We start from the raw sequence: 69279 nt of genomic DNA, 5'->3' as shown, positions 1-69279 counted from the left end.
CCTGGTCGGTAATATGAATATGTTTGGATTACCATGCTTCTTTTACCCACTTCTCGGGGGGTTGGATGGCCGAATGGTTAGCACGTGCGCGCTGTATCATTAGGTCTGTCATTGAGTCAGCTGTACGTGACAAGGAGTAGGGTCGCCTGTCCAACCTCGTGGGTTTTCTTCGGGTCCTCCGGTTTCCTCCCACTGCTAAAGACCCCCCTACGCGCAAGCGAATTATTGAAATAAAATCGAACCATATGTTAGTCCCGAAATGACCTAGTTTGTGTCGAGTGGACGTTAAACCTCATTTCTCTCTCTCTCTATATATCTCTACCCACTTTATCTGGAAATGTATAAACTGATCTCATTTTCAAACAATATTGTCACATTTATTTGGCACACAATTGGCGGAAGTATTTAATTTTTTCAAATATTTATAGTGAATGAAAGTGGGTATCAATAGTCGCAGAGTTATAATCTATAGCTATCACGATAAGATGTTTGATTTCATGCCTCTCAGTAGACCTTGGGGGTGGGGGAGGTTCAAGTGGCGTGGTTTATTTTCCCCCAAAGTATCTCGATCAATCGACCTAATATCTTGCCTGGTCGGCTCTTCCCCGTACCTCTCTCAAACTCGGACGCACTCACAAAGATCGCATAGTCCTCAGTCGAGAAGGGTGACGGTCAGGAGTAAAAACTGGAGAGCGCGGCTCAGTGAAGAATCAACCGCTCCTATGAATTCCACAGCCCGGGTAGCGCAGGTCGTCTCTTCCCCCGTATCTCTCTCAAATTCCGACACTGGCACTTCTAGTCACGCCCTTGCGCCTTTAGTTTGTGAGGACGGGTATTAAGTCGATCGATCGAGATATGAAGTCGATTGATAATTTGGAAAAAATATAATCGATCTCGAGAACATGTGTGTGAGTTAGTTGTATTTACGCCCGCTTCCACCGAGGTGATATCGCAGATATCGAGAACATGTATTTGAGCTACTATTTATACCTACAAACAATCGAAATATTTGAGAAAGAGGTCACATATAATTTAAGTGTTATAGTTACTCATTGCATTATTTTTGAATGATCTCATAAATGTTAACTTTTATAAACACTGTGAACTTTCTATTGTCGCCTTGTTAAAATTTGGAAAATCCAAATGCACATAATGTAAGTCGTGTAAACATATGCATGCTTCTTTACAATTGGTGTCTCAAACAAACCCACAATGAATAATGTTGACAACTATTTAACTATTGTCTGTGGTGTTTGGAGGCTATTCATACTGTTTAAGTTACATAAAGGTAGCTCCATAGAAATCCACACAGAGAAAGTAAAATTTACTCATTAACGAATGGGTTTGTATTTAACAATATGTTTTGTCAATTCAGATTGAATTAAAGTGAAGGTTTCTAAAATACATTACACGGTTTCCTATTAGCATTTTTATATTTCCCATTGGTAAAATCAGCCTGGATCTAGGGATTTGTTGCACGGTTGGACGGGGTACCCGGTTTGGCTTGGTACCTGATTTATATGCCTTGGATGTTTTCGCAAGTAAAATGGTAAACATAGATCCGAGGAGGAGAGCGAACAAGACAATATGTAAATAATAATACTAAAAATAAACCTGCTGGGTTGTTTAAAGCCATTCCACTCTATAGCAAAGTCCTTCTCGGCTATTATAAAATAGGTCAAGTTCCATAATATCAACAATTTACGCAGCTGATGTACTTTCACCAGAGCCCAAGCGCAAGAAACCGAATCAAACCGGGTGCTCAGTCAGACTGTGTAGAGGACGTGGCTATACTATTTTATCACCCAATAAAACATTCTACAGTAGATATCGCTTGTGCGATATATTTGATAATCTACTGCGATATCTCCTTAGGAGAATTTGATTGGTCAGTTAAAAAGGAACTACTTTTTTATTTTCAAAGAACAGTTCATTTTTTCAATTAAAAGTAACTTTTTTTTTTATATTAAAAAAAAACAATTTCTATTTAATTGATGGAAACACTGGGTCAATATAAAGGACTTTGCAATGGTTGAATTGCTGTTAAAAGATATTGTATCACTACGCCGTAATGTAATCAGATTCAGTAAAAGTGAAATCTATAGCAAATAATTATATTTATTTATTTGTGCATGTAAGAAAGGATTGGGTGATAAATAAAATCCCCTACTCGTCTTTTTTGACATCGAAAAATATCAACACTCGTTGATAAAGTAAAAAAAAACTCGGCAGAGGCTCGTTGTTTTTTACTTTATCAACATGTGTTGATATTTTTTGATATCAAAAAAGACTCGTAGGAGATTTTCTACATCTAATTGATTTGACCCGAGAACTTGCAGGGATTGGAAATGAAGTTATTATGCCTTAATGCTAATATATTAGAAGCCATTTTGTTTTAAAAATTAGAAAAAATACATGATATAATTTTGTTGGCGTGACTTTATTTAATCTTGATGCAACCTCCTATGTCACTAACTATTATTCTTTTGTATTGACAGTGTTACAAATGCTTTGCCCCTTTTAAAACTTGCCGTCTGTATGTACGCAGTAAACTAGATACTTCAATAACGTCAAACCAATAACCAAGCACACTGGTGGGCCGCTTTTAAATATTGAATGATGCACCTTTCTCGGCAACTAATGGACCGATTTGTTTTATTTAATAAGTTACCACCTCTTTAGTAAGATTTTATTGTAAATCCACAAGTAACTGTGATCGACAATTTGACGAAACTCCCACTTTAAATAGTCACGACTTCTTTCTTTGTAAAATCCTATAGCCTCACATGGTCTAGATACAGCTTACAAGCACACATTAAAATGGATTCATTTTTGATGACATGTCTTCTTATCACCGTGCCCGTGGTTACAGTTAACGGTTATAACACAGGCGCTCCAAAAGAAGCGTGTACGAATTTGATGCCAAACCACAGTGTTGTAGCACAGACATCGCAGTCACCTTATTCAATCAACGTTTCATCAACATCATATAAACCTAATGGAACATTAACAGGTATGGTACGATATTAATTTCGATATCAAAAATATCTGGTTCAGATGTTAATTTCGCTATCAAAAATATCTGGTTCAGATGTTTATTAAAGATGCATTATGTCAGATTTAGAAGAAAAAAAAAGGAAATGAAATAAAATTGGGTTTTAACGTCCTACTGTTCTGCTCCGACTCGGCTAATGAAGGCGGGCATGCGGGGGTCTTTTACGTGTACGCCAATGTCTACGCGGGACCTCGGTTTTTCATACCATCCGAACGACGAGACAGCTGTCCTTGTCAGACCCCCCGTCCTGCACCACTGAAAAGGGGAAATCACGCCAGAACATCTCGACGAACTTTCTCGGGCAACACCGGGAGCGAACCCTTCAGGTAAAGAGCTGGGTTTAGATAAAGAACTGGTCGGTCTTGCTATAATAGTCAAAATCAGGTAATGAAAAATGAATATATTGCAATTTCAAATTACTCTATTCTGAATGTTCGAAGTTTTCACAAGAAATAGCATAAGTGGATTGACACATTGATTACACCATCCCGTGACCTGGACGTAGTCATTTCATTTGCTCTTACAAATCTCCTATGATATTGTCGATTGTTCAGATACATTCGTCATTGTCTTAAAAGTTGTTCACACTTTTCTTCACCTTGTCAGGTGGTTATAGAAATCTGATAATGGCTTAATTCCTATACAGAAATAAAATTATAGCGTTTAATGTCGTACTTTTCTGCACCAACTGGACTATAAGGAAAATCTTGAATTCAAACCGCTATGATTTTTTTTTTACGTGAATGCCCGTGTGTATACTGAGAACGAGTAGACAGTGTCCCTTGTCAGGCCTCCCATCCGACACAACTGACAAGGGTAAATCACGGTCATTGCGCCTGTTTTCATATGCACTCTGATTTGGACTCGCGTGTACGGAAAAACAGAAACATTAACTGAAGTTGGAATGGAGAGAGCCGAATATTTTCTCAACCTGTGTATTTTATTATTATTGTCTGCGGCTTTTGAAGAAATGAGGGAAATTTTGCCCGAACAGCGGCACTACGGCCTACTCTTATATCGAATTCCAACTGTCAAGGGATCTTTTACGTGTACGCAAATGTGTACACGGGACCTGTTTTTCGTCCCATCCGAACGACTAGACAGCTGTCCTTGTCAGGCCCTCCGTCCTGCATCATTGCCAAGGGGGAACCACGCCGGAAAATCTGGATGAACTTTCTCGGCCACTGCAGGGATCGAACATCCGACCTCCAGGCTAGCGAGCCAGCGTCTTAACAACTTAGCGACCGTGCCCCCCCCGCTTTTGAAGAAAGCAGGGGACTATTAAAATGGGTCTGTCTCTCCGTCAGTCCATCACACTTTTTCGGACACAATAACTATATAACAACTTTCGAACTTGGTGTAGGTGTTTATTTGGTGAATGCCTTGACTTATCCTCGTGGGTACTCTGGTTTCCTCCCACAGAAAAGACCCCTGCGCGTGCGCTCAGATAATAAAAATATCACACTCGGTGAATGCGGACGTTCAACAACAAGAACTGAACTGAAATGAAATAGGATTTAACGTTCTACTGTTCTGCCCCGACTGGGCAAATAAAGACTGGCATGCGCAATGCAGTGTGCTATGAGGGAAATTTTGTCCAGACATCGGCGCTACGGCCTATTCTTATATCGAATTCCAACTGCCAAGGAATCTGTTACGTGCACGCCAATGTGTACACAGGACCTAGGTTTTTTGTCCCATATCAACGACTAGACAACTGTCCTTGTCGGTCCCCCCGTCTTGTACCACTGACAAATAGAAAACTCGCCGGAAAATCCCGATGAACGACCCCAGGCTAACGAGCCAGCGCCTTACTCCAACAACAACTGAAACTTGGTCTAAAGTTTCATAACCTTAATACCTTCACTAAGTTCGATAAAAAGCATTTTCAGGTTAAGCAGATTGATAAACAAGTTGACTGGTTGAGACTTTTGAGCTCGATAACTTTGATTCTGACGAGAATGTTGAAACTTGGCGTACATGATACACCAAGACCTTGCCTAAGTTCGATAATGCGCATTTTCTATAGTTTCATTACATCAATGCCTTGACAGTTCGATAATGAAGAATTTCTGCGTCGATGTTTCAGGACATGATAACTTTGATTCTTATTTAGTGGGAATGGTAAAACTTGGTGTAAAGTTTCAGTACATTAAACTCGGAGTATAGTTTCAGTACATTAATCCCTTGACTAAGTTCGATGATGAGCAATTTGATTGGCAGAGACTTTGGAGCTCGACAACTTTGATTCTAATTGAGTGAGAATGACGAAACTTGGCGTATATACTTGGTGTTTTATTATCTTTTCTGATCAATAAAAAAATAAAGAGATTCAAAAAATATTTCCATTACTTATTCTTAACTTAACTGTTGGCTTGTTTAGAGTAACGTCGATTGATCTTTTATTTACTGCAGTAACTGTTAAAGGGGGTTTGTTTGAGGGCCTGATATTACAGGCAAGGTTATTTTCTGATGATGATGATGTGACGCCTATTGGGACCTTCAGTGATCCGTCAACAAACACAAAATTTACCAAATGTACATCCGATGCAGATACATGGACACACTCGTCTTCTTTAAACAAAGCAGAGGGTAGTGTTAAATGGACAGCTCCTTCCAAGAATGTGGGTGATATAATATTCAGGTATGATATAAGTTATTGGATAGTCGATTGGTTTGGCGACCATTTTGAAAACAAAAGAAATATCGTGTAGCCGTTGGATTTCATCAAATTACGTAATTTTGCTACTATGTCTCGATATCTCATCCTCATTTCAATGAGATGTATTCTTATTATACGTACTTGAATTGGTGGAACCGTAGTTTTTTGTCGAAGAGTACCACCTCCAAGAAGATACAATAAGTTGAGTAGCGCTTGGGGACCAGGAACCTTAAAACATTTATCCAGAAATGCTGGTTGATCAGATATTGTGCGTGTGGCTATAGTTTGGATCAGAAACGTCCTCAGACTTTCAGTTCGCAGGGAGTAGTAGCGTTTTTGGTAGGAACAACTTCAAGTCTGATACACAATTAATTGTGACTGTTATTTCCATCTTGTGTCATTTCAGGGCAACTATTGTTCAGAATAAACAGACATTTTGGACGAATCATGAAAAAAGCGTATCCGCACAAAGTGGTAATTATTTGTGGATTTCTTCCCGTTTTAGTCTTGATTTTATTCGTGAATTCTCGATTTATACTTTAGATAACTTTGTCTATAGACAGGAGACTATAATTGCTACTTAATAATGTACAGCCGACTTTCAGCTCTCGTATAATTTCTCTGAAAACGAGAAAACGTAGAAAGAAAAAGAACCACCCCATTCATTTATGATCTTTCTATTTATTAATCCGAGAAGAGTGTTTTTTATTACTAACACCCACAGTAATTGGACATCGAGATTGTCCTTTAAATGACTCTGTTTTATTATATATAAGCTGTCCCAACACATTTGGGCATTTAATTAAATCCACTTTCATTTACGACTAGCGGGATACCCGACTTCATCCGGGGCCAAATTAGCCCGGAACCTAAATTCGACTGGCGCCCAAATTCGCAGGAGGCTCAAATTAGCCAGCGGCCCAAATTCGCCATGCCCAAATTCGATGGTCTATAGATGACCCCCCTTTGACAGTTCTTATAACAGCTCCACAGTTTTGTCTTGCCTCTGTGTTTCAATTAATTATTATGTTTGGTATGGTCCTTGTGTATTTAAAAAATTGAAAGGTTCATTTGACGTAACTGTGATGGTTAAAAACCTTCATTTATTATTTGGTGAATCTGAACATAGACCACTCTTGTACACCCAAAAGAACACAATACATTGGAAATTATTTTCGTCCCGCTAGCAATGTAACATATGACAAGGCATATACATAATTTATTATTTTTTTTATTTTCAATGTTTGATATATTGTAGGTAATGTAGGTCTTCGTTACGGAGTATGGATACTGTGTGTTGAGTTATTAACTGTAGCTATGGTGGTCTGCCACTAAGGAGAACCATCAAACATTTTTTCCAGGAGAAACTCATCCATAATAAATCATCCAATCCTCTATAACCACAACTTATTTATTTCTTTTATGCACTCTCTTTTGAAATCTGATTGAAAAATCATAAACCTTAATTTCGACGCTTTTGAAATAAAGTTATTTTAATGTATTTATTTTTTTTTTACACAACTGTCGGGCTGTATAATTAAGCGGGGGGATTGGATGGTGGCATGGTATCATAAGGTCTGTTATTGGGTCAAGTGGTGTGGGTTTGATTCCCCAGTTGTACGTGACAAGTAGGGTGGTATGTCCAACCTCGTGGGTTTTCTCCGGGTCCTCTGGTTTCCTCCCACTGCTAAAACCCCTACGCGCAAGCGAATTATTGAAATATAACTGAACCATATGTTAGTCCCGAAATCCCCGCTCGATCTCTCTCTTTAGCTAGCCGTTAGTAATTTGGGGGCCCTTTTCTAAATTGCACCTTTTGTAACTGCTTTGTTGTGCATTGACCTACTCTATTTCGAAGATAAACTCTTAATATTTGGGGCGCTTTTAATGGCTGTTTTAAAGATTCACAAGCCATTAATGTTAACATATCGTTATCCCCCCAGAAATAATGAACCCTTTTAACTGTATTTGTATGGTTTGCCATATATTAACCAAAATATGATTTTTTGTCCGGTTGTTCACGCCCTAATTCATTGATTAGACCTTCAGACATGAGAATATCCCTTTCATCACAGTGGTCAACAATTGATTTATAAGATTAATTTATATCCTGACACTTCCATCGATCCTCTGTGTTCAAAATAATACCTAGTTGATATTTATTCCAGAAATTGAATATTAAATAAACAGTTGAAATTCAGCAAAGTTTTTACATTGTTTACGTTAAAGTAACAATATCGTTATTAATTTATAAAACACAATCAGGTCCAGCAATAAAATGTATTAAAATAAAGCCTTAAAATCGATGGTATTTATAAACAGTCCTACCTTGTTAAAGAATAATCCTATTAATCCTATAATGTACTATTGCCAGTTGAGAAATTGGCAAAAATATCATTTTCAACTTCAAATTCAAACGTTTGAAGATAGCTATTCCATGAGGGGGGGGGGGCGGTGGTGGCAGAAAAACAAGGGAGGTAATTGTGTTATTATTTTTGGGGTGAATGGTTTTTAAGTTTGAGAATGATACCTATGATCGTATAATAGTGAGTTGACAACCCATTGAGCAAAAGAGACATAGAAATAATTATGTTTTGACTTTCTTAGAAAATATGAAATTCTCGCTTTAATCTTACAAACTTACATTGCTCAAATAAATACAATGCTTGAAAACTGTATTTCTTACATTATTAGATGGCTACTAAAATAACGCTTGGTCAATGTAAGGGACGTTGTCAAAGAAATAACCAAAAGGAATTATTCGAGAATATTGCTAGTTTCAGCTTAAACAATTTAAGTTTATAAATTAATATACATAATATTCAACAGATAGCAGTGAAACAATCGTTATCTCAGTTTTACTCAAGTTGAACGGTCCACAAGTCGTTAGGTGTGGACTAGTATTGTTTTGTTATATCGAACGCCACGCACGGAATCATCTTAATGACATTAAACTGGAAGTACAAGTTGGTCGATAATAGATCAGGTGTGACGTGACGTCCATGCCATTCGTTATTTTGTCGGTTTCTTATATTGGCATTAACTATATGCTCAGAACTCATTTTTCATCTGAACGGCTACGGCACAACAGTTCCACGAAAGCGTCATCCTCTGAATGGATACGTTATTTTTAAGCAGTTTTCTTGTTTTCGCTTCTATTTGTGAAGTTCACTCCTATGCTAGCGGTGCCCCAACACCTGCTTGTGTTAGTTTAATGCCATCACACGGGGTTTCACCACAGACATCAACCGCACCTTATTCCATCAACGTATCATCAACCACGTATGAAGCAAATCAACAAATAACAGGTAAATGAAAGTTTTACGAACACTCTCCGTAACTTCTGAAATTAAGAGTTCACATTTGTAACAACATATCTATAACATTAGAGTTAAGATGACTACATGTATTTAGTATTTGTAGGGCATGAATTTGTACGTCTTTGACAATATACCCAGGTCAGGATGTAACACAAATTATAGTACACAGACTAAATAGAAATATCCGATATAAATAGAGATTTTTGGTAAGTGGAATCTTTCCCATCCGTATTACGTATCCGTATCGTCACGTGATACGTTGCGTCAATGTAGTTTTAGAGTTTTGGCAGAGGGTATGGGTAGCTGAGCTGAGCTTAGTTCTATTACAGCACGATCGCAGTTATCTACCAAGATCAACATCAGTATTAGTCAAGTGTATATAGCCTACAAATTCCAGAAGAGAATGAAGTCGTTCAACAGTCGCTGAGCTATTTAAGATTTAAAAAAAAAAATTAGTGTCGAATCTTATTAAAAATCCTCGACTTCGATTCGAATGCAGTTTTTGATTTTACTAATGTAGGCCTATCATTTCAGAAAGTATATACCCCTTTTACTGATTTGCAAGGTCCCACCTCCCTAAATTTAGCACGTAGATCAAACAGCATGCAGACAGACAGAAAAAATATGAAAATTCCGCGAAAGGCTCATCAAAAGTGATGATTTATCTTGTTTTATCTTGTCAAATACAAATAAGTTTGTGACGTAGTGCGATTATCCCTAAATTGTTTATTTTCCCAACTTATAGTATTAAGTAGCCGTCTTCATTATCCCAGTCGGAGCAGAACACTAGGACGTTAAACCCTATTTCATTTCATTTATAGTTAAGTAGGAAGGACAACAACCTATAAATCTGTCACTGTTCGACTATATCGCTGTATGAAATGGCATCAATATTCTCATTGTTTTATTATATTGTGCATTATTCCTTCCATTGTTATACTATAATCCATATACATCCGTACATATTCTTATATATACCCCGTCTTCGATTTTTAAGTCTTATTTAATGGTTATATTGATTTTTGCCCCATTCTTTACTTTTGTAAAAATGATCATAGAGTCAAGGTTGCCGTACTGTGCGGTATCTGATCAGTTATTATTGATAGCCATACTATTTATACACATTTGCCGGTATTAAGGAATTGAAGAAATATTTGATATTTGGTTTGTTGGCTATTCGGAGTTTTGCGCGAATAAAATAATAAAAATTTAAGAAGCGGTTGTTCAATAAAGCTATTAGCAATCATTTTGTTATGTAACAATCAACTTTGTAATAATTATAGTGAAAAACTAAATAGTGAAAAAACCTAATCCGGTATATGTTAAATTTTAATGTAAATATATCGTCTTCTATTTCGTTTTATACAATAGGTAACTCTTACGTGCGATTATTATCATATATTAGTACTGGGATATTCAGTCATATTGTAATGTTACCATTGTGAATTTCAGTTAATTATATTATTTCAGTTACTATCACTGGTCCAGCTTTCCAAGGTCTATTAATTCAAGCAAGGTTATATTCTGAGAATACTACTTTAACAGGAATCTTCAGTAGTCCACCGGATAATACAAAAACTACCCAATGTACTGTTCCATCAGATTCCTGGACTCACTCCAATACAATAGACAAAGTTACCGCAAGTGTGACATGGACAGCGCCTTCTCTAGACATGTCAGATATTGTATTCATGTAAGTAAGAAAATCAATTTTAAGAAATTTTATTTTATATCTATAGGGCTGGTAGAATGAAGGAAGATCTTTTTTGGGTGGGATGGGTGGGGTGGGGACTTTAATCAGTTATTTATTATAGCTTAAACCACACCAAGAAATTGTTTATCATCATAAAATTAAATTCTGCATTTCGTCATTCAGGTGCAATATTTTAAAAACTAATATGGTTACTCGCACTGAAATGCTCTGAGTTTCAAGCAACTTTCAGATCGAGTATAGTTGAACGATAGCAACTAAAATACCTTTGAAGTAGCAGTAGTTCAGATCAGAAGTCCAGTCATTATAAAGAGTAAAAATCCACCTATGACTAGGTTTTCTACAAGCTTACTCTACAAAGAGTGCGCGACGTTATGGATAGAAAGGTAAAGTCTTAAGAACGGTGCTATACGTCTCCCGAACATAATACATCGATCATTTTCAGACTAACATTTGGTTATTTCTTTCTATGGTGACACATACCATGCTTGGTAGAGAAATTTGCCCGTGTTCCTTCCTGTTTTTTTTTATTATTCCAATGGTTAGGAGATTATTTATTTTTCAGGGGTACTGTTGCTCAGAATAAACTCACCTACTGGGTAGAACTGGAATCTGCACCTCTAGTCTTCATGCAACCAACTACACAAAGTAGTAAGTATATATCAGCAAAGACGATTGTAGAGCAACGATCCCATTACGGACCCCAGTGTCAAGGTGTCAAGGATTGAACTGTGATGACAGAGTAGAAAATGATCAGAACCTTCTGGAAAATCAAGTCAAGTTCCCAGTAACATGGAAACTGTTGGATATTTTGTACTGTCTGTTTTACCGCGCGTTTCAAGCAATATTCTTTACAATAAGCGGTGATCAAGCAATCAAGAGTACTAGAAAGTTTTAAATATCACTTGCACCTAAAAATTTTAATATGTTCAGTTTTACAAAACATCATGTCTTTTCTTATTGTTAACATCTATGTTTTTTATATATATTATAGTTTACTTTGTCGTGTTCAACAATTTTTTTTATACACCAGATCCCGTTCATTAAGTTGTGGGAAATGTATTTATTTAAAATATTTTTATTTTAGGTGACACAACAACAGCTAATGGTAATGCAGGTAAGGATTTTCTTTATGCCAATGGTATTCTGACGATAGTGTAAATAGTGCTATAATAACCCAAGTTACTAATTTTTTTTATAATTTTTATAACTTGAGATATAACAGTTACTGATAGAATCTCATGTCCGGCATCGTTACCGGAGTCATCTACACCTGTTAACCAATTTTGTTGATCATTTACCGGACGACTCAATATTTTTAGCTGAATCTTTCAGACATATTAAATAAATAAATGTGGGTTGTTGAATCTGTAACGTTGCTTTGTTGTATTTTAGTTGATGAAACAACGGGGTGTTGGATGGCCAAATGGTTAGCGCGTGTACGTTGTATCATAAGGTCTGTCATTGAGTCAACTGGCGTGGTTTCGATTCCCCGGTTGTACGTGATAAGGAGTAAAGTCGCCTCTCCAACCTTGTGGGGTTTCTCTGGGTCCTCCGCCCCCCCCCCACTGCTAATGACCCCTACGCACAAGCGGGGTTGTTGTGGACTGGACAGTTTACTTTGAACTACTTTGGGTAGTCTCTTATAAGCTTATTGAACAAAAACTGAACCATGTTAGTCCCGAAATGACCTAGTTTGTGTCTAGTGGATGTTAAACCCCATTTCTCTCTGTTTCGCATTCTCTGATGAAACAGCAACTATAGGCGTAATAAGGCAGATATTATGTATTTTGTGTTTGATGTGTCTTACCAATAAGGACTACTTTCTTTGGAAACCCATACAATTTATTAATATTGTCGACAGGCATATGGAAGATTGATGACATTTGATTTCGGAACTCTTGACACGGAAACATTATACACAATTTTAGAGACAAGCATTTCCTTTTGTAATGACCTGGTTATGTATTTGTCACTGGCTATGCTTGGCTAATTTTTTCTTGTTCGCTTCTTCGTTTAACATTTGGTGCACGACAGTAAGATCCCATTGGATTTGATTTCAAATTTTGTTTGGATATGCTGAGGGAAGATTGTAATTCCCCATGGATTTGTCGCAAACTATAGGCTAAGTATTATATCTCTACCGTTCGAGGTTATTGGTTTGGATGTTTGTTTTGACATTGTCAAGGAGATTAACTTTTTTGTGCCTGTTAAGTGGGTCTCATCGAATTTACAGTTTATAATATGTCGAATATTAATCGATAATATAGTATTTTTTAGTATACGCTGTCTTTAGGCCAGTGAACCTATCATATATTTAATTTATCGATCAGTTTTACACACGTTTTATTCACAAATGAAACAACAAAAACGCATTATTGTATGGAGGGGGATGAGTGACAACATTGATTGAATTTGTCAGGTTAACATTTGTGTAAAGTACACAAGTGAAAGTTTTGAATTATTTTTATAATATTTTCTTTTCCCCAAGTTAACTCCGCTAACTAAAATGTAAGAGTAGTTCATCGCCCAACTCAAATATAGAAGAAATCCACTGAGGTCAAAATATGTCTATACCCTTTCAAGGTGTTCCCCCTCCCCCCTTCCCCCGTCTCACTAAATACGAAAAAATAGTACCCACATTTGAAATAATCAGCACCCAACTTGTGTGCTAAATATGTTTAAATCCGATTACGCCCCGTCTCTGTCAGGGAGATAAACTTGACTGATGGATAAGCATACATACTAATAAGCGCTACCAAAGCAACGCACCTGCCAAACTTGCTTGCAATCCCTCATGTTGGTCTTGACAATTTAATGCGCCCCGTATGACTAATCTACTTCATTAGTACAAATCTAATTTTTCCAAAATTTAGTAGACTCAGAATTAATGAATTTATTTGTTATTTGTTATTTTATTTAAGGTGACACAACAACATCCAATAATAATCCAGGTAATTATTTTTTAAAATATACACAGAGAAAAAAAAGTATCGCAAAACCCGAATTTTTATGCTAGAGTGAAATCTTGACGTATTCTGTCCTCAGTAAATAGCAGCGAAGACAATGCTGCCAGTGCAGCACGTACTAGTTCGGCAGTAGGTCGACAAACCTGGAAATATAGTCCACCCGGATGATGCCACTCTGGCACCCTTGGGGAAATTTAAATATTCAAGATGGCCGCCCTTAGGCATTTTCGGGTAAAATTAGCGGAAGATTCTCACAGACCTCGGTTTGACTTGCGTATTCCTCTCATACATGACGGCAAATTCTGCTAAGTGACCAAATTCAAAATAGTGGCCCTTTTGACGGAAAACTCATAGTCCCCTAAGCCAGTGTGTAATATATATAAATATAAATTTTCTGTGTCACCTAATTCAGATATATAATCCATGGGTTTTGGCTGCCGGACTATACAGCCATTGCACCGAGAGAAATTTTAAATCGCTGTATTTACTGGCGACCTAGGAGCATGGCATATGCACAGAGGAAAATTCCAAAGCAGGTTCATAATGATATGGGGTTGTCTTTCATATGACTGCAAGCTTCCACTGGTAATAGTTAAGTTTAATTTCAATGGTCAAAGGTAGCAAAGAGAGATCCTGGACAAGGTTGTAGTGCCCGACTTTGACAATCATCCCCTTCTCAGAAGACCAATCTTTATGGACAATGCTAGACCACGCCGTGCGCCTGCCGTTGTTGCTTCGTCGTTTTCGAACTCAACAGAATCGCTTTAAATATTTTCCTGAAACTCGCCTTCCTTTGCTGGTTCAGTGTTTCCTCGGGGCTGTTCAGGAAGCTAGAATACCCCCCAGAACGTAACATAAAACATAAATGAGCTAACTTTCTGATCAAACACTAGTAGTGTTGCAATATTATGCACGTTCCAACAGACACGCATTTCTTTTGGAAATAGACCGATGAACGTCTATTTGCCTGTCACGGCCAGGTTTGTTTGGCTATACAATTATAATTTCATATGGATTCATCGCTGACTACAAGTCTCTGTATCTGTATCGATCGATGGTGATTGGTTTTGGGCGTTTATTTAGGCGTTGTCGACTTTGTACCTGACACTATTGATGCGTTATATCCCCCACCAATAATAATTAATAAAAGACATGTGAACCTACTATAACTGAATATGGTTCTTTGAAGTCTTATTGATACAAAATGTTAACGTTACTAATTCAATCAATGTTATTTCACATTAGTTAACACCTTTGTTTTGTTCACAGATGAAACAACAGCCATGAGTAACGATGGAGGTAGGTCGTCATATTATTGTAGGGAGGGTAATGAGGGATAACATTGAATGAATTAGTAAGGTTAACATTGTGTATCAAGTACATATGTAAACAAAATTAATGTCCACTGTCCCCCAATCTAAACCAACTAACTAACTGTCAAATATCCGAGACACGAATATTCCTCGTCTATTCAGCTGATCTGGAAAACAGTCAAACAATCCGGGAGACATATTTTAAATTTGACAATGAATATACGATTATTTCTATGCGTTATTTTAGGCTTTGTCGCGGTTTATTTGTTAAACTTGTTTCATAGTTTTGATCGGATTTACAGTTAGTGACCTGTCTGTAATTTGTGCTGGTGGTAATACTGAAGAGCTAGCGATAATTGATATCGTAGTCATTATTCCACTCATTGTATTATATCATTCTTTTCACAGGTGGAACGACAATAACGAGTAACAATGGAGGTAAGTCATTATTGCACCTATAATTGCTGTTGAATTGGCTAGGGCATTTATTGCCTCTATCAATTAAACGCACACAAGACGGTTCCACTAAACCATTAATCTTTGAGTTACCCTCTTTGATACCGATGCGTAATTTCAGCCTATTTGCTTTTGAAACCTGTTGGATTTGTTTGGATAAGATTTTACTAATCTAAATTCGACGTCTATCAAATTATTACCTATGTCATATACTTGTATAGTTTAGTTATTTTGGAAGTAACGATTATCGATTTATCGCGGAATATACGATGGTGGGTCGATCAAGTCTATTTATCGCTCCATTATGGTTCCCCCCTTTTCAGTGATCCAGGACGGAGGGCCTGACAAGGACAGCTGTCTAGTCGTTCAGATGGGACGAAAAACCGAGGTCCCGTGTACACATTGGCGAGCACGTAAAAGATCCCCTGAGAGTTGGAATTCAATATGAGAGTAGGCCGTAGTGCCCCTGCCCTGGCAAACTTTCCCTCATAGCACACTGTATGGCGTATGCCCGTCTTCATTAGCCTAGTTCGGCGCAGAACAGTAGGATGTTAAATCCCATTTTATTTCTATTTATCGCGAAATATACGACGGTGGGTCGATCAGGCGATGGTGATTTGTTAGCGATTTCGATCGACGGGAGTGTTTCGTTGACCGTAAGATTAAAAAACATATGTAGCCTACTGTAATTCATTTGATCCTTTCTGAATACAATGGTTTTTATTTTATATTTTCTTGTTGAAAATGAGCAACAATAAAGGTAAAATATATGCTCAAAGAGTCATTGCACTTAAAACTATATGGTAATGTTTGACCGTGCTGAAGGAAATATCTGAAATCCAATATTTGAAAATGTTAACTTGTTGGAATAAATCATAAGGCAGTTCGGATTGCATTGTGTAAATTGCGATTTTGAAACAGATATTCAAAAGATATTGTAAAAGTTTATTTCGTTGCCTGGCAACCAATATTTTAATGTTTCTTATTTGAAACTGATGATAACTGTTTGTATTTTAAGTGCAACTCGAAAATGCGACGGTGTCCAAAAACAATTTAGTTTGTGTTTTAGTCACGTTCGTGAAAACTAAACAGTGTCTGTTTCAGTTAGCAATCGAGAATGTAAACAGTGTTTAATTTATGAGGTATTTCAGGTCATTAAGAATGTAAACAGTGTTTAATTTATGAGTTATTTCAGGTCATTAAGGAGTGTTTGTTTTATTCACATTCGATAATATTAAACAGTTTTGTGCATTCGATATTACATATTATTAAACAGTGTTAGAAGAATATGGCACTAATAGCCTCTGCAGAGCAATGGCAGACTTTGGATATTTGGTTGGGTGGGGGTGCTGGGGTCCTCCGAGAAAATTTGGAAAAATCGGGTTGTCAATAGTGATTTTTGGCGCCCAAATGTAACATTCAATTTCATTAGCCATTTTACTCCAACCAACCAAAAGCCCATCCTAACAGTGACTTAGAAACAGAACCGTACATGAATATTTTATACTGTTATACAGTAAAAATAAAAATACCCCCCCCCCGCCCATATTGTATTTAATATTATGTTTAATCATACACTTGTTTTGTTTATTTATAGCCATGACAACGCCAAATAATGGCAGTATAAGTAAGTTTTTATCCACCATCTTTATTGTATACCTTTTTTTGGAGCACTAAATTATCAATTAATTTCTAATCTTTTGTTTCTGAACCTGCAATTCATGCTATTCTTTTAAAGTCGTCTTTTTGTATTATATTTGTTAGGTTTTGAATGCCATTTTTGGTTACGATTTCCGAAATTTAAAAGAAAAATGACCTTATTGGAGTCCAGTATCTTGTTTATTGGGCCAAATTCTGAAAAGTAAAATGTGAATTGGTGTCATACTTCCTTTCTGTTTTTCTTAGTGTAGATATTCTTTTTTAGATATTGTTTATTTGTAAATCATTTACTATGATTAATTGTTACCCCCCCCCCCCCCCCCCCACACACACACACACTCACATTTCTGTTTTATATAATTGTATATTTTATTTTAATATGATGTAATTATAACTGGTGAGGCGTTAATAAACTTTCTTTCGGACTAAGTCGCCTGATTTTAAGACATTTGGGTCGCCTGATTTTAAGACATTTGGGTTAAATTATTAAGCCTTAAAATAATCGACACCAATCATTATTAAATATCTACGATGTTCAGACGTTTAAAACATTATCTGGTTGTACATGTTCTGTTAATCCTGTCCGCATTTTACTTTCGATTATCTGAGGCTAAGGTCACGTCCCTTTGGATGACCCCCCTCCCCCCCCCCCACACACACACAACACACAAGCCCACAAAAGCAGAAATAAAATACTAATTCCATTTAACAGACTGTGTGAATATAATAATTGATAACGTTTACTATAAACTTAATATTAGACTATACATACATTATCTGGTAATGGAATCTTTACAATTTGTATGTGGATCAATATACTAATTGCAGGTTACATAAATATGACCATTATTGAAGGCAACACATACAACGAAACAATCGTTAATGGAAATATAACACCGTAGCATTTTAGTTGAGAGTTTGAAAGTACTTGAATATATTTAATATGGAATATGATTATGCTTATTTTCAGGGCTTGGGGGCTGTGTGTGTTTAGTTCTTGGTGTCCTACTGGTTGCGGCATTTATGGTGTAAAGTATCCACTAATCGTGACAGATTAGTTCATACAAAAGTGCCTAATACAAAAGACGCCAAATTCCATATAGTTTCTAAAACTAACTAAATTTGAAACAGTTTTTTGGACATCGCTAAATTAACCCATAATTTTGATATATGTCGCGCCTTATTTGTTATCCAAACTAAAAAATGGACTAACATAGCTATGTCTTTCTTGATTTTTTGTCCGTGCTATATTTATAATTTGCTTACGTCAATATTCAGATAACTGGACCCCAAATATATCTAAGTATATTTTTATTATCTATTATCGATTCCGTCACAATAGAATTTTAATATTTTATCGCTACTAGAGTTACAAAGCTTATGAAGTCTGCCACAAAGACCGAAGCAAAGTTGTATATATGTGTATATATGTAAGTAACTATTATATAATATATTCCTTTTTGTCGAACTGAAAGTAATATTTCATGGTATCCGAAAGTCAAATATTGTGTTGTCATCGACCATCACCTTTGTTTGTAATAAAGTGTTTTTACTTTCATTAATTTGCTAAGATATATTTTAGTGCAATTTTTTTTAAACGTAACAAAATAAAATGTATTCTAGTATTAAGTCTAGCAAAACGCAACACACTAACAGAACCTCACACCCAAGACACAAAACACACGGACATTACAAGCCATAAACAACAAACGTAAGCCCCAGGCCTGTAGCGAAAACGAACCAACAACAGGTTATATCTCCTGATCATAGCATTTTCCTATAGACGTACATGTATGCCATGGTCGACCGTTGATGTTGTTAGAAGATCTGTCCGTGTAAGACAATTGAAGAAAGTCGTTTAGAGCTATTCAATGTTAACCTCTCCTTTGAGACTGGTCCATCTTCGATTGAGCCAAAAATAAATATTTCGCAAATCTAATCGAAATTTCTGGAGCTTTCCCCAAGTCAGACCACACCAATATCTCCTCACGGGGCTAATAATATGGTCATCAGTTACATGGCTGAAACTTAACATTAATATTGATCAGTGCATGGACAAAGTGATTTTCGAAAATCTGACCATAAATGTTGGGTCTTTCTTCAAGGGTTTCCATGGAGACAGATTGTCATCACACAAAATAAAAATCAACATATTATACAATCCAATGAAATAGACAATTTTATTTTTGATCCAAATCAAAGAGGTCCATTTTTTTTTAGCCTTGATGACGTTACGTCCCCTTGGCTCACGTTGTTGTTATTTATAACATGAATTGAGTATGTTTAAATATATCCAAGGTGTCTCTTGGCTTATAAATATACCGGAAATGTCTGGAATGTATGTTTATTGTTATATTTTAAAAAAAAACAAAACAAAAAACAATATTTAAATTGTTATAATTCTCTTCAACTGTTGTGTTTGGTAATTTATGTTTATAAATAAAGCTCATATTTCAATGTGGTTGTAACTTTTCGTCACCCCCGACGTCTGTCGGTTACCCCTTGGTAATGGAGGGTCTGGCGCAGAAACCGAGCTCTCGTGTACACATTGGCGTATATGTAATGTTTTGTTAATTGGCATTTGATGAACAATAGTCGAAAACGCCGCTACCCTGGCAAAATCCACACCATAGCACACTGTATGGCGTAAGCCCATCTTCATTAGCCCGGTTGGTTCAATTGTCGTCCAACAAATCGTGAGTTGTGGTTGGTCGTATGAGTCTGCATGCGTTCAGACCAATGGCGGCATACATCGGTCAATGCGGAAGTTGGAATTTCGCATATCTCAACTCAAAAGTATGGTGGCTGATTGGTATAATGTTTTGATGTCGCGGTTTCGCCCTTCGTAAGGCGACAACCCGACATCACCACATTTTAACCCGACACCACGACAACCCGACATCACGACATTTAAACCGGACAATACCACATTTTCACCCGACACCACGACATTAAAAATGTCGTAATGTCGCGTAAGGAACTCTTTGTCCGGATAGTGGCGCTACCTCTTATACTGAATCCCAACTGTTAGGGGGGCTTTTACGTGCACGCTAATATGTACACGGAACCTTGATTTTTCATCCTATCCGAAAGACTACACGTTATCCCTTGCTAGGTCCGTCACGAAATCACACGCTTGAATGAGAAAAAAAAAAACAAGTGTGCAATGGTAAATGCAAGTCATCGAATCGTAGCATAAAAAACGCACGGGCAGACAAATGCTTTTAGTCAATTGCTCGTAGCTATACATTAACTGTACCATGACACTCGATAATTGACGTATTATTTGATAAGGCCATATTTTTTTTTAGCCCCCTTCAGATGTCGTGCAACATACACTCATTCACCGCATGTTATACAAAAGAACAAAATGTTAGATATTTCTATTTGTAAATGAATTTCTTACATCTTTACAAAATCCACTTTTTATATTCTTTTATCAGAGCAACATATCTAACCAGGGAATAAAAAGGAAGGGCGCGATCATTGTTCTCGTTCATATCCGTCTCCTATACTATTTGTTATTACTGAGTTGATAAGACAGTGAAAACCCGAAACCTTTTTAATCATAATGACTAGTAAACTAGAAAATTTAGCCGGACTTTGTACTTATATTGAAAACGAAGAAGGGTCAGCACTATTAGATATATATCTATAGGTCACATTGCTGAGTCATTATTAACGTAAAACTATTAATATTCTATTTTTAGTGATCACAGTTCACGCTCTCAATCGCCATTTCGCTTGATCAGTCAAACAGAATGAATGAATGGAAATAAAATGAAATGAAATGGGGTTTAACGTCCTACTGTTGTTCTCCGACTGGGCTAATAAAGATGGGCTTACGCCATACAATGTGCGATGAGTTAAATGTTGCCCGGACAGCGGCGCGGCGGCCTACTCTTATATCAAATTCTAACTGCCACGGGATCTTTTACGTGTACGCCAATGTGTTTTTCGTCTGCAATCACTCCTTTGGCTTCCAATAAATGAAAGAATCATCTTCAAAATTCTGTCCTTGACTTATCAGTGTGTAAATGGCTTAGCTCCAAAATACTTATCCGACCTTTTGCAAATACATGTTCCCTCACGTAACCTCCGATCAAACAGACTTCATCAGTTGTGTTGCCCAAGATGGAAGCTAAAATCATTCGGATACAGATCGTTCTCAGTTTATGCACCTAAACAGTGGAACAATCTACCAGATATCAATAAATCATCTCCAACTCTCTCTTGTTTTAAATCAAGACTTAAAACCCATCTTTTTGAGAAATGTTAACATGATTAATCAAATTAATTAACTGTATGCGCTGTGAGCATGCCTCTGTGCATGGAGTACTAGCGCTATATAAATGCACAGATTATCATTATTATTATAAGGAATCTTGATATTAGAGACTTTTGGCAAGCGGATTTTTTCTCCATCCGTATCCCGTATCCGTATCGTCACATGTTTCGTTGCATTAATGTAGTTTTAGAGTTTTGGCAGATTTTCCCGCCGCGTACCAAGATCACCATCAGTACTAGTCAGATGCCTATACTACAAATTCCTAGGGGGAGTAAAGTCGCTCGACAGTCGCTGAGCTATTAAAAAAACCATTTAATGTCGAATATTATTAAAAATCTTCGACTTCGACTCGACAGCATTTTTTGGTTTCACTAATGTATCATTTACCATAGTTAGAATCACATCATTTAGAGATTTGCAAGGTCCCACCTCCCTAAATTTAGCACGTAGATCAAACAGCATGCAGACAGACAGACGGGAAAAATATGAAAATTCCCATAAAAGCTCATCAAACATAATGATTAAATTCCAGTCTTTATCATGGTTAAAATCACATCGAATATCCACCTTTGTGTTCTAGGATACACATAGATTCATAAACACGCTATATCACAACATTTCAGCGTCTAAAAGTAGCAAACAAGACGGTAAAAAGATGACGATGTTATACGGACTTTTTCCGTATAAAAACTGTTCGATACGAACTGCCGTATCCGTGTGTTCCTCTATACATATATTAAGCTACATATATTTGCATTTACATTACTGAAACATCACGCTTGGGCTCCTGTGTATCGAAATGAGTCAAGTTTTAACGTTGAAAGAAACACATCATTTACACCAGGCGCATTAGATCTTAAAATGAATTCGTTATTTTTAAGAGGTTTTCTTGTTTTGGCTTCTGTTTGTAGAATTCATTCCTATAGTAGCGGAGCACCCCCGAGTGCATGTGTTAGTTTAACGCCATTACATGGGCTTTCACCACAGACATCAACCGCACCTTATTCCATGAACGTTTCATCAACAACGTATGGACCAAATCAACAAATAACAGGTAAAGTTTTATTTATTATTAGGAGAAATATACTCGTGAAGAGACAAACCAGAAATTAAGAAAAAAAAAAGAAATGTAAAGAAATATAATAGTATAATAGCAAATTATTTGTAATGGCAAAGGGTTAGATAAAAAAAAGTAGAAAATAATAAGCTTAAGTTAATAATTATAAATGTAAGATGAACCCGAGTGAAATATAAAAGGCAAAAGAAAAAAATCAAAGTGTGGGTCAAAATATGTAACGATGGGTCAGTATTTATAAATTAACGAAGGAAAGCTTTCAAATATTTATTTTGGTACATAATATTATAGTACATAAATGTAGTATATGCCCTCCAGTAATATACCATATACAATAAAATAGATGTTTCAAAAAGATAACCAGTGGAAAATCAAATCATTGAGAGAGAGAGAGAGAGAGAGAGAGAGAGAGATGGGGTTTAACGTCCTATAGTTCTGCCCTGATCGGGCTAATGATGACGGGCATACGCCATGGAGTGTGCTATGAGGAGGAATTTTGCCCGGACGGCAGCGCTAGGGCTTACCCTAATAGAGAATTCAAATTGTAAGGGGTTCGGTGTATGCAGATACGTGCATGGTGTCTGCGTTTTTCGTCCCACACGAATGACTATACGCTGTCCTTTGCCATGCCTTCCACCGACAAGGGCGAACCGCACCGGAAAATCCAGATGAACTTTCTCGGTCAACACGGGAATAGAACACAGTGACTCGAGGTTAGCGAGCGAACAGATATTTGACGTAATATTAAATCATAACGGTATTGTTCTATTTTGTCCGCTTTTTGAATACGAAAGGGAAAACTTATCGGACTTCTTTTCTTGTGTTTTTTTCTTGGTGATCGTAATAACACTACGACATCAACTTTTACAACTTTATTGCTATGCCTTGAAGGTTGCTCGTTCTCAATAATAATGGCTGCATAGAATATCTGAATGAGCTCTAATCCATCTCGCTCTACATTTATACCTCCTAATTTCTGCACGTCTTAGATAGCCTTGACGTTAATTTCCATCCCAATTATGGAATAAACCTTGTTATCAATAATAATGGCTGCATAGGTCAATTAACAAACAGAATTTGATGGATATCTTGACAATGGTTATGATTTTACCAAAATATCACTGTTTTTTTTATGTATAACTATATATTCACGTTCATTAAGCACATTTGACTCTATAGACAGAGTGAAGCAACAATTTTTCAAAGAACCAAAATTGTCTTAAGGACCAAAGTGTTTTACTTCGGGTATAATTATTACTCCAGTAATTACAAGATATCAGATTCAAGCTAATTTTCCCGTTAATAACAAGAACACGTTTGTCTGATATAAATAAGTTTAGTTAGTGCAATAACTGACTTAATTATTCCCAATCGAAGTATTTAAAGTATTTATTCATCTCTTCTTTTTTTATACAATTTGAATATTTTTCAGATTCAATATTTTGGGTCTTTTTCAGTTTCTATCACCGGTTCAACTTTACGAGGTCTAATTGTTCAAGCTAGGAAGTCATCTGGGGAAACAATTGGAACCTTTAGTAATCCATCAACTGACACTAGAATTTTTCAATGTACAGCAAACTCAGATTCTTGGACTCATTCCAGTAGTGGTATCAAAGCATCCCCAACAGTGACATGGACAGCTCCATCAACAAATATGGGAGATATTGTTTTAAAGTAACGAATTTGTACATGTATTGTCTAATGTTCACAGTAATCCCACTTCCAAGGGGTAGTCCGTGGGTGCACCCCCCCCCCCGAGTCTGATCCAATGTGTTTGTGTGTGTGTGTGGGTGGGTGTGTTTGGGTGTGTCTGTTGGGGGCTTGGGGATTTTTTAGAATATATCTTGATGTTTCTCGCGTTAATAAACATACTAAGCTTGTGGCGCTCTCAGCGATTCATCAAAAACGACGTAAATGCAAGACTAAAAGGGCCCCCAAACGAGAATAAAGTACCCCCAAACTAAAATAAGTGCACTCAAACTAAAATAAGTACCCTCAAACGAATTAAATCCATTTTTTAGGGGCCACCAAACTAAAATAAAGTACTCCCAAACTAAAATAAGTGCACTCAAACTATAATAAGTACCCTCTAACTAATTGAGTACATTTTAGGGTTCCCCGGGCCTATCATATTCAAAGGCTCCCTCTCGGTCCACCGTGCCCACTTCCACCCTCGATCCAAAAGTAAAGATTATACTTTTCTAACTAGACAGTGACATATAGGATGGAACGTTATCTTTGAAAATCCATTATCTTAAATCAAAATCCTTCCTCATTATTCAACATGAGAATTATATATTCTTGAGTTTATGAATCCAATAGTGATAGTATTGGTATGGATCAGAAATTAAAATATTTGATCAACACAATCGTATTAGAAAACACTAATGAAACTTTTTAAGGGGTTCGTCCATAATGTATGATATAGATTGCCTATAATCAAATTTTCTTGGGCGGATCGTCTTCAAAATATCACAGTCTCTTGAAAGGAAGCAGAGAACGGGATAGACGAATGGCGGAGGAGTCGTGGGCCATGGTTTTTATATCGGCTACCTATACTTCCGCATATATATAGTAAATTTAATGCACGCAGACTTTAAACCTAACCGTGATGTCTTTATTTTAGGGTTACTGTAGTCCAGTCTTTCAGTGTTTACTGGATAAATGACATATCTTTTACCTTAAAATTCATGACTTCAACTACAACCGAGCCAACAGCAACCCAACCAACCACTACCGAACCAACTACAACCGAGACAACATCCCAACCAACCACTACCGGATCAACTACAACCCAGCCAACCACTACCGAACCAACTACAACCCAGTCAACAACAACCCAACCAACCACTGCCGAGCCAACTACAACTCGACCAACAACCCAACCAACCACAACCGAACCAACTACAACCGAGACAACGCCCCAACCAATCACTACCGGATCAATTACAACCCAGCCAACCACTACCGAACCAACTACAACCCAACTAACCACTACCGAGCCAACTACAACCCAACCAACAACAACCCAACCAACCACTACCGAACCAACAACTACCCAGTCAACTACAACCCAGCCAACCACTACCGGTTCAACTACAACTCAGCCAACAAAACCCCAACCAACCACAACCCAGCCAACCACTACCGAACCAAGTACAATCGAGTCAACAACAACCCAAGAAACCACTGAGGAAACAACCACAACAGACACAACTACTACTCACCCAACAACAACCCAACCAACCACTATCGAACCAATAACAACCAAGCCAACCACTACCGAACCAAGTACAATCGAGCCAACAACAACCCAACCTACCACTGCAGAGACAACCACAACAGAAACAATCACTGCCAAACCAACTTCAACAGAAACAATCACAGTCGAACCAACAAAAACGGAAAAAAATATAACAGAACCATCTGTAACCGGGCCAACTACTACTGTACAAAGTGGTGAGTGTTTCATCTGCAAACTGTGTGACAAACGTATTCGATTAATGTTTGAATTTGTAATTTTACACCCAAATATTTGTATCCAAATCAATACAAATAAAACGAATATTTAAATAATTCGGGTGTGTCAACCCGTTGCAATCGGGTCATGTGAATAAATACGCCCGTAAGCTAATAACGTCAATTTCATATCACTCATTGTTTCGAGATACGTAAATGATAAAAGAAATTAAGCATTTAATATTTTGTGTTAAAATAACCTTAAGCATAAATGTATATATTACTGTGACGAGGAAAATAAACCCCGATGGTTACTTGATATAGACGTTGTCTTAACCGTTTAGGTGAAAGAAATGAAATGAAATGAAATGGAGTTTAACGTCCTACTGTTCTGCTCCTAACCTGGGCTAATGAAGACGGGCATACGCCATACAGTGTGCTATGAGGGAAATTTTGCCCGGACAGCGGCACTACGGCCTACTCTTATATCGAATTCCAACTGCCAAGGGATCTTTTACGTGCACGCCAATGTGTACACGGGACCTCGGTTTTTTGTCCCATCCGAACGACTAGACAGCTTTCCTTGTCAGCCCCTCCGTCCTGCATCACTGACAAGGGAGAACCACGCCGGAAAATCTGGATGAACTTTCTCTGCCAATGCAGGGATCGAACACCCGACCTCCAGGCTAGCGAGCTAGCGTCTTACCCACTTAGCCACGCGATCTCCGTTTAGGTGAAAGAAAGTACATCTCGCAATAGACGGATAATTACACTTTTCCTTGCGCTAATTTTGGTCAGATCCAATACAGTTTGTTCTTTTGACCGTAAGAAGATATGGTTTAGATCCCCCAAAACCAATAATGCAGATATGAACTTTTTCTTACCCACCGTTCCTTTTGGGCTTTGCAGTGTGTCTTTTATTTTTAGTGCTATTTTGGAAAACATAATTTCACCATATATATTTTTGTAATTTTTTAGATACAACATCTGATAACATAAGTACAAGTAAGTGGTTTTCATTGTTTTGTCTTACATCCGCGAAATATTGAAATTATTAGTTATTATTACTTAAATATACATTGTGTACAATGACAAGTGTAGAAGACAGATATATCACAATAGCTATTCAGGATATACTTATTCGATTTCTCGAGGAAGATAAAAACAATTAGTGTAATTCGAATTATCGTCTTTGATAGACTGTATATATAAGGTTTAACCTCACTTTCCCCACATTTGATTGTTTTGATAAAAGATAGGAGGTTACTGGACAGTGGGTGTAGAACTATAGTCTGTTCTAATTAATTAGTATCACTGGTGTAAACTTCTCACTCTAGTAGAATGGCCCACACACTCAATTATCTGTACTATATAAACTGACCTGTTTTAACAGCATGTTGTCACGCGGATCAAAACTTCGTTTATGAGAAAAGTGCTCTCACGGGCTCTAAGTAGATTCTTATACGGAATTCCGGATACAATGCTAGACATTTGGACCACTGCTGCCGAACCGATTTGAAAATGCTTAAGGCTTTTTTCTTTGTCGTGTGCTCCTCTGTTTTTGATGTGTATGATTTTTATATTTGTGATAATTATTTGAAAGAAAATAGGATTATCATAAAGGATATTTAACATCTACAATATGAGTACGGTAAGCACTCTCTACATACTGCGTTTGTAAACCACGAAATTCACCCCTTATTAGAAAGTTTTAACTATAGTCTATTGCATGTAAACGTTAAAAAATCAGCTCAAAATTCAGACAACATCTCTCTCTCTCTCTCAAACGAAGGGCTGCGCACGCGTACAAATGTTAAATTCAATTGTTAATTGTACATACGTAAAAAAAACGAAGAAAGCCGACTGCGGAAATTAAGAATTCGTTTTCCAGAGCAAAATTTGAAACTTTGATGTGACCAAGAAACAACTCTTTTTAATGAAAAAATCTACCGCTGTAACGCTGCTTGGGCGATCAACTTTTCCATATAATTAGAAAGTCCCATTCAAATGGCCAAATCACACAAATATCCAACTTAGCAATAGTTTAATTGTTAATGAATGATGATTTTAATGGTAAGTCTTATCATATTTGTTAAAATAAGCCCCAAATACAGCTCGTTTATTGGATTTTTGTTATTTGCACGAACCACTCTAACTCTAGTCTAATAACACTTCCCACTATCAGTAGATTGGGAAAATTGGTGAAATCAGTTTACTAATAAATTTACACGCAAGACACCCATTGAATACCTCAACACTGTTATGAATTTTGTTGGACTGTGAACTATCATGTTTATCAAACTGTTTATAAATATTTATACTATAAAAATGTCTTTATTTATTTATTTAGTTAGTTACTCATTTTAATATATGCACTTAATATGTATTACTTATTATAATATAATATATATATATATTTATTATATTATATATGTATTAATTTGTATATTATAAAAATTATGGAAATGGTATAATATAAGAATCCATAATTAATATTATATGTATTATTTTTTACATGTAATCTTTTCCACTAATATTATTTATCATTTTGTTGAAGTGCCACAAACTTGTTACAGACTATACTTAAAACCCCCTTTGTTGATTAATTAGTCATGGCCTGGTGGACCCAGACTCTAAACAATAGATGTGGGGAAAGTGAGGTGTCCCCATACATAAAACTATCCCTGTTCGCATAAAGGAATGTATCTTTAGCTATGTATAAGAGGATTTAATTACATGCTTTCTTCAATAGCGTATTAATGTACTTTTTTCATAACTGTACTTTTTTTTGCAGGGCCTCAAAACTACGTTTGGTCAGTTCTTACCATTTCCCTAGCATCTATTTTCATGATGTAAATTTTGTCACCTTTCCATAATATTCGATGATGTACATATTACTAAATAGAATTTTATTAGGTTTTTAAATATTAAGTATTTTGTTTTACGCCTTTCCACAGCAATCTCTCCCCGGCCTCTAAAACATTTTGAAATTTGTCAATTCCGGAAACGCCGTTTAGAGCGCCTCTAGGATTCCAAATTCCAACATAAAACCCTTTAAAATACATGACAATGAAAGCGACAAAAGCCTGATTATTCACAAATGAATAGACTAGTAAAAGGGTTGAAAACTTTCATCATTAGGGCATGGGTATACATGTATACCCTAGAAAAGAGCAGGGTACCATGTGTATACCCTGCTACCCGGGTTCCGGGGCCCCTGCCTCTATCCAACAATTTGAATGTCATATAGTATATCGGTAATGTGTTCTAATGGTTTTATTGTTACCAGTTGAAGTGTTTGTTTTAATATATTGTAAATGTTTAATTGTTTTTCATAGCTGTTATATGTATATTTTTATGAATGGATGATACAGGATAATATTATAGCCTCCTTTCTTTCTTTATTATTGCTACATAAGTACAAAATAAAACCTACGAACAACACAAATTTGTTTTTTCTTCGACTGTTTAACTCAATACTTGTTCGTTTTCGTTTGTTGGGGTTCGTCGTGGCTGAATGAATAATTCAGAGGTGCAAAACGAAGGGCTTAACAAGCAACGGCGTATAGTAGAGAGTATCCGGGTGGAGCAGAAAATGTAGGGCCTTATACCTCATATCACTGCCGTTGTTCGTTGTGTTATCAAAGAAAGTAGCGACATTTCGCACCTGAACGTAAACAAGTACGGTTACACATAGCTATTATAGGTTTCTTTTAACGTATAGCGAATAGATGTCGCTCGTGTATGTCTAGTCAAAATGGCGGGGCCCTTTAATGAAAACATTTTGGCGATCGAGAATGACGACGAAAACATGATTCTTCATCAATTGGAAAATGCTGATGCACGACGCAATGGCCTTGTAACATACGACCCAGACGTTGATTTTAATCTGGATAATATCAGCGATGATCAGTCCGTGGATTTATTTAGATTTGATAAAGATTCATTAAAGGGGCTTGGTATTGCATTGAAACTTCCCGAGAGATTCGTCTGCGAAAATAGGACAGTTGTTGATGGCTTGGATGCGTTATGCATTTCATTACGAAGGCTAGCGTATCCGAATCGCCTTTCGGACATGAAAGGGTTTTCGGTAGACCAAAATCAACCTTATCTTTCATTGTGAAAGAAACCCTTGAGTTCCTGTATTCCACTCATTGACATTTGCTCAAAAACATGGAAAAACCATGGATGACAAGAGACTCGCTTCAATCATATGCAGATGCCATACATTCGAAAAATGCCCCGTTGATGAATTGTTTTGGGTTTGTAGATGGTACCGTTCGTGCAATGTGTAGACCTGGCATCAACCAAAGAGTGTGCTATAATGGCCACAAATTCCAGTCAGTCATGTTGCCAAATGGAATAATTGAAAATTTGTACGGTCCAGTTGAGGGACGACGGCATGATTGCGCATTACTACGTTAAAGTGGACTAATAGATCACTTTGAGGCTCATCCACTTTACACCATCAATAGGCAACGTTTTGCTGTTTATGGTGATCCCGCATATCCACTCGAGGAGTATATTTTTTACTCATTTAAGGGAGCAAATTTGACCCAAGATGAGAATTTATTTAACTCAAAAATGTCAAGTGTGCGGGAATGGGGATTTGGGAAAATTGTGCAGCTTTGGGCTTTCCTAGATTTCAAGAAAAATTTGAAACTATCGCCAAGTATTACATTGTGGGTGCTCTTTTGACCAACTGTCATACATGTGTATATGGTAGCCAGACAATGATTATTTTGCACTTATGCCACCTACATTGGAGAATTTTTTGGGATAAACAGATTGCTAAAACTACTATTGTTGTTGTTTTTTTAAATCTCATACATAAGTAAAAAGAATAAATTAAATGTACATACATGTATATCATGATGTTATTTTTTTTTTTTACAATCAGCTCTGTAAGAAGTGTCAGCATTGCTCTATCGTGTTCTGTCCTGGCTTCCCTTTCTTTCCTTTCGCATTCAAATTTCGCCTTCTCTAACTCCAGTTGCTCCTTTTTTAAGTCCATTTCACGGTCATTTTTCTCCTTTAAAAATTTGACATAATCTGCGCTCAAATTACTCTTCTTTCGCTTCTTACTAGTGCTTTCACCATTATCATCTGGAAACATAAGACACTGGGATTATTAATAAAAAAATGTCTCTGATTGAAACTTATTTTATTTAAAGGGGTGGGTTAGACAACTAAACACACTGTTTAATTGTTTAATTCTAAAACAATAATTTGTTTACTATTCTCACTAAAAGAGCTAGTAACTGGGTACTAGAATAAGGTTGAGGCAGTCGATGTGTCAATAGACTGAAAAGTAAAACAATCTATTTACTGGATCACCTGTTCTTTGAAACAAACAAAAAGTGAGATTGAGAAAGCTAGTATAAACTGCCTACATCAAATCATGATTTAGGCCATAATCTGAATGCTTCAAGGATAATCCCACTCTTGCTGGTTCAAAAATATAAGATTTCTAAAAAAAATAGCCTTTATTGACGTAATACACTGTTTACTTTCGTTTTGGTAGAATGTTTTACCAGTCGCTTTTACTAATTTTTAGTTTTTTATATTTCTGGTTAAGTAAGCCGTAATTTTTCAATTTTATCCCTTTCAGTTGACCAGGAAAGATGATTAACTTTTACAAAACCATATTTGCAATCCTATTAGGTAAAAAATGTTTTTAATCGCATTAAAACAATCAATCAGTGGCCCTATTCACCCAATCATAAAAAAAGAAAAAAAAATTTTTTTTAAAAAGACACTGCAATTTCATTGGCTTAACACGAAAATTAATTTAAAAATATGTACTAAAATTGCAGTGTCTTTTTAAAATTTAAATTTTATTTTAGTTTTTGTTTTTGTGAATAAAACCCCTGGCCTACCAATAGCAATAGATTGCTCTTTCAAAGTTGCAATGGCGGCTTTGCGGACTTCATCACCCTGTTCATCTTTTTTTTCATCTTTCATCTTCTTTTCTTTCTTTTCATTTTCCGCCCCCAGCTCTGTTAATTCTCCCAACAACATTTCTCTTTCCCCATACTCTTCCTCAGTCCCAGATCTGAAAAATTAAAGCATAAAACGCTCATGTTAAAGAGTATTGTATTCTTTTTAAACTGCAGCATCACTGGTGCAAAAGAATACATTTTTTAATTTAATCTATGAACACAATTTGGCACTCTCAAATATCATGAGAACACATAAGCCCTACAAGTAGGATACATCATCAATCTCTACATTCCATAGTGTTCAGATAGTTCAAATAGGACCAACCAGCGAGGGGTGGGCGGGGTTTAAATTATACTAAGTAATCATTTCAACCATTTATAAAAGAGCACATACAAGTCTTGAACTTAGCCTATGCCCATATGTCACTTCCTGTACCACTGGCACTAGGCCTACCACATCCCAAACTTAGGCTGCCTATCTACAGCTAGCTCCGGCTGAGAATAGGCCCTAAGCTAATTAACCGACATTTAAATTCCTACATCGACGATTTTAGTCGAAAACACTGAGTATGCTTTTAGAAAATTTTAAAAGTATTTATTTCTCTTCTATTGTCATATTGAATGAAATTAAATATGTTTAATTAGCCGCTGTGTGTATGAAAGATGTCAAACTAATCAAAGCCGAATCACAAAATAGTCCTCTCATTATTCAATATGGCGGCGCCCATGAAACATAATTTCACAGAGGCGGTTTTGTTTGCGAAAACAAATTTAGGAGTATCTAACCTTGTTTTGAAAGATAAACAGATTGAAACTCTAAAGACAGTTTACAATGGTAAAGAGTTTATTGCAATATTACCCATAGCACATATTATATATCGCTTTTACGCGAGTGTCAGCGACATGCCGTGTTTACATAAAACACACGTGCGTGGGTTATTTTTACTTTGTTGTCTAAACAAAGCGGTGTCGAATCGATAAGTCCCGCTCCAAAATGATCACATGATCGTTTTAAATGGCGGATAATCAGTGCAGTGTCACATTCTGGGAAGTATGACGTAGATGGGTCGCTGCGTGCAGTATGGGCCTACCACTGGGGTCTACAATAGTAATCTAAGTCCAAGGTCAAGGATCCGTGCATGAAAAGTATCTGTTTATAACTTACGCTCTTAGTGATGCCAGTTCCTCAGATCGATAAGCATTGATAAGTTTTTTGTAGCGATCGCGACAAGCTCTTGCTGTCACTTGCACGTTCAAACCCTCTAGTTGTAGGCCTAACTTTTTCTCCACAGCTTCCCATTCAATTTGGACAGGGGACCACTGCGCTAATACTTCTTTTAACAGGTTGATATCCATTGCAGGATTAAAGCGTGTCGGCTTTTTTGCTGCTGTTGCCATCGCCATTTCTATAAAAAAAAAATAATCGAAGAAAAAAACAAGATTTTTGTCCTAGTATAGGGGTCTTTTCAAAGCGCCTTTTAGACATGTTTTTGATGTTCAAAACACAAATAATCATTAATTCTTTGGACTACATGGTATTAACAAAGATTTGTAATTCATGAAATAGTTTGTTCATATCCAAAATTATGAAAAAATTGAAGATTACTTACTCGTTTTTCGACCACGTGTAGTAAGCTGACTAGCCGTCCTTCTGTACGAATAGCAGATAGGAAAACTTGCTGTGACGTCACAAGAACACACAAACTGATGACGTATCCGTTCTACTAAGATCACAAATTAGTTTTCCCACCACGTGCAGTGAGCTGACTAGCCGTCCTTCCGTACGCATTACGGATAAGGGAACTTGCTGTGACGTAATAAGAACATACAGATTGATGACGTATCCGTCCCACTAACTGTATACGTACTGGTGCGAAACCTCTCTAGTATCTCGATCAATACACGACAAATCCGATTGAACTTGGGCACAATCACTATTTTCGCCCGGAGTTATGGCCCTTTAGTGTAAGTTTGCTTGTCCGGTCTGTAAATGCAACACTGACGAATCTATTTCAAACCATAGAACACCGATTCTTACAAGAAGACAACAATTACGCTTGAATTTGAACGCGGTCGCCATTTAAAGGGCGTTGGCTCTATCGGAACCTTGAAATAGACGAAAATGGTTCTAAAAGCACATATATTAATATAATATGAATGTATGTAAAGCGATTATATTCAACGTTTGAAACAAATATTGCGAGAGAAATGGGGTTTAAGGGCCACTCGATACAAACTAGGTCATTTCGGGACTAACACATGGTTCAATTTTATTTCAATAATTCTCTTGGGCATATGAGTCTTTAGCAGTGGGAGGAAACCGGAGGACCCGGAGAAAACCCACGAGGTTGGACAGGCGACACTACTCCTTGTCACGTACGACCGGGGATTCGAAACCACGAAACAAATATTGCAATTTCTAATCTATGATGTTCGTTGAATTACGTGAACAGTTTAAATTTCACGGTAGTCGTTTACGCTTGTTTAGTCCATTTATGATTATTTTTTCGTTTGTGAATCAGCCTTTACTAATTACTTCCACATCGTCTGGTGGGATATGTTTTTATTTGTTCATTACAAAATGGCACCCGAAGCCATAGAATACACGACTCGTGTACTGATTATAAAATGTTCGCTGTGTCTTAAATAGTGGATAACAGTATTAATTGGAATTAACCAGTGATGAATTCTAATTTCTCGTTTTACGGAAAATAATGAGATAGAGATTTAGCTCTCTTAAGTTCCCGAGCTATAGCCCTTTAATTAGCGTAATTGTGCTTGTCCACTCTCTTAGACACAACACTTTTCCCTTTTAGAGAAAGCTGCTGTATTGGGCGTATAATATTTGGCCACTCGGTAATTACGATGTATCCTAGGGCGGAAATATCGGCATTATATTTCTGTGGAAGGGGCGAGTCTTATGCATATTCAATTTCTATAATCGGTCGGTATATGACAATTTTACTAAAGCAACACTATATTTCCGATAGAATCTGTTTGTTTATTTATCTATTATAATACAAAATAAAATAAAGCGCATTTATTTACTCAATATTTGATGATTACAAAGGTTTTCAGAATCCTTTCCCCACCAAAAACGAAAGGTCACCGTTAGAGTTTACACGAACAAAGTGAAAAACCTAGCCATTCTGTTACTATGCAAACACTGGACTATAAGGGACTCGTGCATATCTATATTAAAGTATATTTTCGTTTGTCGTTTCACCATACTCACACATACATGTATAATTAAGATGCTATTTTGATTCTATACAAAATATTGAGGCTATCAAAATACACGCCAAGTTTGTTTAGTCAAACAATTAAACACAGCTATATATAGACATGATCATATCGGCAAATAATCTTTTTTTTTATTGTTTAGAATTCAGCCCCAACTGCTGTAGAGATGAACCAATGCAATCTACTTCCCAGCGGTTATGAGAAATCCTTCTTTTACTTTAAGGTCACGTGATTTATAGGTCTACCTGTGGTATTACATCATATAGCCTCGGACATGGTAACAGAAGCTAACCGGGGAGAATTGGCGCCTTTTACGCATTGAGGTCTAATATTAAATCGCCCGATGTCATCGCTTTCAGTGATAATAGCGACCGAGCGAATATTTGCCACTGATCAGTTTGTCACCACTCATTTGTAAAACCAGCGGCTGTCAGGCAGGATACGCCCACATTTTCGAGAGATGGATAGAGAACAAGCTAAAAAGAAAGTGATTTTTCATACAATCAGGGGCCATAATTCAGGAAGTTACGGTGTGATATGTGCGAATATCGAAAATAACCGAGATCTTTGGGTTATAAACTTACATTTCAAGTTTCAACAAAATCGGATGAAAAATTGTGACCTCTTTAGGGTCCACAACCTTGAAATACCATATTTTTTTTACGCTATTTGAGAACCCAGTCGTCCTTAGGGTGTAACGGTGATATAATAATACGGTGTTTTTTTTAAACCGGATAAAAATTATGACCTCTATAGGGTCCACAAGCTAAAAATGCGATTTTTTTGTACAATCAGGGGCCATAATTCAGGAAGTTACGGTCCGATATGCGCCAATATCGAAAGGAACCGAGATCGTTGAGTTATAAACTTACATTTCAAGTTTCAACAAAATCGGATAAAAATTGTGACCTCTATAGGGTCCACAACCTTGATATACCATATTTTTACGCTATTTGAGAACGAACGGCGGCCATTTTGTCTGTCAGTTTTGGGTCGATTTTCACGAAATTCGAACTCAGTCGTCCTTAGGGTAAAACGGTGATATAATAATACGGTTTTTTAAATCGGATAAAAATTATGACCTCTATAGGGTCCACAAGCTAAAAATGCGATTTTTCGTACAATCAGGGGCCATAATTCAGGAAGTTACGTTCCTATATGCGCGAATATCGAAAGGAACCGAGATCTTTGGGTTATAATCATACATTTTAAGTTTAAACTAAATCGAATAAAAATTGTGACCTCTACAGTGTTCACAAGCTAAAAACGTGATTTTTCTTACAATCAGGGGCCATAATCCATGAAGTTACAGTCCGATACATGCCAATATCGAAAGGAACCGAGATCTTAGGATGATAAACCTATATTTCAAGTTTCATTGAAATCGGATAAAAATTGTGACCTGTAGACTGTTCACAAACAATTGTGGACGGACGTCCGGACGGACAGGGGCGACGACAATATACGTCCACATGAAAATGTGGGCGTATAAAAATAAAGAGGGAGTGGGGCAATACCGATGATGTTGTCAACCGAACATCAGGTGCTTTTCTTACTATTATGACAGAGGGCAAGTAATATTTAGGTAGACATCACACTTGCAACACAAGCCGCAAAACAATTAATACCATTTAGAATTAGAAAAAGTGAGAAACACTTGTGTAGGATATTCGGCGCTATATAAATAATAAATTATTTAGTAAGATAATAGTGTTTCTATATAATTGAATTGTGACATTGTATGACGAGGTTGGTTTCCAGCAACCAACAACTGGTTGAGAATTTTATACCTTGCGTGGAGCAAGATTATGAACGATTGTAGAAAATGCGAGATCAGACAACATTTTCTGGGAATCTAGTTTTTAAAATAATGCGTCTTCATAAGTTTCTTACGTAGTACAACCGGCACTCTCTGGAAAGGCCAAAATTTGGGTCTATATCTATAACTTTGTCGCTCCTGGAACACTACAAAATCCAGAAAATATACAATTACACCAAATGTTTTCTCGGTTTAGGTGGCCAACTAGCACGCGAACCCTACCACAAAAAGTTCTTTAAGACTACCAAATGTGAGCTGTATATCTTCACTAGAAAGGTCAAAATAAGATATCTGAAACTCGAGTAAATTATTGATACATATTTTGTTTCGAAAACTTATCGGTAACTCATGAAAATCAAATGCCTGTATCTCAGTCAATTTGCAAGCTACAGACCACAAATTTTGCACGGTTTCTAGTTTTTACATGTACAATAACATATAGTTTTTCCAGATTTTTTTTTCGAGAGAAATGGGGTTTAACGTCCACTCGCCACAAACTAGGTCATTTCGGGACTAAGATTTTTTCGAGGGGGGGGGGGCAATTTCCCACCCCTGACCCACTTGACATGGAATGAACATGTAATGCAACCGGTTTTAAAAGGAATTTGTTTGTATAGACTGTCCGTATCCCCAACTATACTGGGATATAAAAACAATGAGATTTACATGATAAATCGTTTGACTGTAACTCACGGTAGAGGTAAACCAAAGTTATGTCTGGCTGATATAGCGTCGAATATGTTATTCGTATGAATGAAACGTAGTTCAACGTCCTACCTTTCTGCACCGATCGGACAAATGAAGATAGGCCTATGAATCATTTCCCGAACAACAAGCAGTAATCCCAACCGTCACGAGTTCGATTATGAGAACGCCAAGGGACCGCGTTCTTTGTCCGCCCTGCACAACTGACCAAGAGCAATAACGCTGGAAAATGCCGGGGACGTTTATCGGTCAACATCTAGTGTCAGCGCCCTATTTTTCTCTTTAGTAAAAGTTATTCATAGTAAGACACAAATACACGTACTGATCACAATGTGATTAGAATTATTAATTAATAACTAACGACTTCATTATATCCCCATCAATAACCAGCGGCTGCCTGGCAGGATACGTCCACATTTTCGAGAGATGGATAGAAAACAAGCTAAACTGAAAGTGATTTTTCCTACAATCAAGGGCCATAATTCAGGAAATTACAATTCGATATGCGCAAATATCGAAAGGAACCGAGATCTTTGGGTTATAAACTTACATTTCAAGTTTCAACAAAATCGGATAAAAATTGTGACCTCTATAGGGTCCACAACCTTGATATACCATATTTTTACGCTATTTGAGATCGAACGGCGGCCATTTTGTCTGTCAGTTTTGGGCCGATTTTCACGAAATTCGAACTCCGTCTTCCTTTGGGTGTAACGGTGATATTATAATATGTTTTTTTTTTAAATCGGATAAAAATTATGACCTCTATAGGGTCCACAAGCTAAAATCGCGATTTTTCGTACAATCAGGGGCCATAATTCAGGAAGTTACGTTCCGATATGCGCGAATATCGAAAGGAACCGAGATCTTTGGGTTATAAGCATACATTTCAAGTGTTCACAAGGTAAAAATGTGATTTTCGTAACAATCAGGGGCCATAATCCATGAAGTTACAGTCCGATACATGCCAATATCGAAAGGAGCCGAGATCTTAGGGTGACAAGTTTCATTGAAATCGGATAAAAATTGTGACCTGTAGACTGTTCACAAACAATTGTGGACGGACGGACGGACAGGGGCGACAATATACGTCCACATGAACATAGCGTTTATTTTGCTTGTGCGTACGGGTCATTAGCAGTGGGTGGAAACTGGAAATATTCCACGACCCGACTACTTGTCACGTACAAGCTGTGAATCGAAACCACGCCACTTGACTCAATGACAGGCCTTATAGGCGCACTCGTTAGACCATTAATTTGACTACCCAACCCCGGAAAAAATAGAATAAAGACTAGTGTATGCCCTGCATTGTGTTATACGGCAATTTTCCCCATTGTATAAAACGCTATAGACTATAATTTAGACTACCATCAGGCAGGAGTATGTGAAAAAATATTTTTTTCGATCACTAATACAACGTGACGCGGTGAAGTAGTTTGACATTTTACGGTGACATTTTCTGTTACAACCCGGCTTGTTAAGACATATATTGTTGGATATAATTGACGTTGCCCCTACTCCCTTCTGTTACCTGACGTATTTGTGTGTGTGTGGGGCGAGTGGGGTCATTTCAGATAAATCTCCTAGGGATATCTATTATTGTCATTTTTACGATTGATGATCACATGTAAATGCACACCCGTAGCCAACTCTGACAATAAAGCACCAACCCCGACCGACAATGAAATATAATACACCAACCCTGACAATGGTATGTACAAAACGCATCCACACTGACAATGGTATGTAACCATTTTTCCAAGAATTGATTAAATTCAATGTAAGAGTAGGGGGCGGTAGCGCCGCTATCCGGGCTAAGTTCCTCTTATAGTACACTGTGTAGCGCACCCCGGTCTTTATTAGCCCACTCGGAGCAGAACAGCAGAACGTTAAACCCCATTTCATTCACTTTTCGAACTGTGAGGGGTTCTTTTATGCACACGCCAATGTGTACACGGGGTCATGTGTTTTTGCTCCATCTATACAACTAGACACTGTTCTTTGCCAGGCCCTTCGTCGTGCACTACCGAAAGGGAGATACCGAGTTGAAAATCCAGAAAACGTACTTGGCCAACACCATGATCAGTGTACATAATCAAACTATACTGAAAGGAAGATGGCATTTAAACAGGATAATACATTTTGCGCGACATTTTTACCAATCAGCCACCATACCTGCTGGGTTTTTTTGATACCCATATTTGTAGTATTTTTTATAGCGGCGGACTAGTTACTCCCTCCCCACCCCCAGTAGTTTACTCTCCTAGGAAAAAAAGGACAACATAAATAACTTGCAGTATGTATATGACGTCTACCCGATTATCTGACGTGTTCACAGAAAAGTCCTTAAAAATGTCGATATGAGAAATGCACAGAAAGTTCTACTTCAGTTTAATCTGAGTTTCAGGAGCGACTGTCATCTTGTAATTTCCCATCGAAGGTAATGTTGATTTTCTTGCAAGGCGTGTGCATATAAAATATATTTATCATTTCATAACAACTTTAATTGGTGCCATAAATAAAAAAGAGGCGACAACTTGAAAGATAAAACTTGTATATATAGTTAGAAATTTAACTTTAATCTCCATCAAATATTGGCAGTCTATTCAAACACCATCCATCCAAGATGAAACTTATGTTGTGCATCGTTGCTTTAGCTGGTAAGTTATTAAATTATGAAGAATTCGATTGTTATGGCATTAAAATATCAGTATAACTGTAAAACAATTTGTATTTCAAATAACTCGTACGAAAAGTTAAACACCGGTTTTTCGTTTTCTCTAAAGGTCTTGTTGCCAGTGAACCATCACAAAGAATCGTTGGGGGAAGTGATGCATATGCTGGACAATTCCCGTGGCAAGTTTCTCTCCAGAGAAGTTCTGGTAGCAGTTGGGCTCACATCTGTGGTGGAAGTTTGATTGCTAACAACCGAGTTTTAACTGCTGCTCATTGTGTTACTGCTACAAGGTTTAAAACATTACTTACATTCATATTCAGTAAATAGATTGCATAAAAAAGGTTAAAAATTAGTTACGATATGATCCCTATTTCTAAAATATTGGGTGAATCATTTTCCACTCTGATTATTTATACACCCAAATATTTTATAAACAGAGATATACACACAATATTGCACAGAACTGATATTGAATTTTGAATTTTTGCCTAGTCCTGGATCCTACAGAGTTGTTCTTGGTAATCACAGACTGAACAATATTGATGGCACAGAACAGACTATCTACATCAGCTCTATAGTAAATGTAAGTGGACTTTAACATTCGGAATACAATTTGGTAATCTTCACACACATACACTAAGCAACTAACTATATTCTAAATAGGCTCTTTATGGGTAATTGATTTTCAAATAAATTCAAGAATCTGTATTTCCAGTTTTACGTAATGCAATATGCATCCTTAAAGTAACGGTAGTGTTCGGATATATTTGCAGTTGTTTAAGTACACCTCCAGCTTCTTCTTCAGTATAAGTAATATTATAGTAGTTGATATTACCCTTTCTTTCAGCATCCCAACTACAATGGCAATGCTGCTGGATATCCCAATGATATTTCTGTTATGAGACTTTCATCTAATGCCAACACCGGAAGCTCAGCTGTAAGCACCATTGGTTTAGCTCCTTCTGGATCAAGTTTTGTTGGGCAGACATGTACCATCAGCGGATGGGGTAGAACCTCTGGTATGCTATAAAATATTTAATTTGAACTATTCGTCGCATTTTTTACAAAAACTACACATAAATGTATATTATTATGCATGTCCATCTATGTGGCATGGTAATACAGTAGAAATATTGGCATATCTAGTGTGTGTAAATTATTGAAAATTAGTAAAATATTTAACAATGTAATGCAATTCCGATAAAATTGAGAGAATTATCGTAAATTTAAAAACTACTATCACAATATATTATGTTCTCTTAATTATTGCTGAAATAACATCTTTGCTTTCTTTTCACAGGTACTAGCAGCCTTCCCAACATCTTACAATATGTAGGGATGGGCAAGATTTCTAATTCGGAGTGCTCTACTAGATGGGCTGGTATCAGTGGGGCTACCATTAACACTGGGCATATATGTGTCTTTCAATCAGGAAGATCAGCTTGCAATGTGAGTGAAAAATACAATTCATGTTTTTAGATATACGAAGGATCTCTAAATTTAGATAAATGAAAACGAACCCACATGCTGTCCATCCAGTTGGCCATAATATCTTATTCCGATTTAGATACTTTGTTTTGAGTCTAGCGTTTGTTAATATTTTACACCTAATAGCATTGTGTTCCATTATATCTGAGTATTGTGTTTATTTTTCACAATATGTGATGTAGTAAGCAGGATTTTACGACCGCTTCAAACAAAGGTGATATCGCAGACAAGTATTTTTTTGTATATAGATCGCATGCACAGGGAGCATTCTTATTGGAGAGTACCCGGAGAAAGACCACGAATTCTATAAGGCTGTCATATCTGTAAGCCGTGGCGGTGGCCGAATGATCTAACGCGTGCGCTTTAGATCACAAAGTCTGTCATTGGGTCAAATGGCGTGGTTTCGATTTCCATCTTGTAATTGACGAGGAGTAGGGTCGCCAGCCCAACCACGGCTTCCGTCAACTGCTAGAGACCCCTACGCGAAACCCAATTATTTAAATAAAATTGAACCACAAGTTAGTTACGGAATGACTTAGTTTGTGTCGAGTTGGCGTTTTAAAACCCATTTCCCTCTATCGCATAACCACCACATAAGCTCACACCATAGATCGAAAACGCGACGGCAAGCCAGAGGTCACGGGCAAGCTAGAGCTCTAGGCAATCCCCTACAATGTATGATATAATATGAGCTTTTCTTTTTAAACAGGGAGATAGTGGTGGACCTATGATCTGTAATGGTATGTTAGCTGGTGTTACATCATGGGGTATTTCAGGCTGTAGTGGAAATTATCCCAGTGTTTATACTCGAGTATCCCAGTTTGTTAGTTGGATTAATTCCATCTAATTTACTCGAAAACTACAATTCTTTATGGTTGTAATTATGTAATAAATGCAGCTGTAAGACTATATCTTTGTTTTCGTCTTCCAAAAATGCTAAATTAAACGTATTCCTATTTTCCTTTCATACATTCCAAACGATAATTACTTATAATCTATGGGGTTATATATACTGTAGTTTTCTGAGTGGTGTTTTGTGCATTATATTGTGTCGTTACCTATAAAAGGTGAACAGCTAGATTTGGCTTAATTAGGTGTCCGCAAATTAACAATTTCAATGACTTTGAAGTCTGGTATTCAAAATATGGTCTCCCATGCTAGAAAGCTTTCCATTCTTCACTCGTCCGTTCTCCCTCAGATTCCACATACGGGGTGCATTTCTGAAGGCGGGTGGGGTAGGTGTTATGGCGAACTAGTATCGGGTGTTTAGAAATGAAATGAAATGAAATGGGGTTTAACGTCCTACTGTTCTGCTCCTATGCTGGGCTAATGAAGACGGGCATACGCCATACAGTGTGCTATGAGGGTAATTTTGCCCGGGCAGCGGCACTATCGCCTACTCTTATATCGAATTCCAACTGCCAAGTGATCTTTTACGTGCATTGCCAGGCCCTCCGTCCTGCATCACTGACAAGGGGGAACCACGTCGGAACATCTGGATGAACTTTCTCGGCCAATGCAGGGATCGAACACCCAACCTCCAGGCTAGCGAGCAGACAGTTTACTTGGGACATTTTGGGTATTTCGCGTAATTCTAATTAATATGATATCCTTGAAAGCACACTTTATCAGAGAATCAGCTTTCTATGAAAATATGCCATACAGACACGTGCTTAAATTACTCTTCGGCAAAATCCAGTTGCATAATGATATCGGTGGAAATATATGTCTAGATTATGTTTGTTTTTATAGTGTTCACAATAGCATGCATTTTAGGTTTTTTCTCTCTATTTCTTCTTCAAAAGTAACACTTTTTTGATAATTAAAACATAGTGAATTTGTTCCTGTTGTTACTACATATTTTCTAGGCCTGATATGAACTATTTATAAAATATAAATTCGGTCCTTTTGACAAACAAGGAATCCTAGAATCAAAACTTTTCTAAGGTATTTTTTCTATATCCAAGATGGCTAATGTCCGTCACTATTTGATGCATCATGTTGAAACCTGGCGGGAATAAGGAACACTATGATGCCTTCAACATGGCATATCGAAAATGTTTATGACGTTTTCCGGAAACTTCTTGATATTTGCGAGGCCTTCCGGTTTTTCCTGAACATGATTTTTCATACAACCGGTGGCCATAATCCATGAAGTTACGGTCCGATACATGCCAATAACGGATCCGAGATCTTTGGATATAAACCTATATATCAAGTTTTGTTAAAATCGGAAAAAAACATTATACTTCTAAACTATACGCGTAAAGGGGACGGACCATTTTGACGCGAAGTTTCGATTCGATCTTCACGACAGTCGAACTTAACCGTAATTACTGTGTAACGGTGAATTATATGAATGTTATTTTTTTTAAAACCAAATAAAAAAATGTGAGCTCTAGAGGGCCCAGAAGCTAAACACGCAATTTTTCGTACAATCAGGGGCCATAATCGTAGATTTTTTTTACCTAGCTAAAAATTATAATAATTATACTGAAAATAGGTCATTTGACTGCAAAAAGGTTACTGGCCTACAACTCCCTTAATTTCCAAGTACACTGACCCCTAACTGTACTGTACATAGCTTAACAATAAACCAATTTCCATTGAAATAAAGCTGAAACCTTACCGCATAATTATATGATTATACGCCCACATTTTCATGTGGACGTATTATGCCGTCGCCCCTGTCCGTCCGTCCACAATTTGTTTGTGGACACTCTAGAGGTCACAATTCTTATCCGATTTTGACGAAACTTGAAATATAGGTTTATCTCCAAAAGATCTCAACTGCTTTCGATATTGGCATGTATCGGATCGAAACTTCATGGATTATGGCCCCTGTTTGTACAAAAAATCACGTTTTTAGCTTGTGGACCCTATAGAGGTCACAATTTTTATCCGATTTTGTTGAAACTTGAAATGTAAGTTTATAACCCAAAGATCTCGGTTCCTGTCGATATTCGCGCATATCGGTCCGTAACGTCCTGAATTATGGCCCCTGATTGTACGAAAAATCGCGTTTTTAGCTTGTGGACCCTATAGAGGTCATAATTTTTATCCAATTTAAAAAACTGTATTATTATATGACTGTTACACCCTAAGGACGACTGAATTCGAATTTCGTGAAAATCAACCCACAATTGACAGACAAAATGGCCGCTGTTCGTTCTCAAATAGCGTAAAAATACGGTATATCAAGGTTGTGGACCCTATAGACGTCACAATTTTTATCCGATTTTGTTAAAACTTGAAATGTAAGTTTATAACACACAGATCTCAGTTCCTTTCGATATTTGCGCATATTGAATTGTAATTTCCTGAATTATGGCCCTTGATAGTAGGATAAATCACTTTCTTGTTAGATTGTTCTCTATCCATCTCTCGAAAATGTGGGCGTATCCTGTCTGGCAGCTGCTGGTTTGATAAAATCCAACTGCTATGCGAAATTTCTGTTCATTTTAAAATGGCCGCCGAACCAGAATCATGTGATTTTACGTCACTCGAAAATACAAAAAAATTGTTCGGTATAAAGTTATGATTTCAGTGTTCCACTCTTCACTATTTGTAACATAATTACTTATTTCCATGCAAATTGTGATGGTGTGTTGTAGATTTTGCAATTGAACCTAATTTTACTTGCTCAAATACTCGAATAATGTATCAATTTTAGCCGTCAATAAGAATTATCACGGCTATATATAAAGATTGCAGCCACCAGGCCCGTAGCTAGCCCAGAAAATTTTGTAAATTAGAGTTTGCACCCGAGGGAAGAACTACGAAAATGACGGATAATTTCAATTTTGAGACTGATTTTGCGACATTGACTTATTATTATATTTGGATATGACCGTTATAAAAATTTGAAGAAAGGGAAGTCGATTTTGATTTTTTCCCCAATGGGCAATGGCCTAACCCCAACGATTAACCCTACTGGATTGATGCAACTTTTCGGCAAGTGTTCTCTTGTCCTTATCAAACAACAAAATTCAATTGCTTGATAAAGACAAAAGAATACATTGTCCAAACGTTGCATCAATAAATCCAGCAGTTGTACTCGATAAAATTTCTGATGAAAAAAATATTCATGTTTTATGTTTTTAGCTAGCAACTCTACTGTGATGGAATTCATACGAGATGGGTGTGCCGCATGAGAGTGGAAGGCCGTCCACATGTATGAACCTTAATGCCTACTTACTATACCACATTAAAAGTATTCTTCAAAAGAGAAGACGAAGTCGCGACATTAAGAAGATTTCACAGGAATTCCACGAAATTGACGATGAACGAGTTTTACCATGTTCCATTTGAACTGCTAACTTTTTAAAGTTTCTAAAATGTTTTGATTAAAACACCTTTTTTTTATCTTATATGTACGTATGTTTTATAGAGTTTCATACGGTGTGCCGCATGAGAGTGGAAGGCCGTCCACATGTATGAACCTTAATGCCTAATTACTATACCGCATTAAAAGTATTCTTCAAAAGAGAAGACGAAGTCGCGACATTAAGAAGATTTCACAGGAATTCCACAAAATTGACGATGGACGAGTTTTAACATGTTCCATTTTAACTGCTAACTTTTTAAAGTTTCTAAAATGTTTTGATTAAAACACCTTTTTTTATCTTATATGTACGTATGTTTTATACAGTTTCATCAAGAAATATGTTGAAAGTTGTAAAGTTTCTGAAAAAAATATTCAAATTTCAATAAAAGCACATTATTTGATATACATGTTTAATTCTCATAAATAGTAGTTGCTAATTTCATTCCGTAGCGCAGGTTTCGTCTCTAAAAATGTCAAAAGTTGGTAAAGTTTCTAAATTCTAAAAAAGTTTGTAATAATAATTACCAGTGGTTGCCAGGCAACATACTCCCACATTTCCAAGAGATGGATACAGAACAAGCTGAAAAAACTTCGATTTTTCGTACAATCTGGGGCCAAAATCCAGAAAGTTATGGTCTGTAATGCGCGAATACCCAAAGGGACATATCTTTGGAATATATAAAGATGTATTTTAAGTTTCACCAAAATCGGACAAAAATTGTGATCTCTAGAGTGTCCACAAGCTAAAAACGTGATTTTCGTACAATTAAGGGCCATAATCCATAAAGTTAATGTTGCGTAGCTACATGGAAAGGTTTCAAAGAAACAATCGTCACAGAGTACTAAATCGACTATGTCACACAGTAAAATAGGCGTTAATAGCGTAAAGAAAGGCCTATATAAGAGAGAAAGAGAGAGAGAAATGGGGTTTAACGTCCACTCGACACAAACTAGGTCATTTTGGGACTAACATGGTTTTTAATTTTATTTCAATAATTCGCTTGCGCGTAGGGGTCTTTAGCAGTAGGAGGACCCGGAGAAAACCCACGAGGTTGCACAGGCGACCCTACTCCTTGTCACGTACAACCGGGGATTCGAAACCACGCCAGTTGATCAATGACAGGTCTTATGATACAGCACGCACGTGCTAACCATTCGGCCATTCACCCCTTGGTACCTTGCTGCTGATCTGGTACCAGTCTGAAACAAGAAAATCCGGTTGATTCACCACTAGATTGTATTGGTTCTTGATACGGAAAGCCATGTTTCCAAAGTGAAATCAGTCTATCATCACAACTGTCAAGACTTCTTTAAATGCGACTCGTAGTTCTTTCATATCGCGGATTTAGATGGCAGTTTCCTAGCATTACCTGTTGTTGAATGGCCGCAATCCGATTCTTATCAGTCAGCCACATCAAACATTGGTTCAGTCAATGTTGTGAAAGATGTTACAGAACGTGCTGTAAAATTGAGTGCAGATTACCGACAGAGGGAGTATGAACCCGTAGAAACTGCCCACAAATAAGTGAAATAACAATTTTGTCATTTTGACTGTGAACTTTCTGTTCTGTTATTAGTCGAAACGAAAAGCGAAAACTACCCACAGCTGAGTCTAGAGATGTTGCTGTATGTACATAATTTGTTGTTCTTTATCAATAACGATACATTTTAGCCAAAATCCAATTAGTTTAGTTTATATTAACTCAAAATGTATTTTCCAGCATTTACGTTATTTTTCGTGCTTTGGGGTAAATTTCAAGCTGTCGGTGCCCACATAAATGTTATCAGATTCAGCTTATATTTAGGGTCAGTTATTATTAGTGTAACTAATGGTCAGATATCTACAAATGAATCGGTGGAAGAATATGAAAAATGGGGGTGGATACGATGCACCTTAATCATAGGGCTCGCGTAAATCCCAGTATTCCTCTGCATGCGAGTACGTTCCTAATAAATATTGGTAAAGTAAAAGGTTCATTATCTAACGGCCCTGTGATACTACTGCGTATGAGAGAAGCAAACGAGGTGCGTATGGCAATTGATAAATTAATTTTCAAACGCACAAAATGCCCTTGAAAATACACAATTGTAGGTTCGCCACATTATTCATCATATGACATACAATCAATTGTTCCCCAGCCTATTTAGACTTGTATTTAAACATTTCTAAGTTCATAATTAATGTCCAAATTAAAATGTAATAGACCCACGCCTTTTGGTAAATTACAAATGTATTAAGAGTGTCGGATATTACGGCTGACGAAAAATCCTACTAATCATGACATCACAGCAGTATATTTTCACCGATTGGTTAACAGCTTTACAGCCAGTGAGAGGATTGTCAAACAAAGATGATACAGCAAATACAAATTGTAAATCAACCACACTATATTAACCAGTGTGACGTGTACAAATTAACCCCGGGTGAACTTCTAGACGTTCATACACTCAATCATTTGTATGGAAAGATACAAAGGGAAGAGCATCACAGCACAGGATTAAAAAATGGATTCCAGTCTTATCAAATGTTTGGTTTTAGTGGGAGCAGTTTGTGGAGTTTACTCCTTTGGTACCGGGGCTCCAATTAAAGCTTGTGTTAATATGATGCCAGAACACCCAAATGTTTCACCACAAACATCAACATCACCGTACACCATCGCTGCTTCGTCAACTACATATAAACCGAGCCAACAGATAACAGGTGAGAATTCAAGTCACACCTCGGCATACTCTTTAAAACAAATAATTGGGAATCTTAATCTGGCTGGGGTCTCAAACACAATTAATAGTCTGGAGAAAATATTTTATTGTACCATCGGGTCATGACGTATTTACGATCACTCGACCGGAATAAGGTAGGGTTATACTACTTACTTACTTATACTGATGGTCTTGTTCTGTGACCTTTGAACGGCTACTAGCCAAGATTTAATACGCCTAGACACGCCGAAATTACTAAAACAACGAAAGAAAACAAATACGGCAAAACAACCGTTAAATATATACGCGATACATTAATGCCTAATATTTCACTTGCTTATTTTAAAGCTCAAACAAACTAAAAGACTTTGGACTATTCTCAATAAAATTAGTCTTGTCAAAAAGCAAATTGGTCCAAATGTTTTTAAAAGCCCTAACGTAAGTTATCGCCATCTCATCTAGTATTCATTACTTTCTACTTAATGCATGGCGCACCTTCACTTTTTGCTTTTATACGCATTAAGGATAACCCATTCTGTCGATAAAAGTTATAATCGTCTCAGTTAATGCCTAAAGAACAATTTCCAGCCCTCTTTCTGGAAATGTCATATGTATTAGCAGCGTTGTCTAGTTTTCATATGGAAAGGTTAAAACACGGGTGTCTGTGATTCTCCCAAAACGGCGAATGTCAAAAAATAGGAATAATGTGACATGATGGTCGGGATTCCTTTATTCCCCGCGTATTTTTTTTTTTTTTTTATTCTATTGTAAAAATTAGAACTACCGGAAAATTCACAAGAAACCGAAGAAATATCATGTGCTGATAGTACGAGAGGGTATATTTAAAATGCCATTTAAAGACATGTCTTCTATTCACTTAATTCATTAAATATTCGCTTATATATGTGTTAATAATTCTATTTACAGTTTTTCGATCAGAGTTTGATTTTAATTTTAAAGAGAGTCATAATAAATGCCATTTAGCAATCACTTAACGATACATTATGTAAAATTTAGATAATGAGCTGACCATTCTTGCTATACTATCTCAAAAATAGATAATGAAAATTTCATTCAAATTACTTCATTCTGAGCCAAGTTGTCACTGTTTGTAGTTTTGACTAGATGTGTGCATAACCAGGGTACTCGTATATTCGAGACTTATCCTCGCTTTCCCGTTTTTTAATTAAAGTTTTAAATGGCGAACCGTTCTAATCTAGTTAAAATCTCGACGCCATCGAAAGTTGATTATGGTCTTGGTTTGTTAATAAACGTCAAATTAATAGTTGATATAACATTCCAGGCATATAGAAAGATCTGCAATAGACAGATTTAACCTTTGCATAATGTATGTTTAAATAAAGACAGGTCTGTTTATTTGTTATATTTGAAACCCCATGTCACGATGTCATAATATTGTACACAATTTAGTATAGATCTTGTTCCCATATCCAATGTTTCAGACAACCAACATTTCAATATCAGTGAGGGACGTCTCTATGATAATGAAGCGCCTTGATGGTCGAGGAAAACCATATAAAACAAGTCAGTCACAAACGACTTCCATTCAGCTTGAACTGCTAATGTATTTCTCCGAACATATCGGATTAAAAATTACAATTCATATTATGGATTTTAGGTTCTCACGAATAGAGGTTTAGCTCCTGCAATGTAGATCTTGTTGTCATAATAAAATTAATCTGCGCACTTGAATAAAGACGCCTGCCTGTGCTAAACCACCATTTCACTGTTATATTGAGGAAAATTTAATATAGGTCTTGTACTTAAATAAAGATGCTTGGTTATGGTCTCCGTAGTCCTTGTGCAATATTTATTAATGGTTTTATTCTTATAATAAAAGTTAGTCTGATCACAATGGAGCCGACATTTATAAAACAAAACATGTTAAACTTATATTCGATTCTGACGAAGACTTGATCTCCGGGGAAATAGGAAAAAGGTGAATCGATGATCAGCGCATAGTATTTATATCCCACCGGTGTCTTTTGTAAATGTTTAAAATGTAGAACAAGTGAACTTCTCACAACGATGATACATATTGTTTAATACCGGTAATCTTGTAAAACAGCGGCGTGTATTTATACCTCTTTAGACTGGTGATGACGGGACATGCTTCTAATGAATGAATTTATCAAATGTGTTGAAAACGTGGGTTGTAACTATGTCCCACGTAGACTGCATGATTAAAAAGGATAATGTTATTGTGATCGTGCATAGTTGCCTTCACTTTTTTTTTTATTCCCTCTACAACACTTCGCGAGACATCAATGCAAATAGGCTACAAAATGTATGCAGCGTCCAATTGAATGGCTGACGCGGGGAAAGTACAATATTTGAGCAATACTTGGTGTTACAAAGGCGTATATTTATTGACTATAATTAACTGACTGTCGCCTGGATACATTATAAAAGCTAAATCGCTAATATCTGGGACCTACAAATTGACTCGTATGAGTCGCAAGCATATAATAATAATGTATTATAAATATATATACACTGATTTACATTCAATCGTTTGTTTTTACTGTAATTTCTAATCAGTTATGTTCGGCATAATGCGCCAGAAGTCTCAATCGAATGGGAATCTCTTAACATCTGGTTATTGCAGTCTAGTATTTATTTAGGTACGAGAACGTAACTAAAAACGCTGAGATATACTGATGTGCTTGTTTTTAGCTACAATTGGATGCCTTTAGTTCCAAGTGGCAAACTCAATTTCTTTATTAATGCATGTACCATCTTAAAAAAAAGTTAATTTTATACTATTAGTACTTATTACACATACGCAGTCCAATCTACTGAAACAACATTCATTTATCAGCAAATATTGACAATGAAGTAAATCAAGCCTTGTTTTTATCAAAATTGATTCGGACGTTCATAATTACGGCGTATTACTACTGCGCAACTCTGATCCGATTGGCTATTGCACTATGTGTTACTGACGTAAATTTAAAATGTTGGAAAAAAGCAATCTACTGTCGCTTTGATTTAAAAAGAGAGGATTTATACCCGTTTCAGGTAGGATTATATGCTTAATTGTAGTTGGGTGTGGCAGAAATATTATAAATAACAATAATCAAACGTTGTTTTGATTAAAATATTGTCAATTTTGTTTACAAATGCCGGGTGCGAATAGCTCCCGCATATGCTACGTTGAAGTTAATAGCACCATTTCTTATCTCGAAACATGGAGGGTTGAGAGATAAGGTTTATTATCTAGTATTTATTGCGCATGCTCTCCAGATAAGAATATGGCGTCACCGTTTGACCTGACCTACGGGAAAAATGTCTAGCCTTGTTATTCGAGTCCCTTGTTACAAATGGCGCTGAAACGCATTATGGTACACGATTAATCCTGTACCAAAGAAGAATATGGCGTCACCGTTTGACCTGACCTACGGGAAAAATGTCTAGCCTTGTTATTCGAGTCCCTTGTTACAAATGGCGCTGAAACGCATTATGGTACACGATTAATCCTGTACCAAAGATTAAATGTTTATTTTGTTTGAAATATTGGACATCAGAAGCCCATCTTTTCCCGGTAAGAGCACAACATCAATGTTGATTTAAATTGACAAATAATTCGGGTTTTAAATGTCGAAGACTTGGGATGATATTGAGTTAAGTGGATTTTAATATACATGTATAAATTATGGCCATATCTTGTAAATTTAGTGGTTTGCAGGATGTATTCTTACTCCAAATCAAGAGCCAGTAGTCTTTATGACAAGACAAGTGATATGGCAGACAAATGTTTCATTTTCACTATCTTAAGGCACGCGCCTTTCCTGTGGGAGTAAATCGGAGTAAACCCACGAGGTTGAGGGATTGAGAGGGCGCCCCTATCTCCAAGCCACCCTAGGGATCGAAACCAGAACCAAAGGTGACCGGTCAGCTAGAGGGTTAAGCGCGACACTCTAGACCATCCCAACCCCCATGTCATCATGTACAACACCTTACCTTTTTAGTCAGAGAGCATAATAAGCCTTATATATAAAATCAGAAGTCGACGCCCATGAAATTAGTTTAAGAATTATTATTACAGAAAAAATGTATTTGCCACACTCTTAATTTTTGTTTGTCTCTCTTCCTGGATCATATCTATGGGTTTTATCATTTCTAATTCGTTGTCACGTTTCATGTTTTTATAATAATGCATAATTTATGCGATTTCACGCCCACTTTTGGTTAACAACCGGATAAATAAAGACGACGGCCATACGCCATGCAATGGGTCATGATGAGGATTGTTATTCTCGTCACAACAGTCCGCCCGGACGTCCGTCCACAATGTGTTTATCATACAGGTCATACTTTGTATCCGATTTTTATCAGTTTCTTTGGCATGTATTGGACCGTTAACGCCATCTGAATTTAAAATCCATACAATTATATCACCATTACACCCTTACGAAAGTTGGAGAGAGAGGGGGGGGGGGGGAGACGTCCACTCGACACAAATTTGGTCATTTCGGGGCTAACATGGTTCAATTTTATTTCAATAGTTCGCTTGCGTGTAGGCATCTTAAGCAGTGTGAGAAAACCGGAGGACTCCGAGAAATCCCACGAGGTTGCACAGGTGACCATACTCCTTGTCATGGACAGCCAGAGAATCGAAACCACGCCAGTTGACTCGATGACAGACCTAATGATACAGCGCGCACGCCCTATCCATTCGGTTATTCAACGATATATCCATGATGATGGCCTATCGAGATGTTGGACCAAATTTGTGTCAGCACCTACTAAGTGTAACTGTAAATGTGAATTTTGCGAAACGTCATGATGTACGCAGTTTCCAGTTACACTTATCTCTAAGTGTAAGTGTTATGTTGCGAAACCTCTCTAATGTCCGCTCCACGTTCGCATATATTGTAAAAGTATGAATATGCAAAGTTATGAACCCCCTAGAAGTCATATTTTTTATCCGATTTTGCTGAAACTTAAAATACATGTATATATTAACATACCCAAGATCTCGGTTCTTTGCAATATTCGCATATATCGGACCGTAACTTCCTGGATTATGTCCCCTGATTTTTTTTAATGAAAAAACACGTTTTTAGCTGTGCATAATTTGTTTAATCTGATTTAAAAATAAAACACCTTAATACCAGTTGAGTTAGAATTTCGTGACAATTGAACGCAAATAGTGTAAAATTATGTAATACCAAGGTAGTGGACCCTCTAGAGGTCAAATTTTTTATCTGATTTTGATGGAACCTAAAATATATGTTAATATCCCAACGAAATGAACTGAAATGGGGTTTAACGTCCTACTGTTCTGCTCCTATACTGGGCTAATGAAGACGGGCATACGCCATACATTGTGCTATGAGGGCAGCGGTACTATCGCCTACTCTTATATCGAATTCCAACTGCCAAGGGATCTTTTACGTGCATTCCAATGTATACACGGGACCTCGGTTTTTCGTCTCATCCGAAGGACTAGACAGCTGTTCTTGTCGGGCCCTTCGTCCTGAATCACTGACAAGGGGGAACCACGTCCGAAAATCTGGACGAACTTTCTCGGCCAATGCAGGGATCGAACACCTGACCTACAGGCTAGCGGGCCAGCGTCTTACCCACATAGCCACGTGAGCTGGGCTCCTTATCGGACAGTAACTTTCTGAATTATGGCCCCTGACTGTACGAAAAATCGCTTATTTGAGCCTGTTTTCTGCCCATCTCTTCCAAATTGTGGGCGTATCTTGCATGACAACCGCTTGTAGAACGTTTCTTAGATGTGTTTCTTAAAATATAATAATGACCCTCGAAATTTAAGTGGGTGTACTTAATCAAATATATACGTACACTTTGATTTTGATACAAAGGTCAAGTGTGGGATTGGGTTAATTGTATGTGTTATTTCTATTAGTGATTGATCAGGCTTTATAGAAGAGTTTTAGTTTGAAAGATTAACTACACATATTTGTCATTAGTCAATCACTTAGAATTTGATTCGCCATTTGATAATCATCATCTACGCAAATACTGTCAACTGATGCTGTCACCATACATCACGTCATCTCTAGATGGAAATGTCCAGGATTATTCTTTGACGCATTTATCAAGTCACTACAAAAATGTAATTACACTCTTGAATTTCAAGGTTAATGCCCCTGTATATAGTTGTTTATTTCGGCTTGTACATACACAATAAGAAACACCTTTACGGAGAGCAAACACCTGTCTCTAATATGTTATGTGTCGACTTTTCCCCATACAACTAAAGGATGGGGTATAATCACCACCAGTGATACACATGTGCGTGATCTACTGGAGTATTGTATAATTATTCATATTTATAATAATATACTTCCAACACCTAAAATCCACAACTGTATTTCTTACCCAAATCAAAACGTGTCTTTTTTATTGTTTTAGTGACCATATCAGGAGGAGGTAATCATCAAGGTTTATTAGTTCAAGCTAGGAAGTCTAGTGCAACAACACCAATTGGAACCTTCAGTACGCCATCGACCAATACCAAAACAACCCAATGCACCGCTGCTGGTGATTCCTGGACTCATTCCGCTAATATAGACAAAACAGTATCAACTGTTATATGGACAGCACCCTCAAATGATATGGGAGAAATTACTTTCAAGTAAGGAAATACCAATGTTTATGGCAGAATCGAGTCAATAGTTAGCTAACTGGGAATGAATCCAAAATAATCATTCATCGTACAGCAGCAGTAAAGTAGTATCAGGTGTTCAAGAGTACATATTGTTTTTCGACGGAATTTCACGTTTATTAGGTTTCGCACAAATGGGAATGTAGTGCTCGGCTGTAACCATTGTAAATGCAGGGCATTAGATGTATGATATAAATGCTTATCATTTTGAAAATGTTGTATGTTCCATGTTTATTCTCTGGTTATATTTCAGGGCCACTGTTGCTCAGGATTACAATACCTACTGGATAAACCACCAATCGCAAGCACTAACATATATGTCTGGGGCTACCAGTAAGTATGGGTGCAAAAATAAATGTCTTTCTGATTATGAATTCAAATACATATTTGATCTGTTAATGTATAACGAGCATCTATTGTTAGTAAAGGACAATTGTCAGACAACGACACATATCCAAACCAACTGCTAAGTCGTTCGCATTATAATAAGCTGAACATGTGATTTTTGGCATTATTTTAGGCTGCATAGTCAACGACACCACCCACCGAGGCCATGGCAACTTGCTAACATTTTGAATGAACCCAGTGGTCATCTCTAGGTGTTAACCTTGGCATATTGTTGCGTCGTCCACAGAATTGTATGAGTTGACTGACCCTAGCTTTTCAGCTGTAACACATTTTACGCCTCCACCATAAAATCGTAATTTTGAACTGCGGAACTCAATATCAAGATGGTTTGAGAGAAATTCTCAGCAATAATTGAAAACCAAAATCAAAGTTGGTCTTTATACGTAAAGAAAATAATAAAATTATATACAAGAAACCTGGCTATAAACAGTGTTTAGTCGTTCGGATGGGACGAAAACCGAGGCCCCGTGTACAGTTTGGAGAAAAATAACTCTGGACAGTTAGAATTCGAAACAAGAGTAGACCTTAGCGCATATCCATCTTCATTGGCCCAGTCGGTAGAACACTAAACCCCTTTTCATTTAATTTTACTCGCCAAATAGGATTTATTTTTTTGTCCCCCGCCTTTCGAAGAAAGCAGGGGACTATTAAAATGGGTTCGTCCGTCTGTCTGTCTGTCTGTCCGTCACACTTTTTGGGACACAATAACTCTTGGTGTATGTGTTTATTAGGTCAATGCCTTGATGGAGTTCGAAGATGAGCATTTTCCGCTTAGGGTAAGCAGAGATAAGCAATTTGATTGGTTGATGCTTTGGGACACGATAACTCTCTTCCTAATTGGGCTAGAATGTTCAAACTTGGTGTATGTGTTGATTAGGTCAATGCCTTGATGGAGTTCGAAGATGAGCATTTTCCGCTTAGGGTAAGCAGAGATAAGCAATTTGATTGGTTGATGCTTTGGGACACGATAACTTTTAATTGAGCTAGAATGTTCAAACTTGGTGTATGTGTTTATTAGGTCAATGCCTTGATGGAGTTCGAAGATGAGCATTTTCCGCTTAGGGTAAGCAGAGATAAGCAATTTGATTGGTTGATACTTTGGGGCACGATAACTCTCTTCCTAATTGAGCTAGAATGTTCAAACTTGGTGTATGTGTTGATTAGGTCAATGCCGTGATGGAGTTCGAAGATGAGCATTTTCCGCTTAGGGTAAGCAGAGATAAGCAATTTGATTGGTTGATGCTTTGGGACACGATAACTTTAGTTCTAATTAAGTGAGATTGATGAAACTTGGTGTATAGTTTCATTACAGTAATACCTTGACTAAGTTTGATAATGAGCATTTTCTGCTCAGGGTAAGCAGAGCGATACGCAATTTGATTGGTCGAGACTTTGGAAAACAATAACTCTCCTACTTTGATTGTTAGACTATAAGTAAAGATATACTGTTTGATTGTTCAATACTTTGTAAAAGATAATTTGTGATAAATTTATATGTGTCCTCTAATTATTTTCCTATTTCGGCGGGGGACATCAGCCTCACTGTTGGCTTGTTTAAATACAATTGGAGTAATGTTATTTTCTTTTCAGGTACCCAACTTAGGATTGGCTCAGTTTTAGCTGTCGTGATCTCTGCCTTTTATTTATTATAAAATTATACACTTGTTGGACATTTTTTTAATAAGAACAAAACAAACGTTCTTCGACATACTCTACCCTTTTAATCACCATAGACTAGCCAATATGTCAATGCATACCGATTTTATTTCCGCTGATTCCCATTGAAATGGACCATTCACTTTAGGTTTTTCTGATATTGCAAGTTATCTCCCCTTTTATGAAACGAATATGAAGACAATTGCGTCTCTCATAATAAATAACCTTCTAATCAGTCACGTACTGTTTTATCTTTAATTACTTCAACCATAGCATATCATCTATAAGAGTACACCTTTCAGACTATGATTATTTGGATATTATTTGTTAACTCATATCTAATACGCCTATATCATTATAGCTTATACATGATTAGATAGTAGATAAGTCTTAAGTCGTCTTGTCTATATGAATAATGTTTATCATGAGGAAATGTGGCATTTATACATACATTCTAATCATACATTCATAGCTGTTCCTTGTTTAAAATTACGTAGTCCTTGTTTTACAAGAATTAGATATGAGAATATTCCAAATATTTTATGATAAGAAAAATAGTCCTGCATTTTTCTTTGAACATGGCGTCTGTAAGTTGATGTCATTTGTGGATGGTATCGATGTTCAATTTATAGGCAGAAGTAAAATCATGTTGTAGGTTAATTGTAGGCATAATAAAAAAAAGGGTCCATTTTCGATATTTTCTAATAACTATATATTATGCACTTTTAAAATAACCTGATTTCATTGAAACCCCCATTTTCGATATTTTCTAATAACTATATATTATGCACTTTTAAAAATAAACTGATTTCATTGAAAGCCTGTGTTTTTATTTATTTACTGCTGACAATACAACTTGGCGAGAAACAATATACTGTCCTGAACCACCAACTTGTGTACAACAAATATTTGGGTAAAAAACAATTGATGGCCACTCATGTTTATATGGGACAAGTCAATATATTAAACAATTCTGCACCTTATTTCTATTCTCCCCCGATATATTTGCACATCTGATGCAGATTTTACGTTTCGGTCAAATCAAAACACGTTAAAGATAGGTTCCCAGAAAAGTATTTATCGGGTGGTTATTTCCAATAAAAGTATGGCAATTTGGGTATATATGGAAAGTAGAGATGGGGCGTATACATGACAAACATGTCAGGGTTCCCCTAATCGACAGCTCGACCATTGGGAATATATGCACGCGTGACGTCAAAGGTTGCACGCGGAGATTGAGCGCTTGATGTACGGGGGGTTGGATGGCTGAATAGTTAGCGTGCGCGCGCTGTATCATAGTCTGTCATTGAGTCGACTGGCGTGGTTTCGAATCCCAGGTTGTACGTGGCAAGGAGTAGGGTCGCCTGTCCAACCTCGTGGGTTTTCTCCGGGTCCTCCGACTGCTAAAGACACCTACGCGCAAGCGAATTATGTAAATACAATTAAACCATATGTTAGTCCCGAAATGACCTAGTTTATGTCGAGTGGACGTTAAACCCCATTTTTCTCTCTCTCGCTTGATGTACATGTTGATGAATGATATGGAGTTTAATGGCACGTCAGCTCCAACCGGGCTATATGGTGCCAACCATGGTGATTTTGACGAGACAAATTAAGCCAATATCACATAAATATATTTACATGTATATACATAAATAAAAACAAGTATCACAGACAATGTTGTTAAAAAATAAATATAAGTCCTTTATGTATATAAATAGTTAAAAACAAAAATACAGGAGATATGTATATATATACAATTAAAATTTGTAATAAAAGTTTGTCTCTTTTAAAAAGTTTAACAATTTTCCATACAGCTCTGGTTGTGCAAACAATTGACGTAGTGACTGGCAACCGTAACAGTTTGATCTTACATTCTTGAGATGATTGCGCTCAATCAAAATGTGCTTAACTGTCAAAGGAACATGACAGTGAACACATTCTGGTTGAGGCTCTCGTTTCAAAATGAAAATGTGAGTTAAAAAGGTATGACCAATACGAGAGCGACACAAAACAACTTCATCCCTCCTGTTAGTTTGGTAGGGGCTTGGCCAATCTTCTAAGAGAGGCTTAATGTGATGAAGTTTATTTGTGTCTGCAAGATCCCAAGACCGTTGCCAGCGGTCATATATAAAAGAATTTATAGGGAATTTAAAATCATTGAAAGGTATTAAAAATTGAGATATGGGAAGATCTAAAGCAGACTTGGCAGCCAAATCTGCTTGGTCATTCCCTTTTATACCCATGTGATTGGAGAGCCAGCAAAGGACAATGTCCTTGCTGATACTCTCAAAAGATAGTAGCAGACGATAAACATCTGCTACTAATGGGTGATCAAGTTTTTTATTATTTATTGCTTGAAGAGTGGACAAAGAATCTGTAAAGATGATATGTTTTAAATTAGGTGAGGATTGAATGAACTCCACTGTAGTATAGCCTGGAGCTCAGCTGTAAAATTAGAAGCTGCAGGTGGAAGACGCACAGATATGGTCTGAGATGGCATCACAGTAGCCGAAGTTACACGATCACCATCTTTTGAACCATCTGTGTAAGTAGGAGTATAATCACCATATTTAGACCTCAACCCTCGAACGAGAGATTGAAACACCGTGGAGCTAGTATCTTTCTTTTTATGCTGTGTTCGATCGAAATCAATCTTTGGGGGCGATATAGCCCACGGTAGAGTCCTAAAGAAAGGGGTATTAGCAGTACTGCCATGGCTGATTCCAGCTGCAGACAAAAGGGGTTGTATGTGAATACCAAATGATGGAATAACTTTAGGTTTAAGCAGATTTAAATGCTCGTGATAGGGTCTAAAGATGGTGTTATATGAAATATGATTAGGAAGTGATGGAATTTTAGTAGCATACTGCAGTGTAAGTTTATCATGTCTGTCGTGCAATAGGGGCTCGTGAGCCTCGACGTATAAACTGTGCACTGGAGATGTACGAAAGGCTCCTAAACTGATTCTAAGTCCTTGGTTGTGTATGGTGTCAAGCTCTTTGAGATAACCCCCGCGGGCTGATCCATACACCCATAATCGAGTTTGGATCTTATTAATGCTCGATATATTCTGAGCAAGACCTTACGGTTGCTCCCCAGTCAGTGTTTGACAAGAATCTGAAGGAAATGTGCTAGTGGTCAGTGCATCATACCATGACATGATAATGACTTCAAAGGGAATACGCAGACGACCAGAGAAGAGCAGAGAGCAGACGACTAGAGACGAGCGGAGACGGAGAGACCGGCGCATGGACTCACCCGAGTTCAGCCGCTGCCTTGGCAGAGGGGCAGAATGGTGGATTTAATATAGTTATATGTGTTCCAGTCGTAGTCTAGTTCCTATATAGTTTAAGTTCCCGTATTGTTGTTGTATGTGTGTAACTGTAGCTGTTTTATATACCTGATGTAAATAAATCCCATATTTACGAAAATGATCTCTTGTTATCACTAAGATAGTGTTACACCTGCGCAGACCGGACTAGTAACTAGTTTTATACTAGGGATTGGATTTTCTAAAAAAATGTTTTATTCCACTATGCCCGGGATAGGTCTAGGTATTCTTAAATCTAGTTGATTTTATTTACTAAGGGTTAGAGCTAGAGTTTGATATATTCTTGGCGTTGGGCTAGGGCGAGGACTGATCTTTGGTCTAATTTACTGTGCACTAAGATGTCCTTCAGATATTTTAATTTTAGAATATTCAATTATAAGTTTCTGTGTGAATATTTCGGATGATTTTCCTAGAGATCAGTATAGTGTTTACTGATATTTTGGGTGCACTTGCTGTTGTTGGGCTATATGGGACTACAAATGGGGCTAAATTGCGCTAGCCGTATGAATATTCAAACTTCGGGGTGGGTGCTGTTGTTTTTTAATTTGCCAATCAAGTGTTTTCTGGAGTTTTAAAGTCGTGACAATTATATCAGAAATGTCATAATTTGCTTGGTTAAAGGGGTTTGAGTCCGGATTGTCTTTTTCGGTGTCTATATGTCTGACCGGTGACTGTTCATTCTTTCCGTTAGAAGTGCATTCTACATTTTTTTTACATTTGCACTAAGAACATAGTGCTGCTTTTTTACTTATACACAATAGCTTTGTCTTGCCGAAACGAAAACCTGGATGTTGAGTACATTTGATGACCCCGGAAAGGAAATATGCAGAAAGCTTAATACCGAAAGGGTTCATCCTCTCATGACCCAAATGCTTCCCACCATGCAGAAAATATTATATGAAACCGTTCGTGCTAATAACACCAGCAATAACACGAAACGTCACCATATTTAGACCTCAACCCTCGAACGAGAGATTGAAACACCGTGGAGCTAGTATCTTTCTTTTTATGCTGTGTTCGATCGAAATCAATCTTTGGGGGCGATATAGCCCACGGTAGAGTCCTAAAGAAAGGGGTATTAGCAGTACTGCCATGGCTGATTCCAGCTGCAGACAAAAGGGGTTGTATGTGAATACCAAATGATGGAATAACTTTAGGTTTAAGCAGATTTAAATGCTCGTGATAGGGTCTAAAGATGGTGTTATATGAAATATGATTAGGAAGTGATGGAATTTTAGTAGCATACTGCAGTGTAAGTTTATCATGTCTGTCGTGCAATAGGGGCTCGTGAGCCTCGACGTATAAACTGTGCACTGGAGATGTACGAAAGGCTCCTAAACTGATTCTAAGTCCTTGGTTGTGTATGGTGTCAAGCTCTTTGAGATAACCCCCGCGGGCTGATCCATACACCCATAATCGAGTTTGGATCTTATTAATGCTCGATATATTCTGAGCAAGACCTTACGGTTGCTCCCCAGTCAGTGTTTGACAAGAATCTGAAGGAAATGTGCTAGTGGTCAGTGCATCATACCATGACATGATAATGACTTCAAAGGGAATACGCAGACGACCAGAGAAGAGCAGAGAGCAGACGACTAGAGACGAGCGGAGACGGAGAGACCGGCGCATGGACTCACCCGAGTTCAGCCGCTGCCTTGGCAGAGGGGCAGAATGGTGGATTTAATATAGTTATATGTGTTCCAGTCGTAGTCTAGTTCCTATATAGTTTAAGTTCCCGTATTGTTGTTGTATGTGTGTAACTGTAGCTGTTTTATATACCTGATGTAAATAAATCCCATATTTACGAAAATGATCTCTTGTTATCACTAAGATAGTGTTACACCTGCGCAGACCGGACTAGTAACTAGTTTTATACTAGGGATTGGATTTTCTAAAAAAATGTTTTATTCCACTATGCCCGGGATAGGTCTAGGTATTCTTAAATCTAGTTGATTTTATTTACTAAGGGTTAGAGCTAGAGTTTGATATATTCTTGGCGTTGGGCTAGGGCGAGGACTGATCTTTGGTCTAATTTACTGTGCACTAAGATGTCCTTCAGATATTTTAATTTTAGAATATTCAATTATAAGTTTCTGTGTGAATATTTCGGATGATTTTCCTAGAGATCAGTATAGTGTTTACTGATATTTTGGGTGCACTTGCTGTTGTTGGGCTATATGGGACTACAAATGGGGCTAAATTGCGCTAGCCGTATGAATATTCAAACTTCGGGGTGGGTGCTGTTGTTTTTTAATTTGCCAATCAAGTGTTTTCTGGAGTTTTAAAGTCGTGACAATTATATCAGAAATGTCATAATTTGCTTGGTTAAAGGGGTTTGAGTCCGGATTGTCTTTTTCGGTGTCTATATGTCTGACCGGTGACTGTTCATTCTTTCCGTTAGAAGTGCATTCTACATTTTTTTTACATTTGCACTAAGAACATAGTGCTGCTTTTTTACTTATACACAATAGCTTTGTCTTGCCGAAACGAAAACCTGGATGTTGAGTACATTTGATGACCCCGGAAAGGAAATATGCAGAAAGCTTAATACCGAAAGGGTTCATCCTCTCATGACCCAAATGCTTCCCACCATGCAGAAAATATTATATGAAACCGTTCGTGCTAATAACACCAGCAATAACACGAAACGTCACCATATATATTATTAATAAATGTATGGTAATAGATACAATATTGACGCAGGATAAGATTTCTGTAGTGTATAATTATTAATATTAATAGTAGGTTGATCCGAACATATATCTATCCTAGTACTTATCAGTACCAAGCTAAATTCGAAACCTCGTGTCAACAGAACATGCGAAACATAACGTGGCGGTACCGATCCAATTACATACGCTATACGAACCAAGACTAGTAATTCTCTTCCGGCTGTTTTTAATATTAAAACCATGGTATGGTTTGGCTTTTATGACTTTTTTTGTTGAAAATCTCGATGAGCCTTATAAGTGAAACATGTCACTGTCATCGGATGAAACTGTATTGAAAGGAGTTAACCTTTTCGATTTTGTTTCTAGGTCTGATCAAAGTATCTATAGGCTGTGACGTCATTTTCATAGTGGTTTCCTTAATTCACGTTACTTCTTAATCTTCCGCCTCACCACAAACTTAACCAAAATTGCTCAACAATTAAAAAAACGAAACAAATAAAAAATTAGTATAACTATCTAAATGAAGATCTAGACGCAGTACTGTTATATGATTCAATAGTAACACGACTTTCAATTTTCGCTGAATCGCCCAATTAACCGGAAGTGAATATCGATAATGATTAATTGCTATGATATTTTGTCCCCTGCCTTTCGAGGTTCGTCCGTCTATATGCCCGCCACACTTTTTGGGACACAATAACTCTATTTCTAATTGAGCTAGAATGTTCAAACTTGGTGTAGGTGTTTATTAGGTCAATGCCTCGATGGAGTTCGAAGATGAGCATTTTCTGCTTAGGCTAAGCAATTTGATTGGCTGATGCTTTGGGACATGATAACTTTAGTTCTAATTTAGTGAGAGTGAGGACACTTGGTGTATAGTTTTATCACATCAATACCTTGACTAAGTTCGATAATGAGCACTTTCTGCTCAGGGTAAGCAGAGCTATTAGCAATTTGATTGGCCGAGACTTTGGAACACAGTAACTCTCCTTCTAATTGAGGTAGAATGTTCAAACTTGGTGTATGTTTTCATTGGGTGAATGCCTTGATCTAGTTCGATGATAAACATTGTCTGCTTACGGTAAGTAGAGATAAGCAATCTGATTGCTTGGCACGATAACTTTTGTTATAATTAAGTGAGAGTGATGAAACTCATGAGTATAGATTCATTATATCATTACCTTGATTAAGTTCGATGATTAGAATTTTCTGCTTAGGCTAGGGATAGATAAGCAATTTGGTTGGTCAAGACTTGATGTAGACGTTCTTTAGGTGAATGTCTTCGACTGAGTCCAAAGTTTAACATTTCGAACTAAGCAATGTCATTAGTCAATGCTTTAGGACAAGATAACTTTGATTCTGATAGAGTGATAAAACTTATTGTATAGTTGATAATCAGTTTGATTGCTTGATACTTTTGAAAGAAATAAATGTGCGATGAATTAAAATGTGTCATCTATTAATTTTGGGATTTCGGCGGGGGACACCGGCCTCACTGTTGGCTTCTTTTAATTAATTACCATCTAAAATGTGAATGACAGTCGATATCCCTGCATTGTCGTTAGTCGGGGTTCACATTTCACACCCTACTATATATCTCAAAGCACGGATGTTTAAGTTAAATTAATACCACAAATTAGATTTTAATAGACACACCCCTTTAAGCTAATTACACGTGCAATTCAATAGTGTTGGAAAAGGTTTCATATGTGACGAGTGATGAGAACATTTACCCATGCTAACATTGTAGAAGTAAATCGTTACTGGTTGGTTAACGGATTTTTAGCCCAATAGATGACATCGCCGATATAAAAAGTTATACATTCTTGTTACCTATAGCAGTGTGTCCGCTCTTCTTTTTATTGAAGCCTGGCCTCATTCATTCAGTCGTTGTTATTGGAAGATACAAGATTAAGTAGTATCATCACATCTAATATTAACAAAAATGGATTCCGGTCACTTTAAAAGTTTGGTTTTGGTGGGAGCGATTTGCGGAGTTTATTCGTATGGTACCGGGGCTCCATTTAGAGCTTGTGCTAGTTTAATGCCTGGACACTATGGAACCACCTCACAAGCAACAACATCGCCGTACTCTATCACGGTTTCATCACCTACATATCAACCTAATCAACAAATAACAGGTAAGAATTCTAGCAACTGATTGGTATACTCTCGTTAAGAAGTCCTCGTGTGCTGGGATGTCAAGATAGACATAAATAATAGTATAGTCCATGAGCTAATGACAAAATAATATAGTCATCAGTTACAAAAGGTTTGACATCCCCCCACCCCCAAATTTGTAGCAGGTGTCCGTACGAGTAAAAATCAATTGGTCAGATCGGGCACTGCTGGGGCGTATAGTCGCAGCAGCACCTTAAAGTCAAATCGCTCTAAATTATGTCCGACCACAACCTAAAAATGGGACTTTTGATATGGTCACCAGTTACATGACTGGAGCTTAACCAGAAAAAAAGGTCCACACTTGGTAAATACAATTTTCAAAAATCTAACCAAAATTTGGGGGGCATTCCCCAAGTCAGATCGGTCTAATGTATGTCCGACCACACCCTAAAACTGGGCCTTTTATATGGTCATGTAACTGATGACCATATTATTTTGTCATTAGCTCCTGGACTAGTAGGAGCTAATGTGGTATTGTTCGGCTGTATGTACCACAGGCCAATGCGGTTATTTGACCGAAATATGGACGAATAACTTAGGGATTTTTCAAGACTAAACATATTATCAGAACACCAATGCTTAATGCCAAATTTGAAAGTAGTACTTTAAAAAGCGTTACGATGCAAGATGCACACATATTTTGCAAAAATGGACAAAGAACTAGCGATTTTTCGTACAAAGGGACACAATCCAGCATGCGTCAATATCGAAAGGAATCGAGATCTTTGGGATATATAATCTTTATCCGATTTTGATGAAACTTGAAATATGTTTACAACCATAATATCTCGGTTCCGTTCGATATTCGTGCATATTGGACCGAAACTTCCTGGATTATGGCCCCTGATTTTATTAAAAATCACGCTTCTAGTCCCTCTCTAGATAAAATTTTTTTATCGTTTGAATATATAACCGTTACACCATAATGACTGTTGTGTTCAAACTAGCCGACCAAACGGCCGCTCCTCGTACGCTAATAGTGTAAAAGTATGGAATATCAAGGTTGTGGAGTCTCTAGAGCAGGGTGTCAAAGTCATTTCGATTCAGGGGCCACATGAACTAAAATTTTACTTGAAGTGGGTCGGAGATAACAAAAATATCAAGATAAAGAAAATGTTATTGATTTATTCGACTATAATCGTTACATAATATAATATTTAGACTGGTTTCCAAATTGCCAAAGATCCCGGTTCATGTCAACATTCCGGCATATCGGACCATTACTTCCCGGATAATGGTCCCTTACTGTCCGTATATTGTCATCACTCTTGTCTGCCCCCCCCCCCCGTCCCGTTCCCATTTGGTTTGCGCACTCTACGGGACACAATTTGTATCCGAGTTTGACCAAGGATCTTAGTTCCTTTCGATATTGGCGCATATCGGAACGCAACTTAGTAGAGCAAGCGATTGTTTTTGGGAGATCATTTAACTGACAAACCAATAACAATTGTACACCTACAGCAATGGCTTAACATGTGTTTAAGATTTGGCATACAATATAATTTGACCATGCGAGGTGTACGGTTACACTTCTGTTCAAAGAATAAGCCAAAGTGGGATTGTTTAAAGTTTCATGTTTGATCCACAACTGTGTCGACAGTGACACAAGTCGGTTACGTTGGGAGACTCAAAACCTTTCACTTTTGTCTAATGGCATGGCTTGTTCGTACTTGGTTTTATTTTATTAATTAAAAAAGCAATCTGGTTAAAACACAGATCCTATTTCGTTTCGTTTTTATTGTTCAAAATTTCGTTTTACTTGTCTTTACTACACTTGGATCTGGAAGAGTTGTTATTTAACTCGTGTTCTGAATGGTGTCAGGGATAAGCCAATGAAACGGTCTGTCGCGGTGAGCTTTATGCGTGTTTTGCACGGAACTGTGGGTAATCCACTAGTAACATCAATGCTGATTGGTTAATCAAATGTCTGACATCATGGGGTCATAAGTCGTTCTTTTAACCCCTGACGTGACCTATGGCTATAACTTGTCAGATCTTCATGTAGTGTAGGCCATCGAAAGTATAAAAAAACGAAACGAAATATAGATCGTTATTTTAATCAGATTGTTAAAAAAGCAAAACACATCCAAGCGGGGCTATGTTCTTGTTTTAGTCACCATCACCGGAGGAAATCACCAAGGTCTATTACTTCAAGCTAGGAAGACTCGTGCAACAACACCACTTGGAACTTTCAGTACTCCATCGGCCAACACCAAAACAACGAAATGCATTGCTGCTGGAGATTCCTGGACCCATTCCTCACAGACAGACAAAAATACATCAACCGTAATGTGGACAGCACCCTCTGCGGATGCGGGACAGATTTCTTTCAAGTAAGGGAATAGCGATTTTCATACAAAGACAAATCGTCCATTAAATAAAAGGAAAACTCAACACAAAGTGGACTTCTTGTGAACCGATCCAAAACTAATTAATAGTCAAATAGTATCCGGCGTTCCAGAAAGAACACGTTTATCATTCTATTGGACTACATTTCACAATTATTAAACATGCATTATGCAAGAGCAAAATCTGCTTATTACAAGTCTTTCTTTAGGCCTGAAATGTTATCTAAATTATCAATAAGACATTAATTAACTTATCCAGACCATAGTAAACTCTCGATGTCAAGGCTAGCCTTCGATGTTGGCTGGATTAGATTCCTATATGCCGCTAACGGCAATTGATAATTAAATCAGAAAAGGTGGATAATCGAGACTATGCTATTTATATTAATGATTTTAGTAATGATGACCGAGACTATGCAAAAATTTCACCCGCTTCTTTCTCGGCTCATAGTGGATCAATTTGACTGAAATTTCCAGCAAATTACCTTTACACTATCTAGTTTGTAACTATTATACCGAGAACTGCCATCTTTAACAGAATAACCAAGTAATCTTTGTGACGCAAAAAATTGTCGTTTAGGATTCAGCATTCACGACCTACCCCATATTCGGCATTGGTTGTATATAAGGGTCATTAGATGTATGATGCATATGTTCATCATTTTGAAAATGTTATATGTTCCATGTCAATTCTCTGGTTATATTTTAGGGCTACTATTGCAGAGAATAAAAATACCTACTGGACGAACCACGAATCTCAAGCACTAACATTTATATCTGTGACTACCAGTACGTATGTATGGAAATATTAATGTCTTATAATACCAATAATGAAAGCTAGTTATTTATGTATTTTTGTTTTATTATATTATTTGATCTGTTAACGTAGGAAAAATACCCAGTCCTATCGTACCTAGTAAATGATGAGTCGCCAGGCAACGAAATATACCCCAACCAGAAGATAAATCCTCCGTGCTTTGACTTGTCGATTGTTTTCTTAAGAAAATATATTTTAGGCGTCGGTCTGCCTATCTGATAATCATTAAAAAAGGTTCCCATAAGCGATGAATAAAACATATTTAATAACTAAATATATTTCCATAATAATTGAACAATTACAGCAATGTTGAACAGAATTATGTCTC

The 69279-nt window shown here is 37.1% G+C and overlaps 3 protein-coding genes across 3 annotated transcripts; 2 read left to right on the top strand and 1 right to left on the bottom strand.

The window, feature by feature from the left end:
* The first annotated feature begins 22242 nt into the window (after window positions 1-22242).
* Window positions 22243-24186, top strand: LOC130014282 (putative defense protein 3). The gene is made up of 2 exons (XM_056103275.1): window positions 22243-22487; window positions 23966-24186. Exons 1-2 carry the CDS (start codon window positions 22295-22297, stop codon window positions 24184-24186), a joined length of 414 nt encoding a protein of 137 aa, XP_055959250.1. The 5' UTR covers window positions 22243-22294.
* A 6717-nt stretch (window positions 24187-30903) lies between these two features.
* On the bottom strand, window positions 30904-35414 carry LOC126832706 (uncharacterized; the record flags this gene model as incomplete). The annotated part of the gene is made up of 3 exons (XM_050563574.2): window positions 35410-35414; window positions 31847-32022; window positions 30904-31073 (listed from the first exon to the last, which is right to left on the bottom strand). Coding segments are annotated over exons 1-3 (351 nt in total), but the record flags the coding sequence as incomplete, so codon positions are not given.
* A 4866-nt stretch (window positions 35415-40280) lies between these two features.
* LOC126831754 (chymotrypsin-like serine proteinase) lies at window positions 40281-42755 on the top strand. The gene is made up of 6 exons (XM_050562409.2): window positions 40281-40339; window positions 40466-40646; window positions 40849-40939; window positions 41204-41375; window positions 41657-41805; window positions 42554-42755. Exons 1-6 carry the CDS (start codon window positions 40306-40308, stop codon window positions 42689-42691), a joined length of 765 nt encoding a protein of 254 aa, XP_050418366.1. The 5' UTR covers window positions 40281-40305; the 3' UTR covers window positions 42692-42755.
* The last annotated feature ends 26524 nt before the right edge of the window (window positions 42756-69279 follow it).

The sequence above is a fragment of the Patella vulgata genome, chromosome 9 (genome assembly GCF_932274485.2).
Source record: "Patella vulgata chromosome 9, xgPatVulg1.2, whole genome shotgun sequence".
Classification (NCBI taxonomy): Eukaryota; Metazoa; Mollusca; class Gastropoda; family Patellidae; genus Patella; species Patella vulgata.
The sequence above is the reverse complement of the archived record's forward strand: the minus strand, read 5'-3'. Positions and strand labels throughout refer to the sequence as shown.

Excerpts from the sequence above, each read along its gene's own strand:
- LOC130014282 (XM_056103275.1), top strand. The coding sequence starts at position 22,295 with ATGAATTCGTTATTTTTAAGAGGTTTTCTTGTTTTGGCTTCTGTTTGT. Across the intron at positions 22,488-23,965 it reads ACCAAATCAACAAATAACAG|TTTCTATCACCGGTTCAACT; the intron begins GTAAAGTTTTAT and ends GGTCTTTTTCAG.
- LOC126831754 (XM_050562409.2), top strand. The coding sequence starts at position 40,306 with ATGAAACTTATGTTGTGCATCGTTGCTTTAGCTG. Across the intron at positions 40,940-41,203 it reads ACATCAGCTCTATAGTAAAT|CATCCCAACTACAATGGCAA; the intron begins GTAAGTGGACTT and ends CCTTTCTTTCAG. Across the intron at positions 41,376-41,656 it reads CGGATGGGGTAGAACCTCTG|GTACTAGCAGCCTTCCCAAC; the intron begins GTATGCTATAAA and ends TTCTTTTCACAG.